Below are 72,089 nucleotides of genomic sequence, written 5' to 3'. Positions count from 1 at the left end.
TGGTCGCTAGGTTGACATTACAGGGGTGGTTTCTAGGTTGTTGCTAGGGTAATTAGTTAGTTGCTAGTAAGCCATCTTAAGCTGACTGCATAAAGTGATTATTTTAAGAGATACATTTTCAAACCAGAACTGTGTATAGGTCATGGTTAAAAACGTATCAGAATCTCAGAAATAATCACGTAATGCAGCCAGTTTAAGATTTTTTAAGAAGTCAGATTTTTTAAAGGCAATCAAATTTCTGCTGACTCTCTTCTGGCTGCGGTTAAAGGCCAGCGCCTCCTGAGAGGCCTGAAGGGTCAGTTCTGAGGTTGTTGGCTGCTGGAACCGAAAAAAGGACTGCATTTTCTTAAAAGACAATGTGACTGAAGTGCGGGCAAAGTTTGCACAGAAATGTACGATTTTTCCCACCCTCATCGACCTCGTCATAAAACTTGTTTAAATGATCACACGACGCCTCCTTGCTGCTTTGTTGTCTACATCAGCATTTCTCAAACTTCTTTGACCTGAGGCCCAGTCAAGGCATACTTTGGGGTCATAGGGCCCACCTACATGAACCCACCCCCTCCTCCCAACCCCTATCAAATTGTAATGATATCACAATTATTATTTTTATACTATATTGCCTACATGCACTTCAAAACAGTCAATGTTTAAAGTGCTAAGATTGTTTACAAAAGTTTGTGAAAGCATGCACATCAGAGTACTGCTTTACTAATGTAAAATATAATTAGGCCTACACTAGTTTCATTGTTTTTGCATTGTTGCATGATTGATATGCTATTTAATTACATTTCATTTGAATGCCTGAATGTAAGAATTCAGGAAACACAATACCAGCTTTTAACATTTCTGTTGTTAGTTTATGTAAATCACATAACACATGAACTGTTTACATACTACTGATAGCCCATTACTGTACACAATAATACTGTGCCCATTCATTAACATATATTAAACATCAGGCGTCTTGTTTACACATTTAAACCATATTTGCACTTCGAATTTCGCTTCCAAACTGTAATAACTACATCTACAAAGTCTAAAGAAGATAACCATGTAGTCTGTTCATAGATAAGATCAATTTTGACAGAACTACAGACTTCGTGAAAGTAGCCTAGTAGTCCTACATAAAAGGCTCCATATTCAATTCATTGCAAAATCGCGGTTGGTCTGTTTACACACTAAAACCATATTTACACTTCGAAATTCGCTTCCAAATTGTAGTAACTACATCTACGAAGTCTAAGGAAGATAATCATGTAGTCTGTTCATAGATAAGATACATTTTCACAGAACTACAGACTTCGTGAAAGTAGCCTAGAAGCCCTACATAAAAGGTTCCATTAACTTCATTGCAAAATCGCGGTTGGTCTGTTTACACACTAAAACCATATTTACACTTCGAAATTCGCTTCCAAATTGTAGTAACTACATCTACGAAGTCTAAGGAAGATAACCTTGTAGTCTGTTCAACGATATGATACATTTTGACGGAACTACAGACCTCGTAAAAGTAGTACCTAAAATTAGTGTGATAAATGGCCATCACGTAGCCTAAAGCATATAGCACTAGCATATGACAACAGCAAATAGCTAACGTTTACGTTAGCCTAACTTACTTATCGTTGACGTTGACCCGACACGTTTATAAGTTAGACCATAGACTGATAAGGACGTCCATCAAAATTCCGTGTGTATCCTGTGTATCTTTCGTGCTGCTATCCTGTTGCCTTTTCCCTGTTGTTCCGGTGTTGTGCCCCTTCTGGTTTTTCCACCTACTGGTTTCCGAGCTGTTTCCAAGCCTGTCCAGATGTCATGTATACCTATCAACAGCAACTGACTGCTACCCACGTCGACAGATTCGCTACATATTCATAAACAGTTTACTGGCCTTTGCATGTCGCACCTCAATAAAAACTGCACTGAACTGAACTGAATACCTGAGCACTATATTACTTTAACATTTTCCAGCGGGAAAAATGCTTTTTTAAAGTAACCTAATTTCGATTCTCTGCGTCGCGCTGGATTCGAACCTTCATCAGCAAAAGAATCACCATGCGAGACCGCCTCGCTCTCCACTAAACTATCAACATCTACATAACTTCCAGAACATAACGCTGTGTTCACTCAGTAGGCCTAGGCCATGATTCACCGTTTATCTGAGTATTTTGAAACAACTGGTTACCTTGATTTAGGCTTTAAAAACATAACTGTATCATGCACTCTACCTTCTGTTACACCTCTGCGCTGTCCATGTGCAAGGATTTGTCATAAATTCTACCAGGCAACGCACGAGTTATGAAACAATGGGTCTAAAACAACTGGTTACCCTGCCCTGGAAACGCATGATCTCGCTCTCAAACAGCTAGGTTGCCATAGCCTACGTTCCTTGGATTCATACACAGTTCACGGGCCTTTGCGTGTCGCACCTCAATATAAACTGTACTGAACTGAACATCTGAGCACTACATCACTATAACATTCTCCAGCGGGAAAAATGCTTTTTTTAAAAAGTAACCTAATTTCGATGAACTGTCGCGCTAGATTCGAACCCTCCTCAGCAAAAGTAAAACCATGCTAGGTTGTCTCGCTCTCCACTACACTACTAACAACTACAAAACTCATTCGACATGATGTTGTTTTCACTCAGTAGGCCATGATTTCCCGTTCATCTGAATATTTTGAAACAACTGGTTACCTTAATTGATTTAGGCTTTAAAAACGTAACTGTATCATGCACTCTACCTTCTGTACCTCTGCGCTATTCATGTGCAAGGATTTGTCATACATTCTGCCAGGCAGCGCACGGATGATGAAACAATTGGGCCTAAAACAACTGGTTACCCTGGACTGAAAACGCATGATCTCGCTGTCAAACACTCAACAGCTGGAGCTGGAGAGCTTTTGGTGCAAATTAACTAGCACATAATGTTGGTATATGCGCAAGCAGCTTGTGGGGATCATCTGTAGCCTAATTGAGGCAAGGTAACCAGTTTCATCCCAATTTAGAACAAGCTGCTTGTGATAACAGGGATATGAGGTTAACCTTTTAAAATTAAAAACCTGAAATGAAAAGCATTGTAGGGGTTGCAAATATTTATATTCCGTCGTAAACATAACGTTGTAGGATAGCATAGGCTATAATTTTGGAAACGAGACGCCATGGCCATAGAAATCTGCTTGTCCTAAACCAAAGGAACTGGCTATTGTAGCTGTTTTTCACAGTCTCGAATTCATGCGTTTCCAGGCCAGGGTAACCATGCAGTGGTTTCAGACCCATTGTTTCAGAATCCATATGCTGCCTGGTAGAATTTTTGACAAATCATTGCACACAGATGGCGCAGCGGTGTAGCAGAGCGATATGTTTTAAGCCTAAATTAAGGTAACCAGTTGTTTCGGAATGTTCAGACAAACAGTGATGTATGACTTGATAGAAAATAGTTAAACGATCATTGACACAGTGTTGATGGTGTAGTGGGGAACGGTGTGGTCACGCGTGTAATTTGTTTTCCTGAAGAGAGTTCGAATCTAGATCATGGTCATGGTCATTATTAGGCGACTTCTAAAAAACTATTTTCTCGCTGGAGAATGTTATAGTGCTCAGCTGTGTACGGATTATATTAAGGTGCGAAACGCAAAGGCCAGTAAAATGTGTAGGCATATGCATCCAGGGAACGTAGGCTATTGCAAACTAGCTGTTTGAGAGCGAGATCATGCGTTTTCAGTCCAGGGTAACCAGTTGTTTTAGACCCATTGTTTCATAACTCGTGCGTTGCCTGGTAGAATTTATGACAAATCCTTGCACATGAATAGCGCAGAGGTGTAACAGAAGGTAGAGTGCATGATACAGTTACGTTTTTAAAGCCTAAATCAAGGTAACCAGTTGTTTCAAAATATTCAGATAAATGGTGAATCATGGCCTAGGCCTACTGAGTGAACACAGCGTTGTGTTCTAGAAGTTATGTAGATGTTGATAGTTTAGTGGAGAGCGAGACAGTCTAGCATGGTGATACTTTTGCTGATGAAGGTTCGAATCCAGCGCGACACAGAGAATCGAAATTAGGTTACTTTAAAAAAGCATTTTCCTCGCTGGAAAATGTTATAGTAATGTAGTTCTCAGGTATTCAGTTCAGTTCAGTGCAGTTTTTATTGAGGTGCGACATGCAAAGGCCAGTAAAATGTTTATGAATATGTAGCGAATCTGTCGACGTGGTAGCCGTCAGCTGCTGTTGATAGGTATACATGACATCTGGACAGGCTCGGAAACAGCTCGGAAACCAGTAGGTGGAAAAACCAGAAGGGGCACAACACCGGCAACAAGGTTTTTACGCGATATTTGCCACATCCCAGAGAGTTGTTGTTTGGTGGGTCAGGTGACGAGCCGTGCTGTGCTTGCCATGCTGTGGGCTTGCTGGATCAAACCCACTAATAATAAGAAAACTTAAGAAGAACAATAGTGGGCTTGCTGGATCAAACCCACTAATAAGAAAACTTAAGAAGAACAATGCTGTGGTCTTGCTGGATCAAACCCACTAATAATAAGAAAACTTAAGAAGAACAATAGTGGGCTTGCTCCGCAAGCCCACAGCATGGCAAAGCCATGCTGTGGTCTTGCTGGATCAAACCCACTAATAATAAGAAAACTTAAGAAGAACAATAGTGGGCTTGCTCCGCAAGCCCACAGCATGGCAAAGCTGTGCTTGCCATGCTGTGGGCTTGCTGGATCAAACCCACTAATAATTGGACTTTGGGTTTGACACTTTGACAGTTTTATGTGCTTATTAGGAGCAATATGAAAGAGAAATTTGGTGATCATTGATCGTTGATTAGGTACATTAAACCACGTTAAGCCTTTTTCTCGCCATATGCGCCAATGAAGAAGAAAACGTTAATGTGAGATATCTTCTATAATCGTTGGATTTCGGTTTAGTTTTTTTGACAGACTTAAGTGTTCATGACAACATATGGTCATGCGAAATTTGGTGATGATTCATCGTTGTTTTCCTACCTTAAGCCACGTTAAGCTTTTTCACGTTAAGCGTTTTAGAATGTCCCCTCTGCCGTACATCTACTTTATTTTTTAACGCTATTTAAAACATGCATCGTATTTGTTAAGCTGCATTTTCTTTCCCTGTTCTCCCTCCGTCTCTCTGTCACTCACGCGTCTCTCTCGCCCACACACACACACACACACACAAACACACACAGCCCCTCCCCTTCGTGCACACCACGTCTATCTCCGTGAAAACAAGATCATCCGTGGAAGCTTGGCCTATTTGGTGCAGAGAAGACGGCTGGTGAAATTCACAAGTTTATGAAAGGTTGGTTTCAACCAAGGGGGGGGGGGGGGGGGGGGCATCTGCACTCAGTTGGATAGACCTAACCAATCAGAGCAACGCAATAGCTGTAGGAAGAACACACAAACCATCCTTCTTCTCCACAAATGCCATAACTAGTGATGGGTAAATGAAGCCTCGAGCGCTACTCGGCACATTTCCCTAATGTGCCGAGTAATGTGTCGAAGCTTCGAAACATGGAAGATAAGGAAAACACAGCGACATCTGGTGGTTTGCATAAAGCCCCGCAGTCACGGACTAGTGAAAAGAATGCCTACACGTTCAACACAATGCCAAAGCTTCGAAATGTTCTCATTCATTACATTAAAAGTGTTGCAAGAAATGTGCATTTCTGTTTGTCTCAATTCAATACAATAAAATACGATTAGGCAACATAATCGCGTCACTCGTTATCACGTGAAGATTGGTGTTTCCGTGGAGGCGTGAAATCATGTTATCCCAGTCAATGATCGATCCAATCGGTCTCCCATCCACTTAACGACCGCAGTAGACACTACTTAGCTTCTGAACCAGGACGAAGTATTATCAACCTCAACACGCTATGGACGAGAGTGAAAAGGAAACGACCAGGCGCCTAATTAAACCAAACCCTACATGGCCTGACATAGTTTGATGTTTCATGAATCAAACTTTCAATAAAAGGAAAATATTATGTCAGCCATTATTGTTAGGCCTACATAGAAAATATTAGCCTGTATTGCTTTTAAATTACATGATTGAAGTTGAGACTGCAACGCAGACACGTTTTAATGTCATTGTTCTAAATGGCAAAGCTTTAGGCTAGGCCTAGGCTATTTCTTCTTTATTTCTATATGTGCATGATATTATGGATTATGGACATTTTCCGGAAAGAAAATAACGTAAATTGACAAACAGAGCAAGCATCCTATATAAATCAGGGCTACCCACAAATTTCGCCTGGCTCTTGCAATACAACACAACTCATTCCGACACTAGAGCGGGTGCCCTGGTTTGCGCAATTCAAAGCCTTTGAATCAGATTCCGAAGCAGTCACGTGGGTGTGTGTCCCAAACGAAGCTTCAGACGTCACACTCACAAACCGAGGCCTCGTTTGTCATCAGTCACGTGATTTTTATGGAAACGACACAAGCCTCGAACCGGGGCTTCATCTGGCACGCCCCTTTCTGCTCGACACAAGCTCGAAGCCTCGCTTCATTGGGCACATCACTAGCCATAACATTGTTTTCTGGTCTTTTTTAAAAGTAATCGTGCTGTCTATACCTTGTACAACACCCGATAGTGAAATCTAATTAGGTTTAAGACAACGAAATAGCCTACCTAGCAGGGGCTATTCGGAAAACCTGATATGGATATTTCCCCTCCTTAGTTTTTAAAAAATATTCCATTCACACCTATGCTACAAACATACTATAAACAGCTGGGAAGGGTGTTGCAAACCTCTCGAGCACAGGTGGCCAATCAAATTTCAAACAAACGAGGGAACAACATATCACATGCAAACACGCCGTTTTTCCTTGATGAAAGTGAAACCGGAGTTTTCCCACATAAGCTATCAACTTTGGCCAAAGTTTTCAGAACATCGTTTTAGTGGTAAAACCTCATGGAAATAATATGCATTTTTCTTTATGGGGTCTTAGAAGCCATCTGTCTAGCTTCTAGCCACAGTGTTTTTGTACCAAACAAGATCAACCTGATTTTGCTCAGATGACGTAGACCAGGGGTGTCAAACTCATATCAGGCAGTGGGCCGGACTTGTTGGAATGAGACCTCACAGGGGCCATCATTGTCGTGGTCATCATCTCTCTGCATGGGTATAGGAGTGTTGATAGATGATATTCTTCTTTACTATACCCACTTATGAGCAAACTAGTACAAGTCATGTACTGCTGTCATATACTGCTCTTTTCCTCTTAAAATACCCTACTTCCATGTCAGTTTTTGCAGCTACTTCCTTCTTGAGGATGGTTTAATCAATTTATCATATCATAGAGATATTGCTTATTACGCAACTGGATGTGAATATCTTTTTTTCTCTGAGGGGCCGCATGAATCCTGCTGGCAGGCCTGATCTGGCCCCCGGGCCTTATGTTTGACACAGGAGTTCAAACGCGGTTTAAACTCCAAAAATTCAGGCCCGAACCGGTGTAGGGAGCTTGTTACTTTCGTGTCGCTGGCCCTTGTCGTTTTCGCGTTATTCACGTTTTTCTGCGTTTCTCGGCCCCATTGAAATGAATGGCGGAATGTTCAGGATTCTAATTCTGATTGTGACATCACAGCTCTAATTGTTTAAGCTTGCACCTGGCAGAGTTCTAAGCCATCTGGCACTGTCTAATGGGCTGGGCTGGGCTGTCTGTGTATATGAAGGTGTGTGCATGTAACTTTTGACCCGTATGTCCGATTTTCATAAACGAGGTACCGTTGGAATCCTTGAATGAAGCCCAGTTCAATGCCTTGCCAGCACCAAGTGTAAAGGTCATGTAAAAAAAAAAGACATCTTTTTTTAAAGTGAATCCATGTTCATACAGGTCATATAATAAAAAAACGTTTTCCCAGTCCATTCAGCCCAATTCAATGCCCAGCTAGCTTGATTCAAACTTAGTTATGTATACAGTTTTATAGATATATATTATAACATTGAGAAACACACATTCATACAGATATTATGCACATCCACGCAACACTACTGTTCAAGTTAAGTTACTCATCATTGCCCGGCAAGAAGTCCACAATCAATTCAATTGCCACAATCTGTGGAGCTTACAGACAACGTTAAATTACTATAGGTAATGTATGCTATTTAAAGCCGACCTAACGATGAGTCCCTTCATGACGGTGTGTTGCAATGCATTCTGGGTGCTGTGCTGTGATTCGACGGCTCGTCACCTGACCCACCAAACAACGATGCTTGAACTAAATGTAGAGTAAAAATAAATCGCTACCAAGGCTCCAAATAGCAACACACTTACACCGTAACATAATGAGGGTATCTACATGTAAACCGAAGCATTGAGAACTGTGTAAGTCTACAGGCAGTTTATTAAAAAGAAAAACAGTACCGTTTACGTCTCGTTTACATATACAGACGGGCGCCATCTTGGGAAAACAGAACTCTCTGGGATGTGGCGTAAATCTCGCGTGAAACCTTGTTGCCGGAACAGCAGGGAAGAGGCAACAGGGTACACACGAAAGATACACAGGATACACACGGAATTCGAACGAATTTGAAGACATCGAAGAACGAACCCTTTTAGTTTGATGGACGTCCTTATCAGTCTATGGTCTAACTTATGAATGTGTCGGGTCAATGTCAACGATAAATAAGTTAGGCTAACGTAAACGTTAGCTATTTGCTGTTGTCATATGCTTTACGTGATGGCCATTCATCACACTGTTTGGATGTTACCTACTTGGCAGTCTGAATCAGAATTACCTTAGCTCTCAGTAAGTTACAGTTTATTATAGTCATGTGATTTACATAAAGTAGTAAACAACAGTAATGTTAAACGTGTCAACAAGTTAGATTCTACCCCACAAGCCACTATAGGGAACGTTCAAGTAAGCGTTAGCACATATACAAACCTATAGGGTGTGGGCGTCATGACGTAATTACTTTGCGTGGCCGCCATGTTGATTGCCTCCTTTACCGCTGCTTAGACTACTGCCTATGACTACTGCGTACTGTACTCCCTCTCAGCCGTGTTTTAATTTGATTAATTTCACCTTAACTTGATTTCAACCATGGTAAACCGTTGCTGTATTGTGGGCTGTAACAGCGCAACACATGATCGCAATGGGAAAAAGATAGAGGCGCAACCACGGAGACCAAGTGTCAGAGATAACGAAGAGTCGTCGGCTCGCTTGGATCGCGTCTGTAAGACGACCGAACATAACTTTCCACAGTATCCCGATGTCGATGAGAGTGTGTTCCCTGCATTTTCATTCTGGTAAGTTAAAGATGCACAATTTTATTTTTATAGCCTACATTGTTTCTTTCCTTCAACCGCGACACCACATACATACACATGAATGCGCGCCCACACAAACATAACATAACATCAGAGACGGTTGATATAGCATTTCATCCTCGTTGGTTGATATAGCATTTGATATAGCATTTCATCCTCTTCGGTAGAACACACTGCCAGTTCCTACAAGGGCAGGGATATCCCTCTCCATTTTCAAAAAACTCCTGAAGACCCAGCTCTTTAGAGAACAACATCTCTCATAGCACCACTTACAACAAGTCTTGCTGATCCTAGCACTTACCAGCCGTCTTGTAATGTAATGTAATCATATAATATAAAAATATGTATATTAAGGATCTTTGATAACATTATGGTTCTATATGTTTTCAACACTTCTGCTATGGATGATAATTTTAAATTGTGTTACGAGGAAAACCAGCAAATCACCACCATCACTACACTTGGGTCACACTGAGATGAAGGCCACAAAGACTGCACGCTATGAGAGACAGGAAAAGAGAAAACGGCAAAGGACTGACAGTACACCTGCGATGGATGAGACAGTTATTGATGACCTTGTTCCACCAGTTAAGCCTTACAGAGCCAGCAGATACAAGACCTTATATTGCTTTTGTTGCTGTTTCAGCTGCATGATGCACATTTAGCTAAAATATTTCCTTATTTGATCCAAAGTGGAGACACCAGCAGAGGATGGAGCTGACCAGACACTGCTGACAGAATGTGACTTCTGTCAGCACCGGCGTGCTGAAATCAACCGGCTGCTGGAGGAGAACAGGACCCTGAAATGTGAGCTTGGCCAGAGAAAAATGGATCAAAGTGAAAGTGAAATACTACACTGGACTTCCACACCTTGAAGTTGTCATGGGTGTTCTAGCCTGTGTTGGACCGTACATGACACAGAGTAGTAAAGTACTGTCACCTTTTCAGATGCTTTTCCTGACCCTAATGCGCCTTAGATTAAATTTACCTATACAACACATTGCCCACCTCTTTTGTGTAGACAGAAAAACTGTTTCCAAAACGTTCAGCGACACCATAAATGTTCTGCATGCACGCACCAGCCCTTTGATTAACTGGCCAGGGCGAGATGCGTTGCATGCAACTATGCCCCATCAGTTTGTGGAGGCCTTTGGGAAGCGTGTTGCTGTTATTCTGGACTGTTTTGAAATATTCATACAGAGACCATCAAATCTTAAAGCTCAAGCTCAAGCTCAGTCATATTCCCACTACAAACACAACACAACTATGAAGTTCCTCATTGGTATTACACCACAGGGCTCAATTTCTTTCATTTCCAAGGGATGGGGGGGACGCGGGGGGGGATCAGTGATAAGCACGTAACTGATAACTGTGGGATTCTGGACAAACTGTTACTTGGGGATTTGGTGTTGGCTGACCGCGGCTTTGACATACAGGACAGTGTGGGACTTATGTGTGCCGAAGTAAAGATCCCAGCTTTCACAAAAGGACGCTGTCAGCTGGATGCAAGAGACGTGGAGAGCACAAGAAAAATTGCCCACCTCCGAATTCATGTGGAAAGGGTAATCGGAACCGTCCGCAACAAGTACACCATTTTGTCAGCTAAAGTACCTATTCACATGGTGTTGCCATGCAAGGATGAAGACATGACATTTCTTGATAAGATTGTGTCTGTATGTTGTGCTCTGACAAACATGAGCCCTAGTGTTGTGCTGAAATAAATGTGCATCTGGTTTCTCCCTTATCATTATTGGTTAACTTTAAATTGGTTTCAACAACTTCATTCTGCTGTTTCTGCAGTAACGTTACTGTATTAAAACAAAGAATGTTGATCAATATTGAATTGACAATTTATTTGTATTGACAATACTCTAAGCTAACATCTAACAAGTAAGTGGTTTTCAGCCATAAGTGTCTGTTGCATCCATACCCAAAAGCAAGAGGTGTCAGACAATCAGATGTTTTTGAGTGTTTATTTGCAAGTAGTGCAACTTGAGAACACAGTGCAGTGCAGAACGGTGCAGTGCAGTTGGAATGCTTGAAGGTAAAAGGTTACAAATAAAAAATGGACGCATAGAAAATGTAGTGCAATTTCTTATAACAATAACAAATACTATGTTTTTATAAAAAAACTTAGTTTTTAAATTAAAATTTATTAATACTATTAATAAATAGGTATCTATAAAACAACAACAATGGACACCTAGAAAATGGAGGTGCAATTTCTTATAACAATAACAAATACTATGTTTTTATAAAAAAACTTAGTTTTTAAATTAAAATGTATTAATACTATTAATAAATAGGTATCTATAAAACAACAACAATGGACACATAGAAAATGGAGGTAGTGCAAATTAAACTAGATGTACCGCAGAGCGGTACAAAATATGACCGCCGCCCAGTCCAGCACATTTTTTCCACAAAAATAAATCACGCTGAAAGGCCTATATGATTCTAACGGTCTCACTAAATTGCATTATCCACACTCAATTCTCACTGGTATCTGCTAGACAACAAGTACCAAAACATGATTAGTTCATAGATTTCACATGTAAAATTCATTTTATACAACCCCACCCCCATCTTGCCTGTTCATAATTCTGAGAAATTCATGTGTGCATGTGTGCGTGTACATGTTTATGTGTGTGGGTGTGTGTGTGTGTGTGTGCGTGCATGCTTGTGTGTTTGCCTGCGTATGTGTGTTTGTGCATGTGCATGCATGCGTACATATGTCTACTGTGTGAGTATGTGTCATACGTATGATTACTGTGAATGTATGTGTGTGCGTGTGTATCTGTTTATGCACATGTGTGCACATGGAATGGGTTAACATGACCCCTGGAGGCAAACATACGAAAAAAATTGGTCATCCTAGGCCCTACGGTTCTCAAGATATTCACAGAAAACTGTGTCTGCCCTACCCTCCTTTCGGGGGGTCCAGCACAGCGGGGGGGCTACAGATCAAAACAAAAAATGATGGTTCCATGCTATCCATGTGGGGTTACATGCCCACCAAGTTTCCTGTACCCCGGTCATTCAGTGTCCCGGGAATCCTTGTTGGTGTACGGTCACTAAATGTACACATAAATTATTTTATTGTAAGGCCCCCCATGAACGAAAGTTCACAAAACTTGGCATGCATTCGGAGGGTGTCATAATGATCCTACACTTTCAATTTTGTGCAGTTTTGACCATGTCAGCCAGAGATATTGTGATGAAAACACCTATTTTTTTGCTTTTTAATTTTTAACTAGGTGGCGCTATACATGAAATAAGTGGTAATGGGATGGGTTGACATGCCCCCTTAAGACCAACATACAAAAAAAAGGTGGACCTCCTAGGCCCTACGGTTCTCGAGATATTCACAGAAAACTGTCTCCGGCCACCTACAGGCCAGTTGGTGTATAGTAACATAAATTAATTTATTGTGTGGCCCACCATGAACGGAATTCCACGAAACTTGGCGTGCATTCAGAGGGTGTCATAATGATCCTACACTTCCAATTTCGTGCAGTTTTGACTGTTAGGTCACAGATACCTGCGATTACAACACCTCATTTTTACTTTTTTGTGTTTAACTAGGTGGCGCTATACATGAAATGAGTGGTTATGGAATGGGTTGACATGGCCCCTTGAGATCAACATACTAAACAAATGGTCCTTCTAAACCCTACGGTTCTCGAGATATTCACAGAAAACTGTGTCTGCCCTACCCTCCTTTCGTGGGGGGTCCAGTCCAGCGGGGGGGCTACAGATCAAAACAAAAAACGATGGTTCCATGCTATCCATGTGGGGTTACATGCCCACCAAGTTTCGTGTACCCCGGTCTTTCAGTGTCCCGGGAATCCTTGACGGAAATTTGGACATGCGAAAAAGAAAAAAGTCGCTGCGCGGCGGTCATAATAATGAATATACATTTCTTAAAATGTATAAATAAATAGGTATCTATACAATATATAATAATATACAATAATATAATATAATAATATAATATATAATATAATAATAATATAATATAACAATATATGATAATATAATATAATATACAATCGAATATAATATAACAATATTTAATAATATAATATAGAATATATAATATATAATATACAATATATGTCTTTGGACAGCTACTACAGACATGCATCACAAAACCAGGAGTCACCTGCTGCAGTGGTTGCATCAAGTCTAACACAGGAAAGGTGGAACCACTGCGTCGCACAGTTCTCATTGTCACACGCAACCATGTCATCCAGTTCCTCAGGCCCTTGGCACACGCACCACGTATTCTCTTTATGTTCTGTGGTCCTCTTCCTCGCTCTCTTTTGCCCTCTTACTTGTGGGACTGTTACAGTGTTAGGAGATTTGACAGCCATAACTCTTGAGGTCTGCGGTGTGGAGGCATCTTGTGTGTAGTGGCGGCAAATGAGCTCAGGGAGGGAAACCTTCAGGAAAAATTCCTGTGCCTTCTGCAGACACGACTCCCAGAACCTGACATCTGGCATGACTCGGACAACAACGAGATCTTTCTGTGTCCACACCACAAAGTCACAGTATTTGGACTCAGTCACAAAGATCTGTGTCTGCACCTGTGTGTAGTATCTGTGGCCTTGTTTAAGTTGATATGTGTTGTCCACAAGTTGGAGACAGAAGTCCCTGTCACCATCACAAGCCTCCTGGACAGTGTTGTTCTTGTGCTTTGCCGGACACTTTATTTCCAGGCAGCCTTTCCCACAGCAGATACAGTGAAGTAATCCATCAGGTGAAGCGCCTACTTGAGGAAACTCAGGGTTGATGCAGAAACCAGACAGCTCAATTTTCAGGTCAATGTGGTGTGGTGCTTGCTTGGCCTGATACACACTCCTTGCAGTCTCCTCATGCTCAATTCCCCATCTTGTGTCTTGTGTAGTCAACAGTGCTGTTGGGTAGCACAATTTTCGCACCGTGGACACAGCCGGCTTCTCAATGTTGCAAACAACAACTGCATGCATTGCTGAGGCGGTTACTCTCCCTGCCCGTACTCCATACCAGGCAGATGACTTATGTTGCTGCTTTGTGTGGGTGCTGATGATGTTGGCTTGTTCCTTTGACACAGCTGCAATGTCTTTCACTGTCTCACAGTGCTGAAGAAGGACAGCTAGTGGAGCATTATCAAACTGTGGGTCACGCAGACGGTCTTGCAGGGGTTTTGGCAGCACAGCTGGCTGGACAGGGTCAGCATAGTCGTGAAAGTAGGTCTCCATTGTCGACATACAAACTGCCCTATGCTTATGAAGAACAGGGAGCAGTGACGACAAGTCGTCCAACGTGGCTTGGGGCGTGTGTCTGCTGGCCCGTGTCTGTAGGCCAGGCATGGGACTGTTGTCATTGATGACTCTGTCCAGAGCAATCCTCTGAGCTTTTGCTGAAGTAAAGTCCATCTTGTGGGCGACTTCTCCGTGGACTTTGTTAATTCCTGCTGGTATTTTCCAGTAAGCTGGCACATCTGTCACAGTCTTTTTTCCACGGATGCGGACTGCTGCCTCAATCTTAAACAATAGAGCCCCAACATGTGTAAATGCCTCTGCAATGCCAGCCATGCATGTACAGTGTGCACAGCAAACCTGGCCATCATTGGCAATGATGACCCATGGCTTCAGGGGAGTCTCATTGATGCGCTGAGAGTGCAAGACCTGAGGAGAAATAAATGGACATACATTATGCAGGTAAGGACACCACTTCATTATGTTTCATTCTATGCAGGAAACCAAACATTAACCTCAACCCCTCAGTAATGTGTATACATGACATATAAATGACATTTATACGACAGTAAAGTATAACATCTGAAAATGAATTTCAGCATTCATCTTTCTGTTGCTATCCCTCTGCTGACAGCAAAAATTCGTACTACAAAACTGCTGCATTAACTAAGCGAGTTGTGAAGCTAAGTCTGACGTGATTTTGCTTACAGATTGGCGTGAAATCATGCTCTCACAACAACCACGCTGTTATCTTAAAAAGGACATCTTGCAAAGGTTGCCTTCAAGTAAGCAAAACGATGCTTTGAAAAGCATCGTGTTTCTGGAAAGGCAAGGGGGTAGCAACAGGACAACAGTACAGAGACTGACAGGTCCGATGGAACGTTAATGTTATGAGAGTTAAAATATGGGATCTTTTACGGGAAAATACTAAAACGGCAGCGGGAAAAGGCTCAAATACGTGAGAAACCCGGAGGGTTTAGGGAGGCTTGACAGTTAACGTTACTAACTACACCTTTGAAACACATAGCAGCTAGTTAAAAGTACATTACATGCGTGAGTGGTTGTTAGCACTAACGGTTAGCAGCTACTAAACTAGCAGGTGCCAGAGCCCGTCGGAGCACAGCTTACTTTGTCTGAATTACTGTGTTCCCACTGTTTGCTGGCTTTATGATCTGCAGCTCCTGAACCCATCCATTCGTGAACTGCACATGAGACTCCAAGGACTTGTAGCTTCGAAACTGTTCTGAAGTATAGGCGCTCACACCACAAACAAGGTAGCCGAAGACGTCTGATATGCAAAACTGTGGCAACAAGTCGTCGTCGGTGCTCCACTCATTGTTTGGAACTTCATATGGATCCAAATTATTAATAATGCTGATTTTGTCAACATACCGGTCCCTGGCTTATCTATTTAATGTGTCCCGGTAAATTCCAGATCCTTTTCGGGATTTTAACATATTTTTTCTATCTATTCTTTCTCAACTCTACTTCTAGCTACGTCTCTTCATTCACCAACGTTATGTCAGAGTTATGTTAACGTTCGCGTAGCCATCAACATGGCCGCCACGTCCCACAATGCAACGCGGATCCAACTCATTGAGTTCTCATAAAATCGACGTAATCTTTGAAAAGACTACCTGGTTATCTTCTTTAGACTTCGTAGATGTAGTTACTACAATTTGGAGTCGAAATTCGAAGTGCAAATATGGTTTAAATGTGTAAACAAGACGCCTGATGTTAATATATGTTAATGAATGGGCACAGTATTATTTTGTACAGTAATGGGCTATCAGTAGTATGTAAACAGTTCATGTGTTATGTGATTTACATAAACTAGTAAACAACAGAAATGTTAAAAGCTGGTATTGTGTTTCCTGAATTCTTACATTCAGGCATTCAAATGAAATGTAATTAAATAGCATATATATACTCTATCAGTGTGTGATGCTTGCATGAGGGAAACATCCCAAAACAACGGCACCCATATAATTGCTGTTGTTTTGAGAAGTATTTCTCATGCAAGCATCATGGAACAATGCAAAAACAATGAAACTATTGTAGGCCTAATTCTATTTTACATTAGTAAAGCAGTACTCTGATGTGCATGCTTTCACAAACTTTTGTGAACAATCTTAGCACTTTAAACATTGACTGTTTTGAAGTGCATGTATAGCAATATAGTATAAAAAAATCATTACAATTTGATTGGGGGTGGGAGGAGGGGGTGGGTTCATGTAGGTGGGCCCTATGACCCCAAAGTATGCCTTGACTGTGCCTCAGGTCAAAGAAGTTTGAGAAAGGCTGATGTAGACGACAAAGCAGCAAGGAGGCGTTGTGTGATCATTTAAACAAGTTTTATGACAAGGTCGATGAGGGTGGGAAAAATCGTACATTTCTGTGCAAACTTTGCCCACACTTCAGTCACATTCAGTCACATTGTCTTTTAAGAAAATGCAGTCCATTTTTCGGTTCCAGCAGCCAACAACCTCAGAACTGACCCTTCAGGCCTCTCAGAAGGCACTGGCCTTCTAACCTAGTGACCACCATAGCAACCAGCATGATTGCCCTAGCAACCAGCATAGCAACCACGATATTATGATTATGCATTTTAGCTTATTGGATGTTGCGTTAATGCAGATAACTTTTGATCCGTGTGCCCGATTTTCATAAATGATGTACCGTTGGAATCCTTGGATGAGGCCGAGTTCCATGCCCCTGATCAAACCCACTCTTGCAGTTCCTCGGAACCGCAATTCTAGTTACTGTTTGCTTTTGTTTATGTAAAGCACATTGAATGACCTCTGTGTATGAAATGTGTAAATAAACTTGACTTGACTTGACATGGCTGTGTCATCATGCTATACTTGATAGATATGGTCGTAACATCATTTAAACCAATAAGAATGACATCTGTCATTCCCTTTTGTCATTTCCCTTTGCTCAAATGTGCTCAGATGTGCAAGATAAGAATAAACTTTGTGCTGGGATAATAATGCATTTTCCGCTGTGCGCCAGCGGCGAAAATAGGGCCCATTGTGTAGCATTATCAGGCTAGACCCTACTTCGGAAAAAATCTTTATGCTGTCCAATCCATGTGAGTCTGAGTATCGCTCTCATACTTTCCTGACACAACACCTTGGCATCATGACTCGACAACCTTGTCCTAGCGTTTTACATGTAGTATACCACCACACAACAAATTGTATGCAGCATAGCAGCATAGTGAAACTGATTGTTGCTGTCCCCTGTATCAGGAAGATCAGCCTTTGAACAAAACTAAAGGTAACTTTAGCCTTTAAAGGGCTGTATAAAGTTGTCCAAATGAATAGGTCGTAATTAGGCGTTGTTGTTATAAAGATATTACATGTAGATGTGTACTATATAGGCTACTTTTTAGGTGACTAATGCACGAACGAAACGGGAAACGGACAAATGGTATCAAGGCTTTAAATGTTTCCGTGTGTGCATGGGGGTGTCTGTAGATCAGTGTGCATAGCCTTCATTCCTGCAGGCGTCCCTGTGGCCATGCATGCGCCCTTAAAATAGCATCTGAATTTGCACCACGGACTTTAGACCAGAGGCCTGTTGCACAAAAGCAGAATTAAGACATCCGGGATAAGTTGCTGAGCTGCGCTCAATGAATCCAAAACAAGAGCGTACAGGCTTAATTGGTTGCACAACGAGCAAGCCAGGATGAGCAGACACGGATTCATCAAGCCAGGTGAAACCTATCCTGGATAAGTGCGCGCTCACGGCTCCCTCAAATAGACCCCGCCACCGATCACAGATTCACTGATTCACAATGGCAACTAGAGCGGCTTCATTGCTTCTTCTACGGTGTGAAGTAGTTAGATAGCCTTCTCACAACAGCAACACCTCTGTTAAGGAGAATATTGCAACTAGTTCCGCGACCACCACGCGTAAAATGGTTAGGCACTCCCGTGACGTCACATTGTCGCATGACAGGTCGGGAATGGCGAGTATGTAAAAGTTAATTAATGATCACAAACGTTTAAATAATGACAGTGGGTCTAGGTATATGTGATAATGTGTAGTGGGCAGTGGAATAACTATTGGTTTCCGTTTGTGGTGACTGCTGACTGAGATAAGGGATGAGATTAAATAGATCCTGGAACTTATATATAATAAATCGCCATGGTGATTTATACCATAACATATCCTGCTGCCCCCTATCCTGCTTTTGTGCAACTGGATCACAGATAAATTGAGCCAGGATAACCAAGATATCCCGGCTTAATCCCTTATCCTAGTTTTGTGCAATAGGCCCTAGGATTTTCCTGATCTGTGGCGGAATTGTTTTCTGAAATGGCAAAATATCAACAGGGAAAGTTTGCGCTGGAACACGCCTCCTCTTTTTGCTGAACCACCCCCGTGGGCGCAATTGCATCCCCTAATTTACCAACGTGTGCCTGTGGAGGGAAAATTCCAATATGCGCTGAATGCAAAATAGGAAAGACACAAGCACCAGTATACAAAGTCAACTGCGCTTGAGTGATAGGGCCCTCAATGTCCTGATGAATTGCACTGGAATTGATGTCATGAAAGTACCTCTGTTGCAAGCTTGACCTCAGTTTAGATTCAGAGGTATCGGAAGTGTTACAGGTGGAGATTTTTTGTCTTGGATAGATGAGATTATACATCACCAGTGATCATTTCAAGAACCTGTCATGTTTCAAGCTAGCGTTTGCATTTCCTCAATGCCCGCACAAGGAGTGTTGCACTTGATCTTGCCACTCTTTCCCCATATTAATTTCCATTTGCTGACACTAAGTAATTCCATCATTTCAGGATGCTAACAGATAGAATACACAAAGCAGTTTTACAGTCTTTCTGCATGATTGATACATTGCCTATCTGACAATATGACATTGTTAATTTTGGGTTATTTACATTTATTTAATTTTCCGCAGAAGAAAATGCACAAATAGAAGACATACTAGGCTATCTGTACACACACACACACACACACACACACTGTACACAAGCAATACAGCAATAATATAGATCTATAGATCTGCCTTAGTCCTGCCTGTGCAAAGTACAAAGCAATATCTATCAAGTATAGCATACATTTATCTTTTTCACTCAAAGTGCTTCAATCTGCCCTCTGAACAGTGTTAATGTCACCTATAGACAGGCTCTGAATTTAAGTAAATTTAAGCCTCCCTTTGAAACTAGCAGTTTTTGTGTGGAATTGATCAGTTCACACCTTTTGAAAGCAGCACAGTCACAAGTTAGTTATTGGCAGTCAGCATGAAGCATTATATCTATATGTGATTCTGCATCAAGCTGAATGATGCAGGCAAAGCACCTGACTTGAAGATTTAAACATGTGAAAACTTTATGGGACAGGAGACTGCTTATTAATTGCTGCATATATATTTGATATAAAGGAGTTTGATGCAACCCAATTGTCTAGGCCAGGGGTCTTCAACGTTTTTCACGCCAGGGACCCCCAAACTGATGGAGAGCTGGAGCAGGGACCGCCCTATATATATGGCATACAAAATAAAAAAATAATCAATCTAAAGATTTCGCGACCCCCCTGCAGTACCTCCGCGGACCCCCTATTGAAGACCTCTGGCCTAGACAGCAATAAATAGATTGGGATGAAAAAGTTTAATGCTTAAAAAGCATACAAAAGTAGAACAAAGGGCAACAAAAACACAGCAGGCAGCCTGATATAGTTTTTTTTGTGTAAATATAGTTGGGGGAGGTTTTGCTGCAGAAGTTTTTTACATGCAGTAGGCCTATATAGTGAAAATTCTAATGAAAATTATTTCCAATATTATAACAGTAGTTGATTACAACCTTGCTCCAAGAAACTGGCAAATTCTTAAATATTTTTCTATCTCTATCAATATTTTTACAAAAATAATGTAATTAGGATTTGTGGTCTACAACACACTCATTATAAAATATATAACACCTGTACAACAGAGCTCTCAATTTAATACATTATTTAACAAATGAACAACTTTCTCTCTATTTCAAAAATGTCTCTGATATGTACAGTTTTGTTGTAGTTTGTAAAGAGAGGCTTAATGACTTGATGATTGCGGCTGATTAGCAATAGGGAGAAACAAACAGACTAATCTTACCAGTGTTTCCCACACATAGACTAATTCGTGGCGGTGCGCCACAGATTCAACACCAGCCCCACATAGTGCGTTTTGCTATTCATTATGACCGCCGCGCAGCGAAGCAGCAGTCATATAGGTTTAGTCAGATTATTATTTTTATTTATTTATTTATTTTTTTCGCATGGCCAATTTTCTGTCAAGGATTCCCGGGACACTGAAAGACCGGGGTGCACGAAACTTGGTGGGCATGTAGCCCGATGCACAAGGATAGCATGGAACCATTGTTTTTCATTTTGATGGACTGGACCCCCCGAAAGGAGGGTAGGGCGGACACAGTTTTCTGTGAATATCTCGAGAACCTTACGGCCTAGGAGGACCACCTTTTTTTTGTATGTTGGTCTTAAGGGGCCATGTCAACCCATCCCATTACCACCCCATATAGCGCCACCTAGTTAAAAATTAAAAAACAAAGAATTAGGTGTTGTAATCACAATATCTCTGGCTGACATGGTCAAAGTGGCACCATACATAAATTAATTTATGTGTAAATTTAGTGACCGTACACCAACAGAGTTTTCTGTGAATATCTTGAGAAGCGTAGGGCCTAGGATGACCAAATCTTTGCGTCTGTTTGCCTCCAGGGGTCATGTTAACCCATTCCATATGCACACATGTGCATAAACAGATATTCACACGCACACATACATTCACAGTAATCATATGTATGAAACATACACACACAGTAGACATATGTATGCATGCATGCATATGCACACACACAGGCACACCCACAAGCACATGCACGCACACACACACACATACACACACACACACACACACACACACACACACACACACACACATAAACACGTACACGCACACATGCACACAATTCAAGAATTTCTCAGAATTATGAACAGGCAAGATGGGGGGTGGGGTTGTATAAAATGTATTTTACATGTGAAATCTATGAACTAATCATGGTACTTGTTATCTAGCTAGCAGATACCAGTGAGAATTGAGTGTGCATAATGCAATTCAGTGAGACAGTTAGAATATGCCTTTCACCTTTTGTTTTTAGCTAGCAGCCAGACCAACATATACTCTGACTTTGCTGAATTGAGCTAAGCAGGCTTAGCTGGTGTTGGTGGCTGGCCAGTAGGTGGCACTCTTCCCTGTGGCCAAAACCACACACAAAACACATATACACAAAAACAACCACACACTCTGCACACACTCAATTACAAACACACAAAAAAGGAACAAAGTAAATTAACACAATTTGACAAGCGTGACTTATTTTTCTGGAAAAAATGTGCTGGACTGGCTCTGCCGTACATCTAGTTTATTTTTTAACGCTATTTAAAACATGCATCGTATTTGTTAAGCTGCATTTCTTTCCCTGTTCTCCCTCCGTCTCTCTGTCACTCACGCGTCTCTCTCGCCCACACACACACACACACACACACACACACACAAACACACACAGCCCCTCCCCTCCGTGCACACCACGTCTATCTCCATGAAAACAAGATCATCCCTGGAAGCGTGGAAGCTTGGCCTATTTGGTGCAGAGAAGACGGCTGGTGAAATTCACAAGTTTATGAAAGGTTGGGGGGGGGGGGCATCTGCACTCAGTTGGATAGACCTAACCAATCAATCAGAGCAATGCAATAGCTGTAGGAAGAACACACAAACTATCCTTTGTTTCCACAAATGCCATAACATTGTTTCTTTTGTAAAAGTAATCGTGCTGTCTATATCTTGTACACCCGATAGTGAAATCTAATTAGGTTTAAGACAACGAAATAGCCTACCTAGCAGGGGCTATTCGGAAAACCTGATATACTGTAGATATTTCCCCTCCTTAGTTTTTAAAAAATATTCCATTCACACCTATGCTACAAACAAACTATAAACAGCTGGGAAGGGTGTCGCAAACCTCTCGAGCAAACAGGTGGCCAATCAGATTTCAAACAAACGAGGGAACAACATATCACATGCAAACACGCCGTTTTTCCTTGATGAAAGTGAAACCGGAGTTTTCCCACATAAGCTATCAACTTTGGCCAAAGTTTTCAGAACATCGTTTTAGTGGTAAAACCTCATGGAAATAATATGCATTTTTCTTTATGGGGTCTTAGAAGCCATCTGTCTAGCTTCTAGCCACAGTGTTTTTGTTACAAACAAGATCAACCTGATTTTGCTCAGATGACGTAGACGATCTGTTGCTCACCTGTCCATCATCGTAACCAAACTTCCCGACCAAAACTTCTAATCTGTGGGAAACCCTGCTGCATCCTATTGTTATATCGTCGAGCTGGTTCTGTTTGCATTTTGAATCTCTGGCTGGTGAAGTTTTAGTTTAGTTTCAGTTTTAATGCCATACACATTATAGGCTACTCATCTTAAGGTACATTATGTTAGCAAAGATTTTTCCAGACAATAAAAACAGAATCATCATAGCTTATGAGAATCTGAAGCATGCTGTTTCACAGTTTCACATGCGAAAGCTTTTAAATCATATTTTGCTCATCTTTTTATTATTAATGTATTGTAGCCGTTCTGCCTGCAGTCAGTGAAAAAGTACATTGTCAGCTTTAGGGAGCTTGCAGCTGGATGCACTGCTAGATATACAAGGGCGGCCGGAATGCCTGTTGCATAAAGTATAGGCCATATGCCGGGAAGAGCAATTGTATTCTCCGAATATTCTAAAATAAAGGAAGATTGCATTACCTATCATCTTTAGCTGGCACAGCTGGGGCTCCTAAAAATAGAGAAAGCTGTTGCAGCTCACAGGGCAGAAGCATAAGTTACAGACCCCCTGTTACAATTCTAGAACAATTCTGACATCAAATACATCCTCATCAGCACAAAACTGTGTTTGGGAAAGCAGTTGAAGAATGCTCTTGGATTTATACACCAAAGACTAAATGTAGTGTAATAGTTCAGTCACTTACTAATTTTCTTACTTGAAGCATGTCAAAAAATCATTGTACAGAATTATCAGACAAGGTACTTTATTTTTTTTAAATGACTGTAATCTTATGGAGTCTTGAAACGCAAATAGGCCTATCTCACTGTCTGCTATTGATATCACATACATACCCTCACTGGCATGGTGCTAATGTGACATTTCATGGCTTAAACAATTGCATTATGCTGAAAGTAATATAAAAGCATATAAAAGGTAAACCATCAACCTGTCTGCCTGTATTGTTGTGAAAGTATACCAAGACATTACCTTGGTTGCCTTAGCACTTATAATTGAAATGATTGAAATTCATGGCGGCATTTTAATGGCAGCTCGAAGGCCAAAGATTAAATATAATAAATGTGTCTTAACATTCATACTACATTTCACCACAGGGGCTTCCCTACCCAATCACTTTCTCTTGGACTTTTATTTTTGGATCATCATTATTTGAGCATTTAAGATTGCGGGGCCATCAGCAAGAAGACAGACTAAGTAGGTGATGGTTTTAATTGTGCTTCTATTTTGTATGCTTGGTGAGACCTCATCATTTTAGTCAAGAGGCAGACTGTAGTTTCAGTGTGGCTTAGCAAGTGGCAAGGAAACAGGTTAATCCAGACCTAAGGGCTCCAGAGATGAATAGCCTAATTTAGAGAGGTCCCACTGCATGCTGTAGACAGGACTAATTAATAATAGACTGCATATCATGGTCTCAGTTTCCAAGAGGCGAAACTCCTGCCAGATGTTCAGGATTTAGGGTTGCCTCGTCCCGCTCTGGTCACAGCGCAGATGTGGCAAAGGGTCAACACGAGAGTGTGCATCACGAGAGAACCTGCAGTGAAACCTTGCCTGTTTTCTAAGCCAATTTATATGCCAACCTGTGTTTCTCAGAGGATTGTTTTACACTCCGATCTGTTCTCTGGGATGTGGTGGGAATGCTCTGCCAAGTTAGCTGGCTAGGTGTGCCAACAGTTAGTCAAGGTTGTCTGGGCACATCAATAGTCAAGCATAGATTTCAGTAGAGGGCGTGAATGGCAGTGAAGGCTTCGGAAGTCCATTACCACACACATACTATACTGACTGTCAAACACTGTCCACTAACAATCTATGTAATAGGGGACTACTTACTACTGAGGAAGGATACTCTCTCTCTCTCTCTCTCTCTCACACACACACACACACACACACACACACCTATAACCTTGTTTGCTGTTTTTGCTATTTTTGCTGTTTACCCATCTTTTCTTGATAAATGACAGGATGTGCAAGGTTGAAATGACCACCTCTGACCATGTCGTATTCAAGTAGAAGTTTATGACACACTTTCCATATCAAAATCCATGCCAAGTGGACATCCTTTGAAATGAGGGTGAGTAGACAGTATCAGGTCACTTCTGCACTGTGTTCTAACAAGTCTACAAATATAGAAACCAGAAAATCTTCATCTTCATCCCAGAAGATGAACCCCCTTCTATGCCTCTTGACATTTGAAAAGCCACTTTGGTTCACTGCATGAACTTCGTTCCCATTTTTTTGACACTAGATCAGAATGTAACTTTTCATCTCACCGCAATGCATACAGTAGTTCTTGCTAGTCAGACATTGTTTGTTATGAATAATCATACTACAAAGGCAGCGGTGTAATGTCTGATATGTGGATTAGGCTGGATCACAGCTTTGCTTTCTTCTTTCTTCTTTCTGTCCACAACAACGATTCAGTCTTTCTTTATACCCATATTGTGGCTTCCACATTGGAAGCAGTCAAAATAGTCAAGTTTGAATTTTCTTGTGCTACTACTGAATCAGTTGCTTTGATGTTGTTTCTCTTCATATGTGCACCAGTGTTTTTTTGTTGTTGTTGTTAAAGTGTCAATGTTCTTGAAATGAAATAGCAATAGTGTGAAGCACTATTAGACAGCATCTAGATTGTCACAGCATCTAGGTTCTGTCTGAACCAGAACAAAAGCCCAAACTTGTGCACATGCCCTCGAGAATGACACTATTCTGACATACTGTTCTCTCAAAGCTCATACTAACATAAAAAAAATCATAAGAAAGAAGTTCAGCTGTCTGCATTGTTGAATATAAAGAAGCCAGGCAACGACGAGAGCGCGGAGGGCTGGATTTCATTGCACTAAGTATAGAACTGGTCTACCTTGTCTGTAGCCTACTGCTGCAAGTTTCATTACCTGGTAAGAAACCCACAATTGCAGTGTCATGAGCAAATGTCTACAATGAGCAGCTTCAAAGAACGTATAGTGATTTCTAGCTCGTAGTGTGAAAAAAAGTATTTATTTGAATATCTCACGAAAAAAGTAAAACTGAACTTTGAACTAGTTCAGAATTAAAATTGTGAACTTTGAACGTGAACTGTTCACTTTGAGCATGTATGAACTGAACTTGAACTAGTTCAGAAAAGCTGTGAACTGGCACAACACTGGTAGATCCACTGGTTGACTCACTGGTTCACCGTCACTTTCACCAAGTGTACAACATACCATTTTTGATTTCTGCTTCAGAATTCACTGATTTCACCCACATTTTGCACCTCATATCATGAGAAGGGAAAACAGCATCCACTTAAGTGAAGCAGAAACATTGTACAAATATCTGCATATATGCATTTGGGTGTAGGCACTGCCTCAATTGATGATGTACTGCTCTTGTACTACAATGCCATGCCCCTGTTATCATGCGCTTCATAGAGATGTAGGCTATGCCTACCCCGCTCTGCTGCAATTCATCACGGGTAACGTTGAGAAGAAGCCAGTATGCTCAGCCGGACACTACATTGCCCGCAATGCATTGCGAACACAATGTCAAAACCATTTCTGTCTGGTGATACATGATTTAAGCGGCACCAGCGAGAATAGAGGGAGGAACTTTCTCTCGTTGCGTTTCAAAAGAGAAAACAGATGTCACTCAGTTTTCAATGGAAAACAAATTCCAACGTTCATTTACAGTGATGTCTGCCGTGCATGACACATAATGTGAACTAATTCACGTTCAAGTTCTTTATTAAAAAATGTGTTGCGTTCAGTTCAACGTTCACGAAAAAATGAGCGTGTTCACGCACAACACTGGGATCTACACACAAGGTCTCTGCTGATGTAGTTTGGGGGGGGGGGGGGGGGGTCGGTCGGTCGGTCGATGATGACACGAAAACTCATTTAAGCAAGGCGCTTTATCATTGTTGTGCTTCTTCATTGTTGTTGATAATGAACAGAGCTATGACAAAGGGAGCAATTGGATTTAACCCTGAGAAGGAGCTCCTGTGGGAGAGGTTAGACCTCCTTCAAAACCACTCAGAAGGTTAATTACCTCCCTTGCCCTTTACAATGCAGAAAGCGATCAGTTGGATTTCCAATGTGTACCTTATCTCAGACCCTCTGGACGGTAGGGTGGAGGCAGTGGCCTCAACATTGAATTCAGATATTACAAAAACCCATGTTGATGTCGGTCAGAAAATGCAAGGTGGTTTTTAATTGGTCCAGAAGTGATTTTGTTGGTTTGTGTTCTGAGGTTAAATGCCAGATGTGGCTGCACAGAAAGACTGATGTGATGAGGGAGGATGAGTAAATGTGGCTAGGTGATTTATCACCCTGTGGAAAAATGCTGTCAGGAGAGGTGCAAAAGAGGAGACAATTTTCTATGAGCGAGTAATCCAGAGGTTTTTACATTGGCAGGGCCTGTGTGGCTGCTGGTTTGACTGTGTAAGAGTGCAGATCCGAATGCAACACGAGGGAATAATAATAATAATTAAAAAAAAACATTACTAATCTGAAAATAGATTTGCTTCCTTCAGAGCTTTATTGAACTGCAACTCATTTCAGATATCTGTGGACCCTGGGCAGCTTTTCTGAGTCATCACACACACACACATACTTACATATTCACAAAAAAAAACAGTACTGTACAAAGTACAAATATGCCACAATCTTCAGAAGTATTCAATATATTCGGTGAGTTAAACAAAGCACTGTACCTTTTCAAATCCATGAACATCTTTACAGTAATAGAGTGCTTTAGCCTACACAAAGACACTGAACATGGAACATAAGACAAGCTAGAACACAAAACTACACATAGCTGTATGTAGTCTATCCAAGACCTCTGTCCAGATGAATCTTCACCCAGTGTACCCAGTGTGGCAGGTCTGGACTGCAGGCAGGCCATTTTAGCAACTGGACTCTTCTATGTAGCCATGTTGTTGTAATCTGTGCAGAATGCAGTTTGGCATTGCTTTCCTGAAATATTTAGGTCTTCCCTGAATATGTTGCTCAAAACCTGTACATATCATTCACCATTAATTGTACCTTTCCAAATATGCAAGCTGCCCATATCATTGGCACTAATGCACCCCCATCCCATCATAGATAGGCTTTTGAACTGCGCACCAATAACAAGTTGGATGGTCCCTCTCCTCTTTAGCCTGGAGGATGCAGAGTCCATGATTTACAAAAAGAATTTGGAAATCCAATAAAAAAATTGATCCAAGAACTGGCCTGTCCACAGGACAGTTTTTCACTTCGCCTCGGCCTATCTTACATGAACTTGGGCCAAGAGAAGATGCTGGCATTTCTGTATCATATATCTGTATCAAAATAGGCCAAATATGGTCTATTTTATGCATGGTAGTTTTAACCAACATTGGTGGATGAAGCGTTAAACTGTGTTCATAGACAATGGTTATCGGATGTTCTCCTGAGCCCATACAATGATTTTCTTTACAGAAACAGTTCTGATTTTAATGCAGTGCCACCTGAGGTCCTGAAGATTATGGCCATCTAATATTGTTTTTCAGTCATGTCCCTTGTTTACAAAGATTTTTCTGGAATCTCTGAATATTTTAATGATATTATGTACTATAGATGATTAAATCCCCAAATTCTCTGTAATTTCACATTGAGGGGCATTACTCTTATAGCCTATTGTTGCATTATTCACAGGTTTTCATAACTGTTTCTCTGTGATGCTCTTTTTATAGGCAATCATGCTGCCAGTGAAATGTTCCTCCTTTCGTAGCTTTCTCCAACATTATAACTTTCCCAGCCTTTTGTTGTCCCTGTCCCAACTTTTTTGAGACATGTTGCTGGCATGGAATTCAAAAAGACCATTTAGTTTTCATGAAATAGTCAAACTTGTCAGTTTCAACATGTCATATATTATCCTTTATGTATCTTAATATAGGTTTTACGAGATTTGCAGATCACATTTTATTTACATTTTGTACAGCATCCCATTTTTTTGGAAACAGGGTTGAAGATCCTTTTATGAAACAAAATCATCATGTTACTTATCTTACAGCACATTACAACAAGCAGAGCATGCACTTGTGTCAATAAGGTTTGCACAAAATATATAAAGTTGTTTCTGCTGTAGATTTCTACAAAAAGAAATTCATTAAACACTTAGAGTAGAACACTGTTGCTGTCCATTTAAAATATATATCAGTTGCATATGTCTTGATGTGTATTTCAGTATTCTTTTTAAAATATTCTACAAATGAGTACTATCATTCTGGACCCGGCTGTTTCATTGAAAAGGCTGTCTCTTTTCTCATACATTAACATGTATAAACCTTCACATGTGTAAAATAGTTGAAATTGCTAAATGAGTTTTGTTTGAGGTAGTTTACTTTTGATCTTTTCTGAATCAAACAATATGGGGATTACATATGGATTTCAAAATCCATGGGTAGTACATTCGAATTGCTGTTGTGTGTGACAGGTTTTATTTTAGTCTATAAATGGAAGTAAACAGTGTTTTGTGATCTATTAGTGGGTCTAAAATATACTTTGCTCTTAAAACATCTGTGTGCAATGATAGCACTTCTTGTTGAACTCCACTAGACTTCTAGAGACCCTCTCCCTTCCGAAAACAACAAACAGCATCATTAAAAGAGAAAAAAGGGTGATATTTACATATACAACATATTTGCAATGGCCACTCTTATCACAGATATTCAAAACAAACATATTTCTTATTACGCATTTGAAACATAGTCATACATTATTTTTGCATGGTATCAGCCATTTGCAGTTTACAGTAGAAAATAAATAATATTGAGTGAACACAATTATATTTTCTGAAATAATATGTGCTGCAAAAAGCATTGTTGGGATGGTATATCCCCAACTGTTGTTTGAAATATACATGACTGTGATTGTTTATACACGTTTGACCTGCAGAAACAGGTCTAAACAGAGTAATCTGTGCTTGCAATTAAGTAAAAATCAGATCTGAGCATAACACAATTATTTTCTCTGTAGGACAAGATATTTCAAATAGAAATGACATACAAGTGTATAAGAGAGTTTGGAAATCAAGTTCCCTCAGGAGGCACTGTCTCTGTGGTTTACGTATGAGTGTGTGTGTGTGTGTGTGTGTGTGTGTGTGTGAGAGAGAGAAGAGAGGGGGGGGGGGGGGCGGGCACCTGCATGTGTGTATACATGCTTGTTTAGAGTAAGTATGGGAAACGACATGGATCTGGTTGTCCAAGAGCAGGGTTGCTGATAACTGGCATAAGACAAAATGGCATTTGGCATCTTATGCACTTCTCATCATAATCAGAATAAGTAACATAAGAACAAATATTTACAAAATTTACATTGGATGGGGGCGGGCGGACATACACTGAGTGCTACACTAAATACAAATGACCACTGGTGATCCTTATTGTCAGATTGAGGGGGAGATGGTCATCAGTTACTTCTGTGGGAATACTGATTCAGAGTGCCAGTCTTTGGTGTGTTTACTGTAGTTTGGAGACTGGGGTCTGTTGAGTTAGTGATGTTGGAAATGGGGGCAGACAGGAATGTAGTGATTAGATTAGCTCTTAAGCACTTGACACTCACATCACTGTCTTCTAGCTATTTGCAAAACACAAAGTCCTTTGATGTCAACATGGCTGCATTCTGTAACTCACTGACTGAAAATATCTGAGACTTTTCTCATTGGAGGGCTACCAGCCACTCTCCTGAGATATGGTCAGGCAGGGCCAGGCCATGACTTGATCTCCTCAGCCAGCTTAATACGTTAGGGCCTCCTTAGCAATCTCAGTGGTTAATCAATTAAAAGGCATTTGATAAATTACCAACAAATGGCTGCTGTAGAAAGCATTGATAGCGTAACGGTACCTTTAGTAGAGCTCCATTAAGCATGCTGACTGGATGGAATTTTATTAATTTACTTGTTTCTCCCCATCAGCAGTAAGAAAGGGTAAAACAAGGTGATGCATCACTTCTTAACCGATATCTTTTAAAATATAGCAGCTGACAGTATTAACAGTGGCAAATGTCATTTGTTTGAGAATAATGACATACTGGCTTACAATATCTCAATATCTCTCAATATCTAATCTGTTTTACTGCATACTGTTTGGCTGTTGTGAGTCAGGGCATCATCAGAGAGAATGTTATGGAGACTATAGCGCTGATAATTTTGAACACTGGGAGCATGCAGGACAGGAAAACTGGTGATAATATACAGTTGTGAAAACAATAGAACAAGGCAAACACTGAGCTGAGGTCAACTTAAAAACAAACAAAGTAAATGCTAAAGTAAAAAAAGTAGCTGGTGAAGCCCAGGCAAAGCATTTGATCATGACTGACACAATGTCTGTCTGTTTCTGAATTAAAGTATGGAAGGGATTGGTTCCTCCATAACTATAATTAGTATGGTAATAATTAATTGTTCATAATTGTGAATTGTGCTCTGTGAATGCATCAAGCTTGAGGGTGGGTTATCTATTAAAAAAAAAAAAAATAATAATAATAGATGGAATATGTTTAACATGTTTTTCCTGTTTCATTGTGAGCTTGTGCAACTAGTGCATTCTAAACTTGGCTCAGCTATACAAACGTAATAGCAATCAGGAATCCTCACAAACATTAGAAAAGTTGTTGTTGCTGCCTGTTGCTGTTGTTGTTGAATTAATTTCAAACAGGGAATATGATCAGGCATAGACAACTTAAAAGAGTTCCATTATTCGGAAACAATCACTATTTTGTCCTCTAAAACCTTTTCCCCTTGAACACAATGCCCACAAGCTCAAATGCAATTCATTTTCCCCCTATGTTTTTGATAGAAATGTGATTGCGTTTTAAAAATGTCCTGCTGTTTTCAGAAATATGTTGGTATATGGAGTCACAATAGAAGGAGTACAAAAATATTTTCCTTTGAAGCATTGAGAGAGGAGAGTCACATGAATGTGTGCCCGACCGTGCACATATCAACAGCGCTATTACCAAACATTCATCTCCAGTCTGTCTTTAGACATGTGCAAACTGCAAAAAACACCATTACACAACAGGATGATCCAAAGACAGCCATTTCTCTGTTCCAAGTGTCCTGTTTTCTGTAAACGTGGGCAACAGGGGAGCCGTTTCTGGCCGTTATTCAGTGTAGTATACCACAAGTGATACTTTGGCGGGTTTGCTGGCGTCTGAGGAAGGCGGCCCTTCCAGCTGGTTGGGCAGAGCTGTGGTGGCAGGGCCCGCGGTGCAGTTATTGTCGTTTGTGCGCCGCAGGACTCTCATGCTCTGCTTGTTCACTCGGGATGTGCTCCTGAAGCTAGAACCACGCTCAGGCGCCTGACATTTCAGCATGGCACGGAAACACCGGTAGAACTGGTGGACACACACACACACACACACACACACACACACACACACGTAAGAGTATCAACACAAGTAGATACACACAATCATATATAAAATGCATATGCAGACGCATGAGAAAGTTAATGCAAACATACAGTAGGTCATCTCATGTAATAACTGAAATGTCTATGCACAAATGCAAAGACAGAGATTATTATTTAGAATAGTTCTAGAGAATAGCTTAATTAACCTGAATTGTTTTTGTTTCAACTGTGCCATCTGGAAATGAGGGCATTTCCTCATTAATTTCAGGTCTGTTTCTGGTTCTTATGATAATGGTTAGCAGGCTCATTGATCCATTACTGATCACCAACAGGAGGGGACTCCGAGTCATTCAATGCAATGTATTATATAACCTTAAAGAGAGAATCATTACAGGTCCATTAGCTGTGAATAAAATAGCTGAATGTGCATGCCATTTTGTATTCATCTCACTGTGAGGGTCAGCTGCAGCTATCTCTGCCCACCCATGTAGAACAATACGAGGTCTCGCTAATTACTTGTTCAGTTTTGTTCTACAGGGAGTTAATCATTTATTCTGAGAACCAAAGAAAGCCATTGTAGCATTTCCCTTTTAGCACTGGTCATGATATTAGTGGGGATAATAATGAGTGATAATCACTGTCAATTTGTACACTTTCCATTCCATTCAGTGGTGGCCGAGTTGCTGGGGTCTATATCTATAAGTAATGATTCAGGGTTATGGCAAAAACATCTTTGCACAACCATTAATAACAATAATTACCCATTCATATATTCTTATAAATTAGCTCTAATCTGAAACATGCTCTGAAAATATGTGCACATAAAATGCAAGGTATATTTAGGGAAATAGTAGGTAGCTAGTGCCCAGCATTCCAGCTACAGCAATTTCCCATTTATTACACGCATTATGTAAGCAAAACAGTGTTTTGTGTAAATAAAAAAACAACTGCACATTGACCACAACCGTGTATTAACAGTTTATTTAACATGACGATATTGAATTTCACACAATTACCATTGTCAAGCTGTCCACATGTGTGAAACCACTCGTTTGTGAGTGTACATTTGCATTACATGACATTACAGTAAGCCGGAAATTGAACCGACAACTTTCAGGCTACTGCACACTAGCCCAGCTCCTTAACAACTACACTACCACCGCCCCATATTTACACGTGGAACACTACTTAAAAGTGCTTTAAGCGATGTTACGCAGTTTCTAAGCTAAAACAATTTTTGTCACATAAGGTAAACAATCTCCTCACCATCCGCTAGCTGCCTGTTCCCTGAATACACTGTAAAAAAAAAACGCAGCCTGCGAAGACAGCTCAGGCTCCAAAAACGCGTTCAGGAGAGTTTCAATCGCACAGGAGGGAGGGGCGAGCTAGCTCTCTGTTTTGTTTGAACGTCAACAGAAGTGATGTTACCCAACATCGCTTAGAGCACCTTTAATATTCAGATAGAAGATAGAAACCAATGAACACAGTGCCTAACAGCAAAAAAGCTCTAATAATGTGGCTGCAATCCTTGCAGGTTGCAGCATATAAAAGTAGTGAATTATTTCACATTAGTACACATTAACAAGTTCAGACAGAAACAAGCATCGCTTCTACTTCTAGTCCCTACATCTAAACATTAATTTGCCTACATAATGTTAAACTTAAAATAAGTCAAGTAGCCTGTAGGGAAAGGGTCTGTAATCACACTTGTCATGCACAACACTTTCATGATAAATATAGTACTGTATATATTGAAGAGCATATGCATTTTATACTGAAAAGGCATAATGCCCTTATACCAAGGAAACAAGAAATATTACTTTCTGATTGGCTGATAGGGGGCTGATTTGTATTGGGGCATCTATAAAGTACATCTTGAAAAAAAATCAATCACCATTCCATATGAATGCTCAGGAGATTGTAAATGGTGTATAAGTGGCGATGTATTCTAAAATAGAATATAGGACAGATCTCCCAAGTACATTCCATTTGTTGATACTGCTGAAGCAGTGAATATGACCATATTAACAGTAGTGAATGGTGTCAGTAAGGTAGAACATCCCTTGAGAAAACGTAGTGTACTTAGTATACTGTGCTTCAGTCATGTATACTTATAGTTTACACTACATTTCCTTAAGAAAAGTAGGCATACCCTAGAATGTTCCCTTATATGGTAGCAGACCATTGTCCCCACTCATTGAACTGAAAAGTCACAAAAGTACATGACAGGCAAGGTATGCTGAGTGAAGATATCAGAGTTCAATTCTGCAGAAGAATGGCAAGTTTCCTTATACAATGCCATGGCAACTGTGGACTCCAGAAGGGAAAAAAGATAGAAAGTGCTTGGCCACTTCAGGACAGTATCCATTTGAGGGGAAACAAAGCACATTTCCCAACAGAGTCCCTGGTCTGACCCTGTGGCTTATAGCCATTAATATCTGTCAGGCAACCTTACATTAGGAGGCTTCTCACTATAGGGGGTCATTCAGATGTAAATGAACTGTGGCAGTTCAACTGCTTTATTGTAATAGGTAAGGTAGACTGAAAGTGTACATTCTGCCTTGCACCACAGCCCTGCTGTGGGCCAAGAGCAAGAGGTGAACGTTTTTGTTAATTGATGACAGCACCGTCAGGGAGTAAGAGGTCTGTGCTGATGGTGCCATTGGTGAATTCCGTGCCAAAAAAGTTGATGTGAATTGAGATTAATTTCCGGGACTCATGCCTTAAACAAAATGTTTCTCACTTTTCTCTAACATTAACAGAGGTTTTACTGACTAAAAAAACTCCATCACTTTCTAACTACAAGCGAAAGTGTTCAAGACTCCCTTAACAACACTGCTGTATATCAATGTCCTGTGGCTACAAAAAATGCCCTCACTAAAGGAGAGGTGAATAGTGTCTGTGAAACCAATTGCAGAACATTTTCAATGGAATTTCAATACCACTGAATACCATACAGTGGAATAATCCAAGAAACCTCTATGTCTTAAAATTGTATGGGGTTATAGAACATCAACAGACTGAATGTGTACACAACTGATCTATGTATTTTCTCTTATCATCTGTTTCTGATCCTTTCATAAGATATTTATGGCACATAATTATTATTGTACATCACACAAATCTAATTTTGTTTTCCGTGTTGCCTTAATAGCCCCATTGATAGCCATCTCTCTCTTAACAAGAGGCAATACAGTACTTACCCATCATCCCAATCTGTCCTGTAGCAGTTGCCACCCTGCTGTCCATGAGGTCTTGGGTGGACACTGAATGCAATTCGTATCTGTACAGCATTTTTAGTCTTCAACTCGCCTCAACTCACTGTTTCCATAGTTACGGGCTGGGAGGAATTGAAGACTGAAAATGACATACAGGAGTATCTGTCTTCAGTGTCTAATTAGTGACATAATTTCCTGAAAATTCAAAATATTGCTTTGGGGGAGGAGAGTTCTTAATCCAAAATGAAATTTCATTAATAACCATTAAATAAAATTTTAACAGAACGCTGCAATGAAAATAATGGCAAACAAACCATTACATTACATGCTGTTGCTGTCATCTCAGACAATTTAATTAAACCTGCATGCATACAGTACATAACCCATTCTTTTTCACAGTGATCTGTTCACTGATCTCAAACATCAATAATTTGCCTTAATTACCTCCCATTTAATTGTCGCATGTAATCCTCAATTACTAGCCCCAGAATTCACCAGAGCTCAACTAAGCTTGTGAGTACAGTAGCAACAACAAAAGAGTAAGAAGCACTCTGACACCTCTTCCATGTTGTTTACTATCTGTGGTGTAATACTAATAATATATAATAATGTCTTTATAATATTTATTTATAGAACACTTTTTGGAATCCATGTGGGGGCAGCCGTGGCCCACTGCTTAGCACTCTGGACTTGTAACCGGAGGGTTGCCGGTTTGAGCCCCGACCAGTGGGCCGCGGCTGAAGTGCCCTTGAGCAAGGCACCTAACCCCTCACTGCTCCCCGAGCGCCATTGTAGCAGGCAGCTCACTGCGCCGGGATTAGTGTGTGCTTCACCTCACTGTGTGTTCACTGTGTGCTGTTTGTGTTTCACTAATTCACTGATTGGGTTAAATGCAGAGACCAAATTTCCCTCACGGGATCAAAAAAGTAAAAAAAAAAAAAAGTTACAAACTCTAGACTCAGTATTTGCAAGAGTCAATGAGGTCTCCTGATAACGCTGTGCTTATCATATATCTGAATCACTCCAACATGTGTACACTGTACAGTCCCCAGTGGTGTTTAACACATCAGAACAAGAGGAGAGTTCATACAGGGAGGGATTAAAGGCTCTGCTCCTTCCCTTATTATAAAGGAGCGAGAGGCTGAAGCTCCTGAGGGAATGACACTACAATTAATGAACGCACATTAACAAATTCACCATATCAATTATTATTGTTTTTCTGAGGGGAGTAGCCAGCTACTTTTAGCACAGGACAGGTCCAGAGAAAGTAAGGGGAAGACAACAAAAATAACATAACATAATATGTTTTGGCAGAACACAGTAAGGAATACTGATGAGATCACAGCTGAAAGGTGAATGGCCAGCTACTAGACATAGTACAGGGTCTGCTAAAGAGAAAACACAAACTGACAAACCAGAAACTGCTGGCAAAGAGGCCAGCAAGGGGCAACCCTGGTCTGTCTAAAAGTTCTGTGACTACTCACTGACTCTTGGACGGATGGAACACCAACAACCAAGCTGCCCAAAGTTCATAATGCCACACAAGAGAGAGAGAGAGAGAGAGAGAGAGAGAGAGAGAGAGATGTATAAGAGAGAGAGAGAAAGAAATAGAGAACAAGTTTGAGACACACTGCGGCTGTCTGAGAGGGGAATTGATTGGGCTCAAGACAGAGTGAAGTGTACTGTGGGCCTTGAGATTTCGCCTTTTTCTCTTTCCTAGAGAAATGATGATGATGATGTTCTGCACAAGGCCTTGGCCTCTGGACCTTTGAGACCTCTACAGGCCTCTACGCTGCTGTCAGAGGGTCAGCAAATCATGTCTTACGCATCTCACACACTGAAACGTAACACACACTACTGGCAGCCCAGAAGACGTAAGACCATGAAACATTTATTCAGCAAGAACATTCAGTATTGATATCAGTTACAAGAGTTTTGCTCCAACTAATCCACAGTTAAGTAAAACCAAATGAATAAAATGTATCTGGCCACGTGTGGCCAACACACTTGCCCTACAGAACGTTTCCTTTTTTTCCTCATGTTCTGATGGTGTCATTCTTATTTGATTTGAATTATCTTGTTCTCACTTTTGTTATCAGTTGCCAAACAGATTTGCCTGTGCACGCCAGACAAGGGACAGCAGGGATAGTCTGGCCCATAATCTCTGCTGAATCACATTACAGAGTTAGATTCCATTTAGTCAACCTCATCACACCAACAGTGCCTTGTATCTGATAAGGCAGTATCCCTAGTGTATTTGTGCATTTCGGTCTGGGCTGAGAGTTTGGCAATGGACAGACTACCGCCTGCTCCACGCTGGCTCAGACTACCGTCTGTGGCCACACCGGCTCTCTCACTGAGCTGCGCTCACACACACCACAAGGCCAAAGCCTGTCCAGCACTCCTGCAGGTGACATGCAGAAACAACTTAATTTGTTTATCAGTGTCGATGCTCAGACTTGAGTGATTCATCTCCTCTGCTCTCCCAAAGCGAAAAGGTACCCGGAAATGAAAACCTTGAATGGAGATGCAAACATAAGCACCATGCACTCACATGCTTGAGCTGCGCACACACTTTCTCACTCGCACACCACAGGTACACCCACATCTAAATAGAGGTCACACAAAGAAAGTTTGTGTCTGCAAGTCCCTTTCTATCGCAGAGCTGATTAAGTTAGGGAGCATGCGAACAGAGTCTGCCTTCTCCTCCCCCCCTGTCGGTACCTTGATGTCCCAGTATAAATAGAAAACCCCTGACAACCCAAACAAGCAGGAGATGTTATTTACAACTGCTGAGAACACTGCTGACACATTGACAGATGGCTTGATGAGCACAACGAATGGGATTACACATGAGAGCGTGCAACTCTGTGCCACCAGTAAGTTATGTCCTCAGATTCCCCCAACGACAATGATGCAGCTTAATATGATTGTGTCCTGTGCGTGTGTGTGTGTGTGTGTGTGTGTGTGTGTATGTGTACTGTATGTGTGTATGTGTTGTCTCACATACCATATTGCAAAGACAGGTGGTCCCTGTGTGTTGGCATTGTCTTACCTGCTTGTTCATGAATATGTAGATGATGGGGTTGATGACCGTGCTGGTCTTGGCGAGAATGGAGGGGATGATGCTGGCCTCGGGCGTTATCAGGTCTGGAGGACCAAAAGTGGCCAGGAGAGCCATGATGCCGTAGGGCAGCCAGCAGACCAGGTAGCACCCCACCATGATAATGACCATGGCCAGGACGCGCTGCTCACGTTTACGACCCAGCGCTCTGTTCACACCACTCACCTGCACGCACGAGAGAGAGAGAGAGAGAGAGAGAGAGAGAGAGAGAGAGAGAATGGACTGCATGAGAAAGGTGTGAAATGTGATATACCATATAACTGAAAGTAGGAGGGAGACAACGCGACAGTAAAACAGGTCATTCGGGGGGGAAAAGCTGCCAAAGGGAATAGACAGTGGTTGAGAGAGAGAGAGAGAAAGAGGGAGAGAGAGAGAGAGCAAGGGAAGACAATGATGAAAAAGCCTGAAGGTATAGTCAAAAAGACAGCAGCGCTTCACAGTGCTTACATGAATATTTCCACCTGCCCCATTTTCCTACCCATCACTCCATCATTATCGACACTCTTTTCACCATTTCCCTGAATACTCGGGGTAAAAGCAAGCAACATTTTTCCACAGCGCAGGGTGGGGGGGGGGGGGGGAAGAGAGAGAAAGACACAAGGGTTGAATGGCAGCTGGATCCTGCAGTGGGACTCGCACCGTCCCCTCTCAGACCCCTGCTCCAACCAGAGCGTGTTTTCATCTGACTATCTCCACGACTATCTCCACGTTAAATCAGTGCTCTCCTGTGACCCACGTCACTCAAGACACCATGGAAGCAGACATGTTGTCAGCCAGTGCTTTCAAATGGTAACTGAGTTGACATTATTTGTGACATAGACACACACAGAGACACACACAGAAAGAGAGAGAGAGAGAGAGACAAAGAGAAACACACAGATTTGCACACAAACTTACGCACCCTCAATCACACCCACCAATCGAATTAAAATTTAAATCTTGTCATTTGTCCGTGGCTGAAATGTTTGCTTCTTGACAATGATGTGAGGTGGACCTCAGCATCTTCTACTGACAGCTCTTTTAACCATGGCCAGTGAAGGGCACCATTTTATCCTTCACATTCCGACCACATACACAACTCGCAGACAGTGTAAGTAACAGCTGTACTCAAGACACTTTTCTCTAGCTTTGAGCCACACTGACACATTTCTCCTTGACCATAATCATTTTCTTTGTAATAAGTAACCAAATCAACAAACACTAACATCACTGGATTGATGTTATTCAGTGCTTTCCACTCCAATGTTTTGCTATTATTCAGCAAACTCTGCCTGAATGGAAGCCATTTCAGGGTTTCATTTGTAAAATATTAGGTGGGGGAGCTCAGTAGAATATGCCCAAGCAGCACATAAATTGGTACTGTATGCATAAATAAATAAGGTCTATCTAAATATTGTTTCAGAGCACAGAACCATTAAACTTCCATCCATTAGACTGCTAAACCAAATAAGGTGTTACTTGCCAATGCAGTGGCGAATATTCTGTAACACAGGCATACATCAGAATGTTGCGTTTCCCTACAACTCAGGGGATACATCTTTATTTATTTTACAAATACTAGTGTTGCATTCATTATGTTTTAGTAAAAATAATGTTTATAAGAAATGGTGTGGCAGTGAGAGTCTCCTGTCATACTCACACTGTGAGGTAGATTTGACTGACTTGGAGAGCAAGAAAAGGACAATCACTTCATTACAGTTCATTAAGATCACCTCACCAAACCTGTCCACCCTTGAAAACAAAAAAACAGCCAGGGAAGTTGCAAACCATTTGTCACACACCTTTATGACCATGTAATAGCCTGCCTACATGGCCAGTGAGCAGAAACACTCATGCATAATTCTATAAAAAGTACCCAGGCCCTAGTTATAGACCAAAAACAGCTAGGAAATACCTACTTAGATGTGTCTTCAATGTTTCAGTAGTCATTCTGGCACTGAATGGTTTGCTGAATGCCTGTTTGAGTAAGAGGAGCAGAGGAGGAAATCTATGTTTTCTATATTCTTTATTTTTAGATGTGTTAACTTAGAATTTTCTCTCCAGGAGCATGTGCTCACCTCAGTCTAATTGCAATAGTATGATATAACGTGGGAAGTCATTATTGCGATCACCCTGTCAGGGTGTATGTGACAGAAAACAGCTGACAAGGTTGTGTGTGGAAATATTAGCAGAAGTCCACAATGCAAAACAGGGTCCATTATTGTACATGCTATAACTCAAAGACCATTAATGTCCTTACAAAACAGTCAAAACCAAGCATTCAGTTTTGTAAAGTGTCCATTTCATTTTGTCACCAAAAGGCAGCCCTTTGACATGTATATTGGTTTGCACTACACTAGTGAATGCGTAACTATACTGATCTGCGTGTACTGTAGGTGGGCAAGAGGCTTGTGTCTGCCACTAGCTCATAGTGAGGAATCTCAACCAAAGAATGCAAACTGCCTCAAAAGAAATACAATGCTCAGTTACATTAGCCACATTCTTTCCACTGACTGGAATCTAATATGCCTTTATGCTTGGTTATGCTGAATTCTGTTGGTATGCCATAACTGTAAGGTAGTGGAAAGTTACTAATATAATACAGATTGCACAATAATCTTGTTGCAGGTATTTTCAATAACCAGGGCTCTGGTGGCAAAAGGCCAGGGTCGTTGATGGCTTGAGGGTCTGGCACCAATCTGAATGTATGCAGTGCACAACAACGACCCTGTGAAATCGGGTTGTTTGCTGAGGAAAAGCAAACATGTTGTCTCCCCCATTTGGGAGTGCTCTGATCAAACTTCTCCTCTCAAGACATCAGGCATGTACACAAGCTAAATCAATGGAGGTGACGATCATCCAAACAAACACAGAGACATGATTGTGTTTCCAAGCAGAGCCAACTGCTTTTACCTTCACCAAAATACCTAAAAAAATAATGTTTGAAATCTTAAAAGAAGAAATAGTTTTTCCAGTGTAATCTGGTAAACATACTGAGACACACACATACACAGAGAGTAGTGTGTAATTTTCCTTTCAATATGCTATGATGTGCATAAGTTTTCTGGTGAATCATACAGTTATGTTTTTTATAGGCTGTACTATGCAGTTCTGAACACATACCTTTTATGGATGTGGATTTAAAAGGTAAACGCTTTAACTCAAGAAAAGACAGAGGAAAGGGTAAAGAGATTTGTAGGCTTACAGCATTCAATTACTGTTAAAGTCACCTCTGTTGTCCTTCCACCACCAGTCAGTGAAAATTGTATAGATAAAATGCAGCCATAAAGGTGCTACACTTAGAGCACTTTTTGTTTTTAATGTACTGTATGTTTATGTGAGAAAGGCAGAGAAGTTTATCCCACCTCAAACCCTTTGCCCAATGGTATCCTTTACAGTACCTATAAGCTTGAACTCCAGAGCTTGTTTGCTACCACACCATTCTGAATACTCAGAACATGTGAACTCAAGGGGTAAGCAGGTTTGTTTAAATTGTTTAATTTTTTCTAATGACAATAAGGATGTAGACCGATCAACACCCATAATGCCTCTTAATTTTTAATTAACTGAGTATAACAGTGCCCTACAATGTAAGTTGTAATGGACTCCAGTTTCACAGTTTCACTGTCATTTGACAAAGAAAATGTACATGGTGGCAGCAGCACCCAGCACCACATCCATGCATTTGGCCCTGTCCTGCCCTATCCTGCCCCGCCTGTCCATCCCCCCCCCACACACACACACGCCATACTTACAGATCCCCGCGACCCCACAACTTCCTTGCTCACTCTCACGTACATCCATCTTTTTCCATCTCGGCTTCGTGAGCCCATAAGGAGCTCCTGCCAGCCCTGGTGTTCCGGGTAAATGTGATTGATTGTATGCTTTGTGCCTACTGCATTAGTTGAGGAGAAGCACAGTGCCCTGGCAGGGCTTGCTTGTCACCAGCAAAGCGCTGTCTTGGCAAGAAGTGTCAGCATTCCACTGGGCCCTTCACAAAGACTCTTGCAATCCTGTAAACCATTTTCTACTCTCGCTCTGCAGCGAGGGCCTGCTATCACAGATTGCATAGAGAGAGCAATCCTAGGAAAGATCTAGAAAGAGAATCTGAAGTTCAGCCACTTTTTTGTGCGTCTCTTTAATACATTGCAAGCCTAAGAAAGACAGCAGAAGAGAAGGAACTAAATGGGCTCTACAAATCTTTCTGCCTCCCATCACAAAAACTTTCAAAGGCCACTTATGATGTGTAGCAGGCATAACATAATGCAAGAAGTTAAGGGGAAGTCATATCTTCCTGTTGCAATTTTGTAATAAATAAACTATTATTATCATCAAGTAAGTGATGATACAATTTTCATTTGGGGGGGGGGGGGTTATGTATATAAATATATATAAATGAAACCTGTTATATACTAAACAAACCCATGGTTCAAGGTTGTTTCAACCCCTGCATGGTTCAGTCGGGTAGGCCTACTGTACACTCTGGATTTCTAGTGTGCTATAATTGAATTAGGTGCATGCAGAACAGCTGGTGGTGAATTGTCATGGAAGAAGTTGGGATATCAAAAAGGAAAAACAAGGTAACAGAAAGCTGAGAGAGAGAACAATGACAGTTACCCATTCCCAAATAAAGATCACTAACTTTGGCATTTCTCTGGTATGCACTGTTACATTATGTACATGGCATGATAGCTACATCCAATATTAGTGGATTGAGGTTAACCACTGCCTGGAGGATATTGCGATCTAATAAGTTAACAGTGCAGTGTCAATGTCACTTTACCTAAATAATCAGGTTAACTCTGAAAACAAGATAAGTGCAATTTTAGTAATGAATAGAGTTCAGTGGATTTGTAGCCAGCTAACTACCATACGTCACCTAACTAGGCTGTTTAGTAATCAGATCCCTTGTCATGCACATGCAGCTTTAGGATTAGGCATTTTATTTTTGCATATGCTATAAACTATAATTCTAACACTCTAAATACGGACACCCAGTATTCAAAAGTAACAGCAGAGAAGCTACAGTATATCGTAGATCTCCATCTTTTGTGTGACCATATTTCATGGTGTTTGAGAACATTTGGAAACATGTTGCCCATGTCAAATACCACTAAATTTTAAAGAATCCCTCGAAACTGTTTCTGAATTCATGTCTTGCTAAAAATTATACATGCCACTCAAGCAGGCCTACTTCTGACTAGGCTACCTGTTTTCAGCTTTGTTTTAATAGTTTAGTTGGCTATTATCTGTCACTTACTACAACCACTCGTGTGGTTGTTTGTTTGTTTTAGTTATAACTTTGGGATTACATACTTAACAGTCAGCCCTATTATTAATTTTGAGTCATACAGAAAACTGTGTTAAATTGAGAAATTAGTGGCACAGCTTTGTGAAATGCTTAATGGTGCCATATTTTTCTATAGCCACTGCCCCCCTGTTGTGCTTTGCCCCTGATGATGTTCATTTAGATGTTCATTTCTGATCTGGTCATAAAAATCAAGGAACTCTTATCGCAGCATTTATTATTTAAAAGGTCCATATGAACTCCCATTCTGACTAATCTCCAAAAATAAGCCTCTCCTCCACCTGGGGTTGTAATATACATAATTATTATTAATGGTCCAGTAAAAATGCAACTCAGTTTTGCTCAGCTACATCAAGAGCACATTTTTCATGTGCATAAACATTCTATTTGAAGGAGGATATGATTTGAGTCACACGCTGAAAAATTGATATTGAGTTGAATTTACAGATGGGACATGTGCAGCTTCTTTGTCTTTTTACATATCGCATGCAATTTACACGGAAAACTGTGGTTCAACTCAGTGTTAATCCAAACACAGTGGAGTGATTCAAATATGAATACAGTGGATTCAGGATGGTAACGACCAGGCTAGATTCAAATATGAATACATGCCAACTGCCCATGTTCACCACTGCTACTTGTAAGCACACAATTCTGTGTTATGTGTATGATTTATTATTTTTTTATGTGTATGATTTATTTAACAGTCATGGAATATTTGAGCATTGAACATGTTGACCACATAACAATATAGCACAGCATATGATTAATTTATCCTTTTTCTGTTTGTAGAACATTACCGGGTATTATGATATCTGTCTTCATTTGGAAATACAACAGTGTAGACTTATCGATCATTATTTTAGTTTCAACCCTTCTGTGGTTTTATTGTGGTGTGGTTTTGCACGCAATCAGCATTCTCTGGGCCAAAAATTAGCCACACACATTCCCTTCTGTACTGATAAAGCTTCCTCAACAGGCCAGCATTGAAAACAAATGTATATCTATTGATATGAGCACATGTAGTGAATGCAGTGTGTGAAAGTGGGCCAGTGTGAGTAATTTGTCCAGGGGAAGCTCTGCTCCAGATCACTTACACAACTCTGTAGGGCTGAGATGTGTACTCCCAGAGAGAGAACCAGGGCAAGATTCATGACACAAGCACACCAAAGACACCTAAGCCGCAGACATTTATTTACCGACGTATGCTGTATTTATGAGGGCAACAAGCCATTGCCCGCCCGCACTCCCTGCAGCCTGATCCATCTGTGATTTATGGGACTAAAGGGAACAAAATGTTCAGGATAATATCTGGTCTATGTTATCAGGACGCCAGGAAAATCACAGGTTCACAATCTTCCACTCTGTGGGTTTCTTGTCCTCCTTTGACCATGTTGTGGAGCTGGAGGCACCCTAAATGAATTAGGCAGAAGTCGGTCACTAATTACTACAAATTATAGCCCACATGATGATCAGATGCACAATTTTCTTTAGATGAAGATCACAGCCTAAATCCAGCTCCTTAAAACAAGCATTTTAGCGACAATACATTGATGCTAATAAAAGCCAAACTCAGTTACTCTCCACCCATTGTTGGATGCTCTGGTATGGAAAATGCCCGCACCCTTGGGTATTAACAAACAGAAGCAGCAAAAACACCAGCTGCAGTGCTGTTGGGAACACATCTTAACTGTTAGGTGGCATCAATGGCTTGATCCCTCCTGAATGTAAAAGCTAAGACCAACAGTTGTCCTAATAGAAACGTTATTCACAGCTAAAAGATCATTTATGTGGAGGCTCTCTAAACTGGGTCTAAATTGTAACATTGCAAGAAGGAGAAACAGTCCCATCCTGAATGTAGTCATGCTTCATTGTGTTGCCTCATTCAGTGATATAGTGGTGAAATACTTAGTTTGGGCTAAGACCAGACTTCGGGTCAATTGCATGGCTATAGATGGATGCACCAGAAGTGCTGGATAGCTGGCATAATTACGGACGGAGAAACTGTCCATCTGTTGTTAAGACTAATGGATGGTGGTGGTGTAGATTTGCGAGCAAGACACCGCTTGAGACGCCGTGTGTATGTCAGTCGTGGGCCGAATTATGTGTGTCAACTCCAAAGTCTGGAGTTGCTGATGGATGAACTCTGCAACTTCAGCAACATCAGTTTTATTGCGCCAATGCCAGAGGTGCTTTCTTTGCAAGGTTCTCTGTAAAGTGCGGAGGCTTATTTCAATATTATGCTCTTCATGTAAAAGCGTTTGTATCTCAGTGTTTGTAAAACCACGTCGAAAATAGTTTTCAATGATTGAATTCATCTTGACCACGGAAATATAAGGGGCAAAGCATTTCCTATTTAGTCATAGCGAAATATGTCAGAATAATGAGATACTATCTCACAATAACAAGATACTATCTCACAATAATGAGATACTATCTCACAATAACGAGATACTATGTCACAATAACGAGATAATATCTCACAATAATGAGATACTATGTCAGAATAACGAGATAGTATCTCACAATAACGAGATACTATGTCACAATAACGAGATACTCTCTCACAATAATGATATATATCTCACAATAATGAGATACTATGTCAGAATAACGAGATAGTATCTCAGAATAACGAGATACTATCTCACAATAACGAGATACTATCTCACAATAATGAGATACTATCTCACAATAACGAGATACTATGTCACAATAACGAGATACTATCTCACAATAATGAGATACTATCTCACAATAACAAGATACTATCTCACAATAACAAGATACTATCTCACAATAACGAGATAGTATCTCGTTGAGATACTATGTCAGAATAATGACATAGTATCTCACAATAATGAGATATAATAGATCAGAATTTTTTTTTTACGGGCTTCCATAAGGATTTGATCTTATATTTAATTTAATTTAAATTAAATTAAATTAAACATAGAATATTAATATGTGGCGGCCGATTTTGATTTAATGGCGCACCGCCACAGATTAGTCAATGTATGGGAAACACTGGGGTGTCAGTCAGGATTTCTGGCTCAGGTCCTGCTGGGAATGTAAGGCCCATGGCATAGTTTCCTCACTATGCAATCCACAGAAACCCAGTAGTTGAGAAAGAGGTGCTCGTGAGCAATGTTATGATGTTCCAAGGAAAAGGGTATTTTTGACCGCCCTCGTTTAACTTCTCTCTCTCTCTCTCTCTCTTTCTCTCTCTCTCTCGCTCTCTTTCTTTCACTCTGTGTGTGTGTGTGTGTCTCGCTTCCTGGCAGTCCTGGACATTGACCTATGTGTGGCGAATAATAATGTCTGTGGCTCAAGGCCAGACTTTCTGAAGTAAATCCCCTCCTCTCTGCCACGATGTGAAGGCCCACCTGCAGGGTTCTGACTTGCCTGCTGTGATGTCATCCCAGCCGAAGGAGACACATGGCAAGTGCATTCCCCAGAGGGCAAACAATTAACTCAACTTTAGGGGGAGTAACTTACCAAAAAAATGATTAATTTAGACAGGAGTAATTGGGAAAGATTATACAGGGGTATAACCTTTCTCTAGAGCCCACATTACATCTGTAAGTATATACTGTACTGTAGGCCTACCGTATGCTGTGTCTATGTCTAATCATTGATATAATCATACTAAACAGCAGAGCTTACCTACTGTCAGAACCCATGCAATCCTGTTTTTCTCAAATGTAAAAATCAATCTTTCAATCTACAGTTTACCATAACAGTATGAGTTAGCAGCGCAAAAACATTGTTTCTGTACAGGTAAGGTGATTCACTTGGTAGATATGCCTTGACGCTGTACTCGTCTTTGTTCTATTCCCTATTGTGGTTTAAAACTTTTTTTTGGCCATGAAGAATCGTGCTCACAATGAGCTCCTTGGAACAGATACGAGTGGGCAACCGACACGGTGAACCTTGCAAAGTTTCCCAAACTTTCCACTAATTCAATAGTTTTATCAGGCTGAATCCTAATGAGCCATTGCTTTGTACAGTCACGACAGCTGAAGTCCCATCAGATGACTGCAGCTCACAGATCCTGAACTGACAGATGCAACTGTTTGTGAGCAGGATAAAGAGATTCAGCCACAGATGGTAGACTCCACCTAATAATTGTTCCCTGCTTAATCCTCATATGCAAAAACTGCTCTTTCATCCCAGCCCAGTATTACGGTTTTACTGTGACATGGGGAGCTGTCCTAAAGTCCACTGTCATCTCCACAGTCTTCTTGGGGTTTAACTCCAGATGGTTCTGACTGCACCATTGGGCCAGCTGTTCCACCTCCTGTCTGTAAGCAGACTCACTATCCTGGATCAAACCAATGACGGTGGTGTCATCTGCAAACTTCAGGAGTTTTAGAGACGGGCTCTTTGGGGTGCAGTCATTAGTGTAGAGGGAGAAGAGCAGTGGGGAGAGGACACACCCCTGAAGGGCGCCAGTACTGATGGACCGGGTTTGGGATGAGATGCTCCCCAGTCTGACATGCTGCTGCCTGTCAATCAGGAAGCTGATGATCCACTGACAGGTGGTGGCAGGCACAGAGAACTGGGTGAGCTTCTGATGTAGGAGTTCAGGGATGATGGTGTTGAACGCCGGGCCGAAGTCCACAAACAGGATCCTGGCATAAGTCCCTGGGGAGTCGAGGTGGTGCAGGATGTATTGCCGCCCCATATTGACAGCATCATCTGCCGACCTGTTTGCCCTGTAGGCAAATTGCAAGGGGTCCAGCAGAGGTCCTGTTATGTCCTTCAGATGGCTTAACACCAGTCATTCAAAGGATTTCATGACCACAGATGTCAGGGCGATGGGCCTGTAGTCATTTAATCCTGTGGGAGGGTTTTTTGGGGACTGAGATGATGGTGGAACGTTTGAAGCAGGAGGGCACTTCACACATCTCCAGGGACGCACATCTCCAGAATATCTGCATAAAGATTGGCGCCAGCTGTTCAGCAAAGACACACAGACAAGACGGGGACACTCCATCAGGTTCCTCACTTCCTCAACCATCACCCTAAACACCGGCGTACCACAGGGATGTGTGCTGAGCCCTCTCCTTTACTCCCTCTTCACCTACAACTGCACACCTGTACATGGCTCTCACACCATTGTCAAGTTTGCAGATGTCACTACGGTGATTGGTCTCCTCTGCAAGAATTATCAGATGGTCTACAGGGAGGAGGTCCAGCACCTAACATTGTGGTGCACTGACAACAACCTGGCTCTCAATACCAAGAAGACCAAAGAGTTCATTGTGGACTTCAGAAAGTCTAAAGCTAGCACACACCCCTATTCTCATCAACAGGACTGAGATGGAGCGTGTCACCAGCTTCAAGTTTCTGGGTGTCCACATCTCTGAGAACCTCTCTTGGACCCTCAGCACCTCTACCCTGATCAAGAAGCCTCACCAGCATCTCTTCTTCGTGAGGAGACTAAAGAAGGTCCACCTGTCTCCTCAGATCCTGGTGAACTTCTACTGCTGCACCATCGAGCGCATCCTCACCAACTATCACAGAATGTTATGGCAACTGCCCTGCCTCCGACCGGAAAGCATTGCAGACGGTGGTGAAAACTGCCCAACATATCACCGGTTCCTCACTCCCCTCCTTCGAGACCATCCAGGGCAACCGATGCTTGCGCATCAACCACAGACTGTTCACACCCCACTCCCCTCCGGGAGGCATTACAGGTCTCTCCGCACCCAGCCTACTAAGCGCCAGCCCCCCACCCCCGACACCACTCACCACTCCCTGCCCAATGCATCCTTGCCTGTGCCTGCTGAGATGTCCACGGCCATGGCAACCTTGACAGGGACAACAATGAGGTGAACATTTTACAGACTTTTTTGACCATCAACAGCCCCCTACCCCGGACAATTACCTGTCAATTGCCTTGAGTCGTGGATCTGCTCGAGGTTTCTTCCTACATGTATCTCCAATTCTAGGGAGTTTTTCCTCGCCCCTGTTACTCATGGGCCTTCTTTGATTGCAAACATTTAACACTCTGTAAAGCGCCATGAGACATGTGCAATGTTTTGGCGCTCTATAAGTGATATAAAAAAATTGAAAATTGCATTGAATTGAATGTTGCAGTAAAAAGAGCATTTTACATTAAAGGGCTTTAGAAGGGGGCTAAAATGGACTCACAACTAATGAAAAGCTATCAGAGGAAACATAGCAATTTTCTTGGTAGAGCTCAATATTTCAATATTGACTTATGCCTAATGTGTGTGTGTGTGTGTGTGTGTGTGTGTGTGTGTGTGTGTGTGTGTGTGCATTTACAAGTAGGAAACTATTTCCTATGGTGCTTTTTGACCTACACTACATGTAGCTTATTTAATGCTTTAGGTCTGTGGATGTTAATAATTCAAAGTGCAATGTCATTTCTGTTTTCAAATGGCCAGACATATTTTGGATGAGTTCTCTGATTCTGAAGTTTTATTAACTAGGTGTTCTAATATTCCTGTGAAGTCTTTATTTCTGTTTCAGGCATATTGTGCATTTGTTTCCATAGTGCATTAAACATGTGCAACCCATAAATACCTTAAAAAGAAATAGGATTGAAAACCTAAATGTCCATGAATTCCATTATTTTGATAATCTACAAAATCTACACATTCCACCATTTTATCATTACCATTATACACTAATATAAATTGGATACTCGCTCAGTACAGATTCACACTCACACTTATGTACCTTCACTTAGGATTCCACACATGAGTTCCTGATCATCCTGTAACATCCTGAGGTTTATGTACAAGAGACCAGAGATACTACATATCATCAGGCTACTCTAGCTAACTGGGTCAATTTGGAGCAATTGTCTAGTGGGCAAACATGACAAGATTAAGGATAAATAATGCAGATTACTATCATGGCTAGGAGGACATTTCACTGATATGAAATGATTTGGAGGTATCACAGAACAAAGTGCCACTGTCCCATTCCAACCCATCATGCATTAAATACTAAAACCCCCTGTATGCCAGAGCACTTAGAAAACTTTACATCACAGTTAATTACCGCCTGGTTTATATATTAGAATAGTTATTTTTCAAAACTGGTATGTCATTGTGAAAAGTATGATTCAACGGATCTCATTTAGAGACTTAAAGCTACGTATGCACAGATTGTTTTTGTGCAACGTAGAGTATCTGGTTCCATCACATTAGCTTGTTCAAGTTGGAGTATATATCTACTACCGGCTAAGCCTCACTGGCTTACCACTACCACCCTTAGTCTTTAACTCAACAGACAGTCTTGTCCACAGTCACTGAAATATGTTGTTTATTTATTGATTACCTAACCAAGCTGGAACTTTTTGGTACGCGAATGGACCCTGGATGCCATGCGCAACAAGAGATGCATCGCAAACTCATCAACTGTAGAGGTCTGTCTGGCTTCTAGCATCAATAGGTCGTGCAGTCCTAGGAACAGCGGGGGCAAAAGAAACAGATGACACTTGATGCCCCTCACACATAGTTGAGGCAGTGGTTATGATAGCTACACTCTGAAGGTTGAGCTAATTCACTGTAAAAATTATAACTATTGTTGGTCTCGTAAAAGTTTTCAAATGAATCTGACACCGAAACAAGCTTTGTCATTTGCAAGTACCGGTAACAAGATACTGTCTGTCAAGCAAACTGGTGAAGTATGTTCAAAACAGAATAACAAGTAGTAGTTGCAATTAGGATAGACTCATCTTCCCTGATGGAATCCCCTTATATCAGTGATCTGCAGTTTCTTCCCATCCCGTTTCATGTCTCCTGTAAATTATGAAGGTGACTCCAGTCTTTCCTTGCTTATGGCCATACCACACTAAGCGTATCTGATGTTGGAATCTAAGCAGTGTCGTGCCTGATTTGTACTTGAAGTTTCCCCCCCCCCATTTTTACAGCTTCAAGACAACAATGTGTAAGACGTCTAATGATGTAGAGGCACTGTGGATAAAGACAGAGAGAGAGGGCTTGCTCTTTACCAAGGTCTCTGAATTTCTCAACAAAAAATAACTACCAGAGCCTCAATGAAAATGTATCCACCAACCAAAGACTGAGAAGACACAAAGAGTCAACTTAAGTGAGTGACTTTTATGCTTCCAGATATTTCATCTGACATCCCCAAGTAGCTGCTTGCATAGAGGCAAGGCTTGTATCAAAGTGAACTTAACAAGAGTTGGTGTTAAAGCAACACACCAGGGAGGAAGCATCTTCCAACCCCCTTTCCCTAACTTCTCTTTTCTGCCTCTTTATCGTTGATGGGAAATGTCAGTGGATGTCAGAATTTCAGAAGTTTGTGTTTTGTCTTTGTGCTCTTCTGTCCCACTGAGGTTAAGACAAAGCAAGAGCACTTCATTAAACGGGGCATTTGATGCTGTCAGCAACCATTTTTTAGTCATTACACGGCTCTGTGGGGGCACAGCGTCATATTTGCCTTCAGATTACAGAGGCGAAAACACCCAACAAGGGCTGTGCTCATTAAGTGACAGGAAACAGGGGCTATTATTCTCATTGATCCCAGCAGGCCTTCATTTTTGTGCATTCCCTGTGTTGGAAGAGGGATGGAGGAGCTGAGTGTGTCAGTGTGTGTGAGTAATAGACTGCAAGCAAAGTGTGGGATGTTATCAAGGGGAAATCGCCTTAGATTAATTCCCTCTCTCTCTCTTTCTCACACACACTCACACTTACACTCTCTCTCACACACACACACACACACACACACACACACACGCACACGCACACGCACACACACACGCACACACACACACACACACACACATCATTGCTCTGCAACAGGACAGAACAATAGAGAGAAAGAGGGGGAATACTAATCTCATTTACAGACTTGTAGTGTAGCAGATCAACATCATGGAAAACTTTTATTCACAATGCTAACTAGGGTTGCACATTGTGAATTCTGAGGCACCCTTGTGGGTTATACTCAGGGGTGGCAGCAGCAAGGTTGTACTGTTGATTCCGTTCCCTAGGGACCACAAGCTATGAAGTACAGCATACATGAGAGAGGGTAGATAGAGGGTGTCATGGCAATGTGTTTCTATCTGAATTTATCATTCTGGCAAGCTGATATACAGCCTGTTTACTCATGTGCTGTATGCTATCACCCATATCAATCATAATTTCAACTGTATGTCAGATATCAAGGGTTTTCAAATTTCACTGGGTGGAAAGGCTCAAGTTTCACTGGGAAGAAAAGACTGAATGTGTGAGAGTGAATCAATCAATGACAAGTGTTTTTTTCCCTTAGCTAATACATCATAGTACATTTGGCCTAACTTCCTTCACATTCTTGGTTGGTAGAACAGTTTGCTAGAAAGAGCAGTTCCAACGACCAATCGCAAACATGGTTGGAAAGTTTTTACATAACATGTAAAAACTGCACACATACAGTTAGCTTACTCGCTCAGTGGTGCCCATACCCTCTTACCATGGGGCCACTGCACAGGCCGTAATATATTGAGACACGGAAAAAAAAATCTTACACTCATTATAACACATTCTTACACAATGCTCAACAACTACTGAAGTCACTCCATAGATGCACTACTAAATGTGTAGGAATGTGTAATTTGAGCAAAAGTTGTATATTACCATCATCGCTCAGCAACTACTTCTTAGAACTAGATTCTTCTGATCTGTCTTTAGACCTCATAGACCAGAGTAACTACATCAAAGCTTTGTAAAATACCAGTAACAGTTTGCTGTCTTAAATATTGTGGACATATGACATATGACCAAAGAGTGTTTAACCAAAGAGTGAATATACACATTGACACCATTTCCATGCTCTACTACCTAACGTGCCACATTTTATTGAGTGGTAAACCAGTGGAATTAAACTCACATAAAGACCTAGAGGTAGGCAGGATATTTTTTTTTCATTATGTGAAACTGCCTATTACATGTTTTCATGGATAATGAAGTAATCAGTACATAAGTACTGTCTAGGCCAACATGCAATTTACATCTGGGAATGCCTCTCCATGGTGGATGATTGGGTGAAAAGAGATATATCACTTCACCTCACTACAACATAATTTCAATATTAAAAAGTTCACAGGAGATGATGGATTGTATTATATTTACTTTCTATTATTTGCCTTACATACGCATTGTTTTCAAGAAATGTTGGGTAATTCATATCATTATTATAATTATAATCATAATAATAATAATAATTATTATTATTATTATTATTATTATTGCTGTTGTTGTTGTTGCATTGAGACAATGGTAATTGGATTTCTAACATTATTTATGGTGCTTTGCCAGTTATGTCGGGGTTGCTGTGATTTTGACACACTTAGACATAGAGTTTTTCACAGATTAAGAGAAAAAGTGACATCTCTGTGATGTAGCAGCAGAGCCATCAGAGCGTCTGAATACATAGGCCACTGAGAGTCCAATAAGTGACAAGTAGTTCAGTGAAGAAGTCAGCCAAGATGTTCAGCAAAAGCCTTGCTCAGAACTAGGGCATTGCACTAGAAAGCAGACTAGCATTCAGGAGCATTATGGGACACATGCGATTCCGCTGCACTGAAAACATGTACATTGTGCAAGTGCAAATGTATGTCTTCCCTAACAATGAACCAATGGGTAGATACAATTGTCAGAATGTAGTTTATCTATGCACTGCATAGCATGGTGTCCACATGTCAGATCAGTTTCATACAGTATATCAGACACAGCACACAAATAGGAGAGGCACTGTGCTTACTGCCTCACCTGTTTTATTGCATACAGGAGCTTCCCGTAGCAGAACACTATGACGACGAAAGGGACGAGAAGGCAGAAGATGAACAGACAGATGATGTAGGAGATGTTGTTGGTCGTCTTGGCGGTCCAGTTCACGGAACAGGTGGTGCCTGGACCTTCTGGGCCATACTGGCTCCAGCCAAACAGAGGTGGGATGGTCCAGACGAGGGAGTAGACCCAGGACAGCGCCACTCCAAAGGACACCTTCCTGTAGTTGGTGGAGTCGGCCTCTGTGGGTCCCAGCATTGTGCTGTAGCGCTCGTATGACAGCACGGCCAGGGATATCAGGGACACGATGCCTGCAAAAGACACACCAGGGGCCACTAGGTGAGACAGACCAAAGGAACTGTTCTGGGCGTCCACACTACTGCATTTCAAATGATTACCCCACTATTGCATCAGAATTGAAAAATACAGCGGTTACTGCAAAAAGAAGTACATATAAGTATTCATATGTGACATACAGTATGGGTAAAGCCTGAGAAAATCACTAACACTTCTTCCTGGAGCATCCTGGGGAGAGCTGATGTCTCATTTAATCCCTGTATTGATTTGAACTTCGCACATATTCACTATTCTGTTCAACTCAGTGTCTCATCACCAGTGTTTTACAGGACTAACATTACCATAACTTCTGATCATGATTTAACATTCTAATACATTTTGTAGGCTACAGGTATTCATGTTCCCTACTGCAGTATTTGTGCATTAATTGCCACACTCGGTTTTGGTATCAACTACTGCACCTGTGTTTTGTTTACACACCACATGGGTATAATCTGATGCTCTTGCCAGCTTCATGCAAGTGTGTACACATTTTTCTGACATCACAATTAACCACAGCTCCCACCAGTAATTAAAAAATGAGAGGGACCTGCTTCTTTAAGGCAGCAGACTGAACACATAAATAAAAATGAGGGCCACGGCCCAGAATTAATCTCTGTAGATAAGCCAACTGTTCCGTCATAAGGTAACAGAAACATGGCTGCCCAAGCGTGTCAGGCATAGAGAATGCAAGTGCTCTCGAGCAGGGCAAAAGCTTGTCGGTTTGAACTACCAAGGGTTTTTCTCACTTCTTATTTCCTGCAAGCATCAACCCCATGTCTGTTGCCCAAATACCGGTAACTACCCGCTGCTGGCACACCAGTGGGTTAAAGCAATACTTGCTGTAACTGGACACAAAATAATTGCTATGCATAACCGAATATAATGGTGTCTATAGGGCTGAACTGAGTGTGTCCAATCATTCATTACACTATGTGTCAAGTCAGCATGACATTTCGCAAGTATAACTAATGGTGATACTGAAAAAATATGTAAAGGCCACAGGATATCCACACTACTGTCAACAGGGGGTGGCTCTACAGATTATGCTCGTCTGTGACTCCATGTTTTACTCTCGATAATGCCCCATATAAGGAATGGTTTCATGGAAACTACAGTGATTTGAACCAACTACAACCCTGCCCAGCTTCAAAATCCCATTAAAGTAAGCATCTGTGGGAAGCCAGCGGAGTGGTTAAGAGCCTACCTGCCCATCTGAAACAAACGGTCACCATGAAAAATACACATGGACCACATGTTTCTTGACACCTTTCAGCACAAAAACAGTGGAATGATGGATGGAGTGTGATGGGATGACATGTGTTATGGTCAATCGCCTACTGTAGTATAGCAGCCTCCGGACTTTTACGGCACAGCATAAAGCTGCAGCCCAGGAGCTATTGTCCCGTGGCACACACACTCCACTGCAGCATCCCTGTGTGCTCCTCTGTCTGGAGGCTTCGCTACTGCCCCTGCTTCAGTCAATAGTTCCGGCCATAAACCCTAACCGCTTGGACTATAAACTGTACTGTACCACTGCTGCTCTACACGCGTTCAATATATCTTCTCCCCAAGTCGACACGCTCACACACCCAGTATCGCACACTTGGCCACCAAAAATACACCCAGCTCCAACCCGCCAGATCTTTATACATGAGGGTTATGAGTGACTGGACTAGAGCTTGTGTCCATGACTAGAGAAGTCTGTAACATGAATATAAAATGTGCATACTACTATATGTGGACACATGGTCTGCTAAGAGGGCATTAGAGTAGACCTGGGGTTACAGAATGTTCTGGATGGGTGGTAGAGAGGAGGAACTTTTACACTATTACACAGTTTATTTACAATCAAAAAGGTACCCAGCTGTATTGGGATGAAACAACAGGCCAACCCTTCAGCTCATGATGTAACACTAACTACATATATATATATATAACATATTATGAGAATTTCTATTGTCAATGTGATATGTTCTCTATACAATATTGGGCTTCATTTTGCAGGTCTGATTAATTGCACTAAACAGAGACTGAGACATGTTGTGGTCAATTATAGAGTAATTCATATTGACAGTATTTTTAACAAAATAAGAAATGAGAGCTAAATACGCCCGGGCAGAGCATGTGGCCCAGTCAGTGTGAGGGAGCTCACATCCACGGCCTGACCGCTCATCTGTTTATGTTTGTAATATACTTTGAAGTGAACTTGATCAATGTGTCCTTCAATAAAATAGATTTTCAATAGACTCAACCAGCTATTTAAAATAATGCATATCACACATGCACACACTGAAATACACACACACACACACACACATGACTCAAAAGGAAGACAACTAAGACTTAGGCAGGTGCAGCAATGTCCTGCACACTAGTTTTTGGCTGCATGTCTGGCTTGATCACATAAAGGGGACTTGTTTGGCAGCAGACCCACATATTTCCATCAGTACTTAATGAGAAAAACATGACTTTTGTGAAAACATCAGTGCAGGAGACTATGCTGCTAGTCAAACAACAGATATCTCTTTAACTAATACCATATCAGTAGAACAAATATTAGATTTTGTGTGTTTGATAGAGATATGTTATCCACTTGAGTTTTACTGGCATGGTGTCAAAGGCTAAATCTGGCAAATGATGCAAAAACTCAAAACTGAGGTGACTTATGAACACATATGGATCCAGCTCTGCTGTACTTCCTATGGAAGCCCGTGCCTGTTGATTATACCTCTAAAGACATTGCTTGCAACCGTACGACCTCTATATCCAACTCATGTGGAATCTTACCCACCGCAGGGAGAGTTAGTTAAAAGCTCTGGCAGGACTTTATCCTAAAAAACTAAAAATGCAAGTGTGCAAAGGTTTCGGGTGACTGAGGATGGGGTCACCCGAAACATTTGCACTTGCACTTTAGTTTTTTATAAGGAGTCTGGTTAGGTCAATAAATCACTATTTGATGATATTCTCATTTTTTTAAGTCTACCTTTTGAGTGTGATATCCAGTCTTGTTTTTTCTACAGTCTTCATTGGGAGCCTATGCACCAACATTGACAATAGCCACTCTGTTCTTTTTTATGTTTACACCTTTGTCTTGAAATCCTTTGGCATCATTGCTTACTTTACACTACAGCCTATCTTTACATACTTACAACGTTAAATTCAGCATAACTTTTCTCACACATCAGCTGTTGGTCATCAGCTATAATTTGTGTGTTAAATGACAACAAACCGCATATTGATGAAATCCAAGACATGACAGACATAACTACCAGCAACCACAGTCATGGTACTGACAGGGAGAGATACACACAACCATTCACCTCAGAATGGAGAGCTCAAACTTTGCTGTGATGGCTGGGTGATTTGCTGATTTGCTCTGATTCTGACCTGTATCTTACATGGCTGTAACAAAGGCTGCTGGATGAAGTGGTAATTGATGCTAAGCAGTGAAAGGAAAGTGATGCTTCTCTGAGTCAGGGTCAATACAGCTGAAAGACAGAGACAATGTCATTGTCTTTAATGTCCAGCTTAGTCTGAACTCTTCATACTGTATTTGTTGACTAATTGACTGACTGACTGACTGGTTGATTGATTGATTGATTGATTGATTGATCATTCATTCATTAACCTACTGCCTATCTACTGGTGTTTTATCAGTGTCCACATGCATTTTTCAGAATCAATTCTCTCTAGGAGATTTAATGTCCACTGGTCTAGAGTATGTTAATTTCCCCTGGTCTTACGTGCGTGCACTTCCCATCACATACAGTAGCCTATGTCTACACATACAACGAGACCAAACACCTCCGATGAAAGTTACAACAAAAGGCAGAGAGAAACCCAAATATCTGTTTTGAGCCAAAGATGGCAACACGTCTATAGAAGGAATATGTAAATGAATGGTGGCACCTCAATAATACTAAAATAAAATGCTCTATTGATAATTATTGAAACAAATGAAATGTAACTGCAACATGGTACAGGTGTATTGATGAAAATCACGCATAATTCTTCCATTCCATAACTAACTTTTTTAAACAAATTGAGCTAAATGATAGGCTTACTGTCCTTTTCGAGATCCCAACCTTGTGACACTGACTGGTATACGTCCGCGAATCTCTACATTGCCTACCGTATCAGAATCTAGGCTACAATGAACATTTTAAAATCAACTTACCAAACAGAGTATTGGCGAAAGCGTACCACACACAACCGCTTTCCCCGATAAGCCATCGTCCTTGTGTGCTAGCGGCGAAGCTGAACGGAGTTCCCAACACACACACCAGAAGATCACTGAAAGATATATTAATCAGCAGCAGATTGATGGGGGAACGCAGCAGTTTGTAGCGGCAAAACAGCACAAGCACCAGCAGGTTGTTAAGGAATCCAAAAGTTCCTATGAACCCCAGACACACCGCGACTACTAAGTGCCCAGTCGGGCTGAGGGTGCGATTTGAAGTAGCCTCTAGAAATCCGTCCCCGGCACTGGAGCACAACACGCTCTTAGACCGCGCGCAAGTGCTGAGGCTGAGGTTGGACACGATCATTGCAATCCAGTTTGGGCGCGCAACCGCGCAGCACAAACAAATCTGGAGTAAGGGGTTTTGAATGTTATGAAAAGCCAACAATGTAATTTTAGATAGATAACTTTCGAGATGTCACAATCCATGAAGAATAGGCTAATATTAGTGTTTTTGTTGCGTTATCTTTCTCAGTATTTCCTCTGTCTTTTGCTTTGTTTTTGGAGAAGTTAAAAGAGAAAATATTTACTGCTATCACTGGAAAACAAAACTTAGTTTGTCTTAGTTCATCTGCTGAACTCAGACTAAACTTTGGAGCAGCTTTGCTCCACCGTGTGGTGATTAAAATCCCCACAAGTGAACACACCAGACCCTGTCTGTGTCTATCTATGAGTGTTATTGTACCTCCTTCTCTGCTGACGTATAAACGGTACGTCCTCATTGAGGAAAGTGTGCCCATGAAATAGGGCTGAGGGGGAAAGTGTGTGTTTGCTAATCGTTTTTGCTCCACTAAACCACTAACTGCTATGTCTGTGCCGCAGTTTATCCGTAAACGAACTACAGTACTCCAATTAAAATATTAGGCGAACCATCCACATTGCTGTTACTAATTGGTGTGTTTATTACTTTACAGTATGCGGAATGTGCTGTCCATGGTCCTGATTTGACTACTGCAATCTATTGTGTTCTGTTCCTCGGACCTAGCCAGTAAAATGTAATTTGTTGTGTCATCATAAAAGGGACTTGAGTATGGAAGTTAATTATAACTATGGTTTAATGTACAGTTAATTAATGGGGCTGGGAAGGTGCCACAATCTACAGTTTAATGCACAGTTAACAAAAAAATCAGTTTATTTGCACCTGGCCAATATCGAACAACATTTACTTCAGAACATCATGTGATTCCATCAGTGTCTTGGAAGATCTACAACAGTGTCTTATGCAAAAATTGTGATAGTGAAGCAACAACTGAATTTTGTCTGCTTTTCAATTATTTTTAATTTTTACTATCCTCAAGAATTGGACCAAAACTGTCAAATAACACATGAAGATTCAGATGACCACCCTACAAAATCAGTTTACTAGATGTCTTTGTATCTGAGATAAATGCCAAATGTGGTGAGTCAGCTACTCAGAAATATCTCACAATGCTTCATGGTTTGGAGGGCTCCACAGCATAGCTCCTCAAACATCTTGGGAAGTCAGTCGTTGTATTGCTCAGATGATCTACTGTGTTTAGAGTACTACAACTGTCAAGAGGCATGATGTAAATCTTTCTGTGGTTACATTTTAATCGCAATTGAACACAAAATGCACATCCATTCAGATGTATTCCTGAAGGAAGATTATGAATAGCACATGAATCCACTGAACCCATCATGAGTAAAATTAATGTTAAAAATAAAAGTTACTGCTGTAGCTCTCCCAAGCTAAGCCACATCTGCTCTGACAGTGTGAAAACACAACACTTATTAGGAATGGAGATGTCAATCACTGTATTGCAGCACCAAGAGTACAGTATATCAAGCAGAACATGCCCCAAGACACTGTATGTATGATGACCGCTCAGCTCTCTCTTACCCTGCAATGCTTAAAGGTACTGTACCTTAAACATGATTATTAACATGTAACACCTTTTGTCACATTCTGTGAATATCTCCTTGGGACCTGATGGCTGTCCATTCTCTGAGTACACTAAAAAAAAAAAGTGGTCTTCATACACAATCCTGGCTCTGTGAACTGGAAACAAACAAAGTGGAGCCAGCCTGTTCCAGACACTGTGTGGAGTTTCTCGGGGAGCACTGTTTAGTGTTTGGTTCAAATATAATGGACAAAAGTGTCTGCTAAAAAACCCTACACATAAACATCAACAAATGTGACATCATCCAGCACTGCTTACAGACTTAGGACTCTTGTGCCTACTGTAGAAGTCAGAAGTAGAAAAAAAATCAAATGAATGCTGCAATCTGATCCTGAAGTCATTTATCCATTATTGGAAGGGAAAAATACGGATACCAAAATGAACACTGGCCTTGTAACAAAGTGAGTTTTAGCAGTCATGAGGGACATGTAAGTTACATGAATATGTTTAATGAGCTGCAGATGTAGCCATGGCTAAATGTGAATCCGTTTTATTTTGGTAGCAGCTATTATTTAGTGCAGCTCAAGGACATGGGAGAGTGAGATTGATATCAGAAACTGGGAGTTCTCACTCAGCCACCCAGAAGTGAGGGTCATATCAGTACACGCAGATATAGGATCTCTGGTTTTCCTGTGGTATAATCACTGCAGTGCAATTTATTGTACTCTTCTGCTTAAATCACTCGGTGTAGAATTGATTAGACCTTTCCCTGACATAGCACGGTGGCCATGCAAGTTATGAACACCACGCACGTCTGACCTGGCATGGCACCAAGCTGCAGTAGGAAGGGCAGGGTGGAGCTATTGGTTCACTAGGGGGGGGGGGGGGGCGACCAGTAGTGGGTCCCTATATATTGTCTGTGTTTATCCCAACATCATGTTTTTATTTAGTCCACTTCATATTGTGCTTATTAGAGGCTGAGGTATTTTGTTTTCCGTTGAAAATGTATAGACACGCAGTTTAATTTCACTATTTTGACAGTCGGCTAGCCTAGGCCTAGGCCTACTAACAAACGCATTTCATTTGAAAAAGCAACATGATTAATCGCTAACAACTAAGTGCAACTACAGCTCTTTTAACACATCCAAAAGGGCACTGCACTTTTGCCTGTTTAGGCTATTTGTTTGTTTTTGTTCTCTCATGGGTCGTGACTTTTCCATGCTGCGGTAAATGCTATAAAGCCTTTATTTTTTAGGGCTAAAGTTTAAGCATAAGTTTAAGCATAAGCAAAGTGTATGCTTAAACTTTAGCCCCCCAAAATAAAGGCTTTTTAACATTTACGATCCTACCGAGTGCCTGGAATTTTTTCCTTTATCTTCTCAATTCTTGATCAATTCAGTTATATAGATTACTGTCAAAATCTACACTCTCTCCAGTCTTCAAAGATATCATGCTGAGTCTATGCGCTCTCAAAAGTATTGTGCAAGTCTATACACCTTTGAAGTAAAAAAAAGAATAGTTCTTTGATAGGATTCAGCAGCCAGTCATTCAAAAATAAGGCCCCTATAAAACGTCAGCCTCATCCAGCCCTTTCCCTCAACAGGCAGTGTTTGTGCTTAAAAGCCTCCTGTCAACCTGAAATGTGTTTGAAAAGGTGAGCATTTCAGTCAGAAAGTCTCCTGGAATCTAGAAACAGGTTTTGTTTCTTCCAGCACATCATGAAAAACAAACCCTTAATTGGCGAGTCTCACGCCGCATGGGGCCCTAAAGACTGTGAGGGTGGCGGACGGGACAAAGCTCTCTCACGCACCGACAGCTTCGAAGCCTGTACAGCTTCTCAGGTGTAGAACGGCTGAGGTGGTGTCGGGGTTTTCCTATGGAATGTTTCCTTGCTTGAGATACACAATGCACAATACAATACCTGCACAACGCAGGTACTCTCATTGTTAATGTAATCAATGCATTCAAACTATTCTATTTACTATTAATATTGTGTATCAGGGGTACTATTATTGTTTCTCCTCTTCTACAAGTTTCTCTCTTCATAACGTCACTCTTTTCATGATATTTCTTTCTTCATGTTGTTCCTCTTTTTCTGTTGATCTGAGGGCCATGTTCAGGTCATAGGTCACGCCTTCTTTCTTCTTCCCCTTTTTTGCTCTGTCTGGTTTATGAGTTTTGATAAAAACATGTTCTTCCTCTTTTATGAGGGCATGATTGTACATGCTATGAATTGATGGATTGGCTGTCAGCACAGGGTGGGGGTGAAGTGCCAGCTGGTCGAAACAAACAACAGAAGAGCGTTTAACACAATACCATAAAAGGACCTGAAGGCCCAGACAGTGGCAATGACACGTAAGAATGTAAAAAGGGGACGTGGTTTCCACCATTGTAAAACGTCCCCTGAGCACTAATTGGCGGACCATTACTCTCAAACACTGATTGGCAGAGACAGCATATTCAGATATATTTTGATTAATGTGGCCAGACTCTAAGCATGACATTGTGTGGGGTATCTGGTAAATCCATGTTAGTTTCTTCATTGAAATTGTCATGCAAAAACAGTTTGTGCTGTCTCCATGTTTCATGTATTGGTACTTTACATAAGCAGGGTATTCACAAACAAAATGTGGTCTCTCTTGCTCACATTGTATGCATGCAGTTCATTACATCACCATATCCCTGAGAGACACGAGCACCACACATACACATATACATCCAGATGCAGAAATATCAACTGGTATGTACCTTTACACATTTGACAGTGTCTTGAATTGTGGACTTAACAGACCCACAGAAAGACACACACACACACCATCCAAACCACCATCTCTGCTGCCACCAATACCACTACATAAACACTGACCACTGACAGTTCTTCCCATGGGGCCATAGTACAGAGAGAGCATAAGAAAGGCACCTCCCGCCGTGCAGCTGTGAAGCCTCCCTGGCCTCCTCAACTCTCTCCCCAAGCTGAAGTCCATTTCTCTTTGACAGTGACCTTGAGCTATCAAGGCCACAGAAGAAAAATGCAAAATTCTACAAAGCCACAGTATACACTTACTCACACACACACACCCCTCCCCGTCAGTATGGATTCCACGTACCTTCTCCTTGTACATGGGGAAAAGAATAGTGAGTGTATCTGTGTGAACGTATTTGTCATATGGGGTGCTTCATGGAATGCTTGATTTCTTCTGTGTTATGTGATCTGCTCCAGAAATGTATCATACAGGAAGCACAGGATTTTGAATACTGTTTGCTTTGTTTTAGGAACACTGAAAAAATTTAATTGTAAATTATATTTAATTGAATATTTATTGTTTGCTTTGTTTTAGGAACACAATAGAACATTGTCATATAGGCTTTCTGTGTGACACTCGGCATGAACAATTGGGCTGTCCTATGTATAATTTATTTCAGTGTTTTTTTTTGTTGTTGTTGTTTTGCTGTGCACAAATAAATCTAAGAGGCACACAATAAGTGTATATCAAGAGAATCAGAGGAATTAGAAAAGCTCTGACAAGTTATTCATCTGACAAAGGCATTATTTATAAAGCTGGATGTAACATTGTTAATTTAGCCTCACACCTCGTGGATGTAAGTCTTTTAAATGGAGCAGAGCTGCAGTCATTACTCATTGTCAATGGGACTTCAAGTGAACAGGCCAGAACAACAAATCATTAAAGTCTCAATGGCCTCGACCATTACAAGACAAAGCTTGTCAAAGCTGACATGACAGAAATGTATAGACTGCCAATGCAAAGCATTATTGCATCTGAACCCAGATGAATTCTTTATTCAGTGTACATGAGCACATAACATCGAGGGGAACAATCTGCTGCGGATAGACATTCACAAAATCGGAACGTTTCTAATCAAAAATGCAGTTCATGATATAATGATATATCCGTTCAGAAACAGCCAAAACACACAAACACATGGACGCCAGCAGATATAAACTGGCTATGACTGGCTGGCTGACTTATTTTATCATATCAAGTGCAGTAGTAGAAAATCCACTGACTTGTGAAGACAGTGAGCTCAGGTTTAATCATGGTATGCTTCTTTTAACCAAACGGGCTGGTAAATGTTTACTATGAGGGACTGGACAGAAGCTTACTGCAACTGGTTGTAATTCATCCTTATACTTTTACTTTTTTAACCTTGAATATCATTATTACTCCTGTCAAAGAGCTTGTATTTTCACTCATGTCCATTTGTTTGCTGGTCTGCTGGTTTTGTTTGTTTGAGCCAAAACCTACTGGTTCAATTTCATGTCTGTTGGATAGCATGAATAAAGGAAGAACCCATGACATGTTGAGTGGATCTGACTCAAGCATGGATCTAGTTTAGCCATCACTTTCGTTGTTATGAGATTGTATAAGGCTGAGTGAGAGCATTAGTCCAACTGGTATCAGAGCAAAGAGGGAAATGGAATGCTTCAGAAACATCAGATTTCAGGTCACTATGTTGTGAATGACGGCATTTTCATTTTTAGAATATATTTGTTTGTGTTATGGTAGAATGAGTTGCTTGTGTGTGTCTGAGTGGGGTGGTGGTGGTGGGGGGGTGCTATAAATACTGTGAATGCAAGCTATGCCTAGATTGAACTCTACAATGAGTTACTTTGGACGTTTTGCGTTGGAATTAACTCTGCCCGATTAATTTCACAGCATGACATGGCGTCTACGACTGTTTCAGCTCAGCCACTGCCAGCTTTTATTTCTGGCTCAGAGCTGTTTCAGTCCTCAGAGAAGGGAACTTTGCCAGAAGGACCCAGGAGACCGAAAAAAGAAAAAAAAAGAATTTCATTCTGGATAGGATGTACTGTACAGAACCATTAAAGAAACATACTGTAAGAGGAACAAAAAAGGATCTGGATTTAGAGACAGTCTTTCGTGTAGGCCTCCATCTATAGATTGGCGTAGATTGGCAAGTTTCTCTGGTAGAACTTTGCTGAAGCTATGATCTTGAGGTCCCCTTGAGGTTTTACGGTTTTACGGCACATGTAGGCCTAGATTAACCAGTGACAGTTCACAGTTGTGAACAGGAGTGCCAGCTCCCACTTTCCCACACCTCTAATCATCTCCTTGGGATGAGACAATAGACAGAAGACATTTACTGTAAACAAGCCATGTAAGGGATAATGGACGACACAGGTCTGTTAACAAAAAATAATGCACAGTTGAGGTTGTAATACGGCCCGACGCGCGGGGAGTGCATTAAGTGCATTATTTTCTGTTAACAGACCACCGTGGAGTTCATTATCCCGCTTATTCCACTGTTGCCAATGCCACAATGTTGTGTTCATTTCCTGTTATAATTTAAACGTTTTAATCGCTAAAACTGTCTTGTTTGTAGAACTATATTTTTCCAACACATATCAAATAATTTCTCAACTTGCAGGACAAACTGCCGTTACTAGTTCTAAATGGATGGTTGGCCAAAAGCCAGTTGTTAGTTCTATCTCTCCCGCTGTCAAGCGGGCATGTCCCAGGATTTTGATGAACCTTATCTTTGAAACATCGCTATTTTACTTAGCCTACTGCCATCCAACTTGCTAAAAGCCACCTCCGTCATTTGCTAAATGTTGCTATGTTCTGAACATCTATATTTTAAGGCTTGGATGCAACGTGACAGTTCATTTAAACTTCACAACGAGTTCGGCGAATTAGTATACGTGTGATACGGCCAAAAAAAAAAAAAGAATCTACTTCATAGGTGTTCAAATAACATATGTTAAAGGAGAATTCCGGTGTGATATTGACCTAAAGTAGCAGCAACTGGAATCCATGCATTTCCACAGAATCATTTTTGGAATCTGATCCCTTATCATACCTGTTCATTCGTACTCGTCGCCCGACTTATCGTGACTAAATTCAAGATGGCGGCAAACGGTAAACTTCCTGAAGGTATTGTCTGTATAAATCGTCTTGTAAATAAACTACCAGTGCTTTTTCAAAGTTCTCAATGTCTCGTTTTAAATGTCAGGGCCCTCAGAAGTCTACCAATGAAGTGTGGAGCTACTTTGAGCCTCGTAAATGGTGTAAAACAGGGATTTATTTGCATGGTTAGGCCGATGCCCGAGGCACCCCCTTTGAAAACCTGTCGGTAGCATCGGCTAACTAGCGCCAGATTTCGGAGTGCAGGGGACAAGCCGAGATGAGCTATGAGACATACGTTCACACTCGGTATCATATTTCAACAAATTTTATATCAATATCACAACGGAATTCTCCTTTAAAGGTGCTCTAAGCGATGCCATGCGTTTTTTAGGCTAAAACATTTTATGTCACTTACTGCAAACATCATCTAACCAACCGCTAGCTGTCTGTGTCCTGAATACACTGTAAAAAAACGCGATCTCTGTGGACAGCCCAGGCAACAAAAACAACCTGGGCAAACCTAGCCCATAAAAACATAACAAACTGTTCCAGCAAATCACAGTCAAGATGCGCGTTTAGGAGAGTTTCAATTGCATGGGAGCAACACGGGAGGGAGGGGGAGGAAGTAGCGAGCTAGCTCTCTGTTTTGTTTGAAAGTCAACAGAAGTGACGTTACCCAGCATCGCTTAGAGCACCTTTAATGCACATTCTAAATTACACAGGACAATGGTAAATTCAACCAAGCAATGGAATAAGTAAGGGACCGAGTAAATTCAACCAAGCAGTGGAATAAGTAACGGCCGCCGAGGTGTCCTGTTATACGGAATTACTGGACGAGGGTGAGGGGCAAAGAACTCCCCGACACGCAGCGGAGTATAACTGGACACACCTCGAAGGCCGTTATCCCGGTTATCACCCGATTGCCACTGTAAAGCAAAGGAAACACGCGGTTCCGTTTAAAAAGAAGCTCACTACTTCAGCTTGTTGTACAACTTTCGTTGGCCCTATAACAGCGATTCCATTGTTGCAAAGCCTGCCTCCAGGCTCAACCGTCGTCCTACTATCGTTGTTATAGTTACCATACCAAGCATTGATATGGAACGGCGATTAAACTTTTTTTACCAGATCTACTTCATAGGTGTCCCATTATTCAGAATTAAAAGCCACCCCGCCAGCCAGTGACTGAATGGGATTAAAAAACGGCCCTGGCATTTTCACCAACCAGTGGCCCACACGGGGACGCGCATGTGCACGTGCCCGCAACACACAGATACAACTTCACATGCACGGAAATAACACGCACGTTTGTAGCCCCATTGGTGATGAACTCTAACTTTAATATGCATAAAGACTGAACCAAGAACATGAATATATCAATGCACAACTCCAAAAAAATGAATGCTATATGAAATATGAAAATGAAAAAAGAATAGCCTAGAATAGATCATCAGAGCAGCCGCTCCACAAACGTGTCTTAATTAACGTCATGCAGTTAACAAGGTGCGAAGGAGATTGCTCTTCTCCGCAACCCTGTCTATCACGTCATCAGCATCCAAATTCATTAGGACCTCTTTCTCTGTCGCCATCAGCATAAAGGCCTCCAAATTATCCTGTGACAAACGTGTCCTTAGGCGATTCTTGATTAATTTAAGAGTGGAAAAATTCTGTTCGCATGCCACTTGAGTACATGACAGTGTTAGTAGGAATTTATATGCTAACCATATACAGTATTGTTGTAGGCACAGGTAAAGAGGTTTAACTGCTGGAGAAGTAAATAGCAACATATTGCACAATTCTTGCAGGTAGCACATTTCTTGCTCACCAGGTTTATTTCTGTATCTTCCTCTATCTCCGCGGCATCATCAAAGTCAGACGCTCTGACTGTGTACTCGTTTAGAGGCATTCGGTTTTGAAATTCCCAGAAGTCATTGCTTCATATAACTTTTGTAAACCAATAATAAAATAAAAGATACAGGCATATTTATTGTATTTCAATTTCAAACAATGCACCTTTTAAACATTTGATTGAATAAGGCTATAAGAATGTAGACTGGTGTAAATATTGAGGGTAACCATGACAGTAGTATAGAGACTCATATCTGGTATAAATACTGATCAGTTCCTCCTACATAAGAAGAAGGGGGTGTTAGCGATAAATGGCCAATTTGAAGCCATTAAACACTATTGATGCTTGATAGTGGGCCGAGAGATAATGTGGAACCGGCCTTGCGATGAAGGGGCCGCGCGAACCCGACAAACATGCCGCCCCGTGATTGGCCGGCCCACGAGAGGCTGCGGCCCTTCTGGCACCTCCCCAAATGCCAGACCGTCCAGTCCGTCACTGCCGCCAGCCAATCAGAAAAGAGTATTTCTTCTCTCCGGGTGATAACAAGGAACAACAGACGTAGGATGTTCTGAAAAAGGTTCTGATTCAACCAGCAAGTGTGGTGCCGTATGGTTAAAAATAAAAAGTTAAAAACCTATGGATCCTTTAAAAATCCCCATTATTAAACACAGGTAAGCTTTTTTTTGCCATTCTCATCGTGAGTTTGGGCACAACAAACACATTTCAAGTCACTTCATTGTTCCAGCACCCACACAATGTTCTATCTCTTATCTATACAAAATAAGAACTTCTACCTGCAGGTAGTGTAACTTTGAGCAGAGGGTCAAGGTGAGCACACTGCGCTCTGGCTGACCTGACTGAGTGGGCAGGGAGGGTCCTCGGTTGACCAGCCTGTAATGGATTTGTGAGGGACTGAGTCTGACTGATGTCCCCTGTCTCCAGCACTGATAGGGTGGCTCAGAGGTTATGATTGAGGGAGTGCGCAACCTTTGCGTCAGCTACACTAAACCATCCGTTACGCTGAAGCCACGGAGCAGACGCTAGATCCTTTTCCCGCGGCACGCGGAGTTTAATCGCACGGACACCGCTCGCTTCAGGCCGGCCGCATGTGGCAGATGGTTAAAAAGTGATGCTGACAGCCTGTGAGCTAATAAAGTCGAGCAGCTCCTCGCATCGCAGCAGCCCGTCGCCAAGAGTGCCCTACATTCAAATCACTTCTGCCAGCAGTTTCCTGCCTCATTGCATTCAGAAAAACATGTGATCTTCCCCCAAGGAGCACATGGGGAGAGGGGCACCTCCAGATAGCGACCACACCATCACCACCACAGCAGTCCCAGCAGATGTAGGAAAGGGTAACGATCATTGGAATTCTCTTTAAGGCCGAGCTGTTTTCCTATGCCCAACTGAAGTAAACAGGAGAGGGAGGTGGGTATTGTTTGTTGGTTTGGTCCGCATACTGTGCTTGCAGCTTTGATGTGGTTCAGGGGGTTGTGGCACGTCAGCCCTGGGCCATCGGACAGGATTGGCAGGCACAAAGCACATCAATGTTAAACAGCTGTCTGCCTCCTCACATGCCCTACAAAGGCAGAGAGAGACGACGACACTGGCATCCTCCACTAAGGCAAAGGCCATCACAGAGCAGTGCCTTTTTGTGAATTTTTCTGTTTGGATGTGTGCTACTTTCTTGTCAAAGTGTCTGTCTACGTGTGAGTGTGTGTGTGTCTGTGTGAGAGAGAGAGTGTGTGTGAGTGTGTGTAAGCATCTGTGAGTTTGTGTGTGTGTGTTTGTGTGTGTGTGTGTGTGTGTGTGTGTGTGTCTGTGTGAGAGAGAGAGAGAGAGAGTGTGTGTGTGTGAGTGTCTGTGAGAGAGAGAGAGAGAGAGAGTGTGTGTGTGTGTGTGTGTGTGTGTGTGTGTGTGTGTGTAAGCATCTGTGCGTTTGTGTGTGTGTGTTTGTGTGGAATCAGGATATACGATTGAGCCAGCGAGGCTCCTGTCCACAGTCGGGAGATGAAAGGGTCGGGAGGATGTGCTTTTGGCGAGTGTGTGTGTGTGCTTGTAGCCTGAGAAATGTGCAGACAGTGCAGCTGCAGCATACTAAGCACACCTGGAGACTCTCTCCACCTTTTCCCCGCACACCACAGGACTGAGGACTCCTAATTCCTATCAGTATTAAGCCAAAGCTTTTACATGAAGATCTTAAGGGGAAAAACATGGACCTCATTACAGAAAGGTCTTTCACAGGTCAGGTAAAGGTGATTGAAGTCAGTGGTGGCTTTGGACAAATGTGATGTATATGAGACACTCGTGTAATGTGAGAAGTAAAGGAAAAAAGACAACACTTAGACAGAATAGAAAAATAGGTCAGACTTTAAACTTTGGCAGTTTGAAGAAGCCTTTTTTTCCTCTCTCCCCTACTTTATCTTTCAATCACTCGAGGTGCTAAATCTCCCTGGCATACAGATCTGGACACGTCGCACTCTGCTGTAAATATACGAACGGCATAGCAGTCACCACATACAGTAACACTCCGAAGGTCACTAGGGTACCGCACAGCCATTCATCAAAGTCCTGCTCCATATGTAAATATTGAGGGGAGCACAAGAACACACTGGCACAGTACTCTCCAGAGGCTGCCTGCAACAGACACCGACGTGACACTTGCTCAGCCACTTCAGACAAGAAATAATTTATCGTATTGTCTCCCAGCTTTCTCTTTTTTACACCTTCTGAATGAGAAACGTGTTTTTTTTGTGTAGGGTTTTTATGTGTAGGAAATCCTGAACATAAAGTGCTCCACGTGTTCCCTTGGTAATTGTCTGTGGAGGGTTGCGTGTAGCCCACACTGATCAATGGTGAAAATCATGTTTTTGGCAATGCAATTTTGTCAGGTATTGATTTTAATTTTGTTGGGTTATTGATGTAGCCTAACTCTTAAATGCAACACATGCCCAGGTTACCATGGGCATATTTCGTTATTAGTCACACTCGCTTTCCACTGAGGATATAATATAATTTATTCTAAAGTAAAAATAAAAAAAAGGGCATACATACATATAAGCAACAAAGACAACAACATTTGTAAAGTTAAAGTGAAAAGGCATACTGTTTTACATATTTTCCATTTTCTATTAAATGGTCAGTTACGGTTGGTCTAGTTTCAAAATATAATTAACATGATAATAATATGATAATCAACAGCAAAACAAAAAAGCTAGATGACGAAGTAGATGACGGAAAAAAA

At 41.4% G+C, this 72,089-nt stretch overlaps 1 protein-coding gene and 1 pseudogene across 1 annotated transcript; one reads left to right on the top strand and one right to left on the bottom strand.

The window, feature by feature from the left end:
- The first annotated feature begins 9,077 nt into the window (after positions 1 to 9,077).
- LOC143133528 (uncharacterized) lies at positions 9,078 to 11,025 on the top strand (annotated as a pseudogene).
- Positions 11,026 to 31,765: 20,740 nt separating this feature from the next.
- Positions 31,766 to 59,718, bottom strand: tmtopsa (teleost multiple tissue opsin a). The gene is made up of 4 exons (XM_076295161.1): positions 59,190 to 59,718; positions 54,656 to 54,984; positions 38,546 to 38,779; positions 31,766 to 32,255 (listed from the first exon to the last, which is right to left on the bottom strand). Exons 1-4 carry the CDS (start codon positions 59,557 to 59,559, stop codon positions 32,022 to 32,024), a joined length of 1,167 nt encoding a protein of 388 aa, XP_076151276.1. The 5' UTR covers positions 59,560 to 59,718; the 3' UTR covers positions 31,766 to 32,021.
- Positions 59,719 to 72,089: the final 12,371 nt, after the last annotated feature.

This window comes from Alosa pseudoharengus, unplaced genomic scaffold, assembly GCF_046254945.1.
Source record: "Alosa pseudoharengus isolate Yale_2024_CS ecotype anadromous, Long Island Sound unplaced genomic scaffold, YU_APseudo_1.1 YU_APseudo_1.1_scf_2, whole genome shotgun sequence".
In the NCBI taxonomy this organism is placed as follows: Eukaryota; Metazoa; Chordata; class Actinopteri; order Clupeiformes; family Clupeidae; genus Alosa; species Alosa pseudoharengus.
The sequence above is the reverse complement of the archived record's forward strand: the minus strand, read 5'-3'. Positions and strand labels throughout refer to the sequence as shown.

Excerpts from the sequence above, each read along its gene's own strand:
- tmtopsa (XM_076295161.1), bottom strand. The coding sequence starts at position 59,559 with ATGATCGTGTCCAACCTCAGCCTCAGCACTTGCGCGCGGTCTAAGAGC. Across the intron at positions 38,780-54,655 it reads TCCTGTATGCAATAAAACAG|GTGAGTGGTGTGAACAGAGC; the intron begins GTGAGGCAGTAA and ends TCGTGCGTGCAG. Across the intron at positions 32,256-38,545 it reads ACATATTCATGAACAAGCAG|TTCTACCGGTGTTTCCGTGC; the intron begins GTAAGACAATGC and ends TGTGTCCACCAG.